Source organism: Protopterus annectens, chromosome 7.part0 (genome assembly GCF_019279795.1).
Source record: "Protopterus annectens isolate FY-2018-M chromosome 7.part0, PAN1.0, whole genome shotgun sequence".
Taxonomy (NCBI): domain Eukaryota; kingdom Metazoa; phylum Chordata; order Ceratodontiformes; family Protopteridae; genus Protopterus; species Protopterus annectens.
This window is the reverse complement of record NC_056739.1, coordinates 1,480,691,378-1,480,763,466: the sequence shown is the minus strand read 5'-3', so window position 1 is coordinate 1,480,763,466 and position 72,089 is coordinate 1,480,691,378.

Below are 72,089 nucleotides of genomic sequence, written 5' to 3'. Positions count from 1 at the left end.
TATAATTTAGATGACTATCAGATTTACAACAGGCAAAATGGGAAGATGTTGCTAAGTTTAACATTTTATGAGTTATCTTAATTATTGAGTAGCTTTATTAAACTTTAAGGGCTGTGATATAATTGTCCTTCACTCTGTGAACAAGTTATGACAATTTTCAATAAACATGACTATAAGAAAATGTGAAGATCAGATATTTTTCTAAATAAATGCTATATGGCTTTGGGATAATAGTAAATGCAGTAAGATTTCTACTAGACAGTATGTACTATAGGCAGTTACAAATTAATTATGATCATATATGTGTGTGTGTGTGTATATATATATATATATATATATATATATATATATATATATATATAGTTACATTTATATATTTTGTTTGTTAAAAATGTGACATAAACACTAAAGAAATAAAGCAAAAGGTGAATTGTACTAGTTCCTGCCATTAAAGAGAAGACTGCTGCATTTAAAGTAAACAGCTCCAGTTCTCCTTATAAATACATTCTTTAACTGAAAGCAGAACAATACGAATTTAATGGACGATGATTTTATTTCAGTGTTACACATGTTGATATTATCTGATTTCAGTTATATCTTGTAAAGTATGTAAGACTTTAATAATCCTTCGTATAGGATATATTATAATAATAACATAACATTTTATAAATGTATAGACTGGCTTATCACAATAGTAATATGATACTAAGCTGGGTATGACAGAAATGGATTCAATTATAGAAGAACATTTTTTTGTTATTTTACATATGAATGGGTTTCTTTTTGTGCTGTGAAGTTCATATTTGGTATAACACCTATTTGAGTTGTTTACATTAATATACAAAAGGCAAAAAAGAAGAAAGAAGAAGGAAGGAAGGAAAAGGAATGAAGGAGGAAAAGAAGAAAACAGAGGAGATAATGAAAACATTGGATATGTTTATATTTATATGAAGTAGAAGAGAAGGACTAAATGTGGTAACGTTTGAGAGGATGCTTTTAAACATTGTTCAGAGAGAAAGATAAAGAGATTATATTTTATATATATATATATATATATATATATATATATGTTTAATATATATATATATATATATATATATATATATATATATATATATATATATATATATATATATGTACGGGTCCCCTTCAGAAGCTCGAGTTTTCAGAAACGTGAAATTCATGTTGTCGAGATGATATGCTTGAGTTCCCAAAAACTCAAAGCTTTTGAATGGAGATTGCGTTAACAGTAAAGATCGGGGAATTTACCTTTTTCCCCACTGCAGTGTGATCTCGGAGTTGGTATATATAATATCTGGGGGGGGGCACAGCCCACCACATGGGGGTGCAGGGGGTTTGCCCCCCAGCAAAAATGTAGAAAAAGGGTAGATTTTTGAAGTTCAAGTTTTTGGAAACTTGATCATATCATCTTGACAATATGAATTTTGAGTTTCTGAAAACTCGAGCTTCTGACATAGACCCGTATATACACATACAAGATCATAGGACCATAGGAGGTTGCTAGGATAATGGCCCTGGGGCCCTTACAAGCCTAGCCAAGAGTTTATCCCCAAAAAAGAAACCTTAATCAGCACCTGTCGGCCCTGTCAGTGAGGGACACAGGTGGAACCCCTGGGACAAATTTGTGGTTTCCCATCCACTCACTAAGGTTGTGCTTGAAGAGGGTCAGCGATGTACTTTGAAATGTATGGGGAGTCTGTTCCAGAGACGGGGCAGCCTCTGGGAGACAAACCTGTCTCTCCAGCAGGTTTTGTTAATGTCACATATTAAATTTAGGCCTTTTGATCGGGTAATGTGTGAGGAGTTAGACTTATGGATATGGAGTATCTCTAGTAGGGCAGGGTCCGAGATTGCCTTGTAGGCGATATGTAATATACTCATATGTGCAAGTATGTTAAAGGAACAGTAGAGTATTTATTTTATATTTGTTCTCTTCTCAGTCATATGTATTTTTTTTCTAATCTTGTTTGGTTTATTTAATCAGAAGAAGAATTTTTTTTTTGGTCTGTTTGTCCCCAGTATCTATCATTCGCTAGCCCCTTCCTGGACAATTGGCCCATTCCTTCCAAATCTTCAGGGTAATGCCTGCCTGGGAAGGGTCATCAATGAGACAGTCAACAGGGATGGTTTGTGTATTTTTTTCTCCAGTCCCTGTTAACATGCACCCAGTGAAGTACGAGAGTGTGTGTGTGTGTGTGTGTGTGTGTGTGTGTGTGTGTGTGTGTGTGTGTGTGTGTGTGTGTGTGTGTGTGTGTGTGTGTGTGTGTGTGTGTGTGTGTGTGTGTGCATGTGTGCACACGCACGAGTGCAATGGGCTAGCCAGAGAGGCTGTTCCCCTCACTTCTGCAAGGGGCATTCCCTCCAGGTAGCCCTGCCCCTGCCCTCAAAGCACATGTGGTGAGCTCCTCAGTCTCAACCATGGATTCAGCACTGCCAAATGTGCCCCTGAGTGCATGCAATTCCATTCCAACCCCAGGATATGCAAGTGGGCCACAGCCCTTCAATCCTCCCCCTCCTTGCCTGGCTCCTTTAGTGTCAGGGCCTCTAACTGAACCCACCACACCTGCGTCACAATCAGGACTTTATGAAAATGCACCACAAAGTCATTCTCTCAGAAGAAGAACATCTCATGTCAAGGGATGCTAATTACATCTACATATGTTTCACAAGGTAGGAAAAGACTTGTACTATCACTTTATTGGCATCATTACATTTTTTTCTAAATGAAAACAGTGAAATATGAGCTTTATTGTGATCTTTACTTACTTTATATAGTATAAAACATATAAAAATGAGGGACAAGGATTTAAAAAATAAACGTTATTAAATTTGAAGTATTTAACTAATAAGAAGTTAAAGAATAAATGAATAAATCAAAAGCAACGGAAAATTGATTATCTCTCTCTCTGTCTATATATATATATATATATATATATATATATATATATATATATATATATATATATATATATATATATTCTATATTTATATGGGTCTACTTCATTACATCAACACACCACAATGTTGATAGCAAGAAAGTTGACTGCAAAAGGTCAACATCAGAAACATAGACACTAAACTATGCATGTGTGAGTAAAATCCTCACCACGTGTAACCAACAAAAAACAAAATAACATTTTTTTTTTGCAAGGGGGGGGGGCAAGTCCACTGCACCCCCAGCTAATTATATATACTAACTCCAAGACTACACAATCCCTGGGAAAGGAAATAATCCCTCACCCAGGGATTGTCAATCTAGTACAACTGTTGACATTTTGTGGTCAACTTTCTTGCTGTTGACATTGTGGTGTGTTGATCTTGTGAGGTTTTACCATACACACACACACACACACACATACATATATATATATATATATATATATATATATATATATATATATATATATATAAAATATAGACAGATATATACAGTTTCGCGCACACACACACACACACACACACACACACACACACACACACACACACACACACACACACACGTGTTAATATGAGAATTGCTGTGCTACACTCACCTTGTTTCTTCTTTTCTCTTTTCTCCTTTTATTAAACATTGATTCTCATATTTACATATTTATATTAATGAATATTAAACTGATAAGTCTCTTTACTTCAGGGCTAATATCTTGTTGTTAAATACATTATTTCTTGGAGATATAGGGGTTTGTACAGGGATCAGTTCAATTATTCACTAATGTGAACTAGGAATTGTAAGATTCCATAAGGAAGTTAAGTGGATTAATACTGATAGTATTTTTAAAAGCTGTTTTATGCAAGGGTAGAATATTATGTACATGTTTTTTTGTTAGTAAACATCCGAATGTCTGAAAGTAAGACACATTTTCTTTATTCTAAAAATAGACTGGCTTGGTCCATGATGGAGTACACATTTATTATATATTACAGAGCATTCAGTTTAATGGAAATGACTATAGTAAAACACATTGACAACACATACAATACTTGATGGTTATAAATCTCCTAATAATAATGCAGTAAATTGTGGTTATAACATAAAAGATTTAGTAAAGTATCTTAAGAAGAATAAAGCTGATGTTGCAAGAAACTCACTGGAAAGAGATGCAGCTTAAGAATTATACACTGCTACTCAGTTCTTTTAAAGAGAAAACAGATTGATAAAGGTTTCTATGAAAGAGTAATTCTATTATACCTAAAATTATTTCTCCCTTTAGTCACAGCAGGAGAATCTTTGATATTATAATACATATCAAAATAGACCTTTTACACAAATGGATATAGTCTGGGTTACAAGACTTGGAGCTAAATATATAAACAATATTTAGAAATATCACTAAGTAAAATGACAATATGGAGATTTTAAATGTGTTTGACAAAATCAACATTAGTGTGATTAAGGAGCCCACAGTTTCAGTATGAGCAAAACAATTACAAAAGTATAAATGTGATGAATTTAAAAGATTTTAATATGATTTTAAAGATCCAGCCTCTTTATTTTTTATACATTATTATTCATACATTTTTGGGACCAAAACATGGATTAACAGGATTTTTCTGTCTTATGACATAGATTCTATGATTAACTCTTTATGTCCTCTGTCAGATCATAAGGCTCATTCCCATTCACAGATAATTATAAAAAATAACCACAGTTAATAGAACTCCTTCTTATTTAAGTAAGATAAAATAATTTAAAGAGTTGTTAAACAAAGAATTAGAAAAATTATAATTTAATGAAAATAGCAAATATAAATATATAAAAATAATGTGCAATGTTTCAGAAACTGGAGTTGTTTATGGACTTTGGTGCCCTCTGTACTTTGTATTACATTCAACAAATCACCAGTGAGGATCAGGATCCTAGAACATTACAAATTCATTTGCATTTGCTGCACCATTAGTCCAGTGACTCAGCATTTTATGCTGTCATGCTGTTCTGACCCATCACATTTAAGATTCTTCGTTATGTATTGCATAACAGATGGTGAACTATATTTAGATAGTAAATTCTGTTACAAATGGAAACAAAATTAATTTTCTCATATGAAACACTGCAGCTTAAGGAAATGAATAATGAGCTCAGCATGAAATACGTGTTATAAAATACTATATATATATATATATATATATATATATGTATATAAACTTGGCAGGTAAAAATCTACTGCCAATCATTAGCGGACCGGAGTTCCGCTGTGGCGACCTCTACCTGGGAAAAGCCGAAAGACTCCAAATCTGTCAGTTTGGGTGGGCATCTCTTCTGCACAGCCCTCTTCAGGTCACCCCACAGATTTTCTATTGGATTTAGGTCTGGGCTCTGGCTGGACCATTCCAAAACTTTAATTTTCTTCTGGTGAAGCCATTCTTTTGGTGATCGGGATGTGTGCTTGGGGTCATTGTCGTGTTGAAAGGTGAAATTCCTCTTCATCTTCAACTTTCTAGCAGATGCCTGAAGGTTTTGGGCCAAAAGTGACTGGTATTTGGAACTGTTCATAATTCCCTCCACCTAGACTAAAGATCAATTCCAGCTGAAGAAAAGCAACCTGAAAGCATGATACTGCCACCACCATGCTTCACCATTGGGGTGGTGTTCTTTTGGTAATGCGAAGTGTTGTTTTTGCGCCAAACGTACCTTTTGGAATTGTGGCCAAAAAGTTCAACCTTGACCTCATCAGACCATAACACATTTTCCCACATGCTTTTGGGAGACTTGATGTATTGTTTTGCAAATTTTAGCCAGGCCTGGAGCTTTTTCTGTGTAAGAAAAGGCTTCTGTCTTGCAACCCTACCCCATAGCCCAGACATATGGAGAATATGGGAGATTGTTGTCACATGTAGTACACAACCAATACTTGCCAGAAATTCCTGAAGCTCCTTCAGTGTTGCTGTAGGTCTCTTGGCAACCTCCCTGACCAGTTTTCATCTTGTCTTTTCATCAATTTTGGAGGGATGTCCAGTTCTTTGCAACGTCACTGTTGTCCCATAGTTTCTCCACTTTTTGATGACTGTCTTCACTGTGTTCCATGGTATATCCAGTGCTGTGGAAATTTGTTTGTACCCTTCTCCAGACTGATACCTTTCAACAATGAGATTCCTTTGATGCTTTCTAAGCTCTCTGTGAACCATGGCTTTTGTGTAGCAAGCAACTGAGTAAATGTCAGGAAAATCCTACTAAGCTGAACTTTATTTGGGGTTAATCAGAGTCTCTTTAATTGATGGCAGGTGTGTACCGAAGAAGACTGGATGCTGCAATTAAATCAAAAGGTGCTTCAACAAAGTATTATTTTAAGGGTGTGCACACTTATGCAACCAGCTTATAGTATGTTTTTTTATTTTTTATATTTTTACCCTAACATATTTGTTTGTTTTTCAATTGAATTGTACAGGTTATAGGTCACATTAAAGGTGGGAAAAGTTTTGAAATGATTTATCGTTGTCTCATTTTTTTATATTAAAAAAACTGGCATTTTAACAGGAGTGTGTAAACTTTTTATATCCACTGTAGTTCTCAAAGTCCCGTACATGTTAAGAAATATCAGATGCCTCTTTTTTCGTGTTCCCCCTACTGGGGACAAAAAATATTATAAACTGAAAAAAAAGTCTGTTCTCCCTCCTTTCTCTGAATTCTTGAATATAACCACTATTATATATGAAAGAAAAGTTTACTACTGTTCAAATATAAATGAAAGAATAGTTTATAAATTATAACTTTTTGTCAAAAAATTGAATTGCTATTAGAATACTGTATGATTTTATCAGATCATCACTGAACATGAGCTCTGTCATCATTTGGAAAACGTGCTACATTAAAACCCAGCTAGATAAAATAACATCAAGTGAATAATGTAAATAGCTGTTATAGATACTGATACTGTTAGTTTGTTCATGCTTATCTTTTTAAAGTTACGTAGGACACAGCTGTGATATATTTTAATTATTAAAAATCAATATCTGAAATGAATATAATATGATAGCTCAATGATTGCTATTATCTCACCTATTACAATTGATTTAGTGTTAATCAAAAAGGTTGTTACGCCTAGTGAGTTTACCTACTTGAATGAAAATAAAAAATATCAATATATCAATATTTTATTTATTTATTTATTTTGCATTTGTTAACCGGGGGTGTCTGACTGAGCTGAAAAGGCCCTTTTTCAGCAGAGGCACAGGGAGAAAAGCTCCACAAAGAAAAATTACAGACACATTTAGTCATTTAGACATGATCAGTATACACACAAATTACAAGAGACGTGTTTTTACAGTGGTATGCGGTACATAAACAGTTACAGCAGAGAGAACAAGCAAAAAAATATTAATTTTAAAAATAAAGATAATTAATAGATTTGTGGTGTACAGCTGAAATTTGGAACATAGCTAGAATACATACATACTGCACAGGTACAGTACATACATTGTAGATTAGCCAGTGTTTGTGAGTAAGATTAAAAACTATTATCGAGTGCTCTAGATTTAGTATGTATATGTTATCCGCTTTCATTAGCCTGGGGAGCAATCATGGCACTGCCAACTTTGCTTGAGATGTTGCCTGATGAGGTCTTTAAAGGAGGCTTTGGATGATGTGTTTTGAATGCTAGTAGGGACAGAGTTCCATTTTTTAGCCACTGAACTACTATATAGTGCATATCCAAAGCTATTGTAGCTGTTGGTGACTTCTAGTAGTAGTTTACTTGATGATCTAAGAGTTCTTTTGGCTGAGTGATGTTGTACTAGGTTTTTGAGGGCAGGACACTTACTGGGGAGGTAACAGATAGAATGACAGAGGCAGAGCTGATTGTAGGTTAGGAGGTTGGGCGGTTCAAGCCAGTGGAGCTGTCTCAAAGCAGTACAGTGATGAGTTCTATATGAGCAATTTGCAGCAAAGTGGGCAATTCTGTTATAGCAGGCTTCCATTTTGCTTAGTTCAGTTTTGTTGAGATTACTCAGAATGGGAGATGCATAAAGTAGGGTGGATAGAAGTTGGGAGCGAGCAATGGCTGATCTTGTGTTGTTGGTAAGAAATGGTTTGATACGGTAGAGTGACCCCAGTTTGGAATGTACTTTTTTAATAGTTAAGTTGAGATGACTATCAAATTTTAGGTGGGAGTCTATGGTTATTCCCAATAGCTTAGCCTGTGCCACTGGAGCAATTGGAGTAGCATTTGTGGAGTAGATAGTGAATTGACTGTTAGTGTTTTTGTTAGAACTGGTTATAATCATAAGCTGAGTTTTCTTTGGATTGAGGATAAGTTGGGGTTTGGTTAGGTAGTTTTCAACGTCAGAGAATGCTAGTTGAGTTGTTTGCAGGAGGGTGGGAATGTTTTGTGCAGCACAGATTAAGGTAGTGTCATCTGCATACTGAATTATAGATGCATGCTGTGTGCAGGTATGGAGGTCATTTGTGAAGACTGTGAATAGTAGTGGTCCTAAGATAGAACCCTGTGGGACTCCTATAGTTATGGTCAGCTGAGGAGAGAGAGAACTTTCCCATTTCACAGCTTGGTACCTGTCAGTTAAGTAACTTTGGAACCAGGTAAGAGTGGAATTTGATAGATGATATTGGTTTAGTTTGTTTAGCAGAATTTGTTGTGAGACTGTGTCAAATGCTTTGGACATATCCAAAAAAAGAGTTGACACTTGTAGGCCTTCATTTTTGAGATGGTTTACTGTGTCTGTGAAGCAGAGGAGGGCTGTAGTGGTACTATGGGCAGGTCTGAAACCATGCTGAGTAGGTGACAGGATGTTGCTGTCTAGGAGATAGTTTAGCATCTGGGTATGGATGCATTTTTCTAGGATTTTGGCCAGGGGGGGAGAGTAAAGCAATGCGTCTGTAGTTATTAAGTTCAGTGGAGGTCCTGCCTTTATGTATGGGTGTGACATAGGATATTTTCCAGAGTTTGGGCACATAGTTTTCAACAAGTGATCTGTTTATGAGAGTGGAGACTGGGATAGCAATAGCATCTGCTGTGAGTTTCAAGAAATAGCTGGGGAGTAGGTCGGCTGCTGTTGATGAGGTTTTTAGTTTGGAGAGCATGCTTTTGATTGAAGTGGTGGAAACTGTTTTGAGGGTAAAGCTTGTATTAGTGTTATTTGTGTTTGGGGGATAGTGAGGAAGGAACTGTCCTGTGATACTAAGGATAGAATTGAGTTCACAAAGTGGGAGTTGAATTGTGTTTCGATGGAAACTTTAGTGTCAGGGATGGTTGGTTTGGGGATAGCCTTTTGGGTGGATTTTAGTAGCTGGTTTACATTTTTCCAAAATTTTTGCGGGTTGTGTTGGTATTTAGTTTGTAATGTTGTGTAGTAGGATTTTTTGTCCAGCCTAATGCATTTTTTGCACAGTTGCGCAGTTCTTGGTACTTAGTTAGGCTTTGTGTTTCTTTGTTTTTTTGATAGTAAAGCCAGGCAGTGTCTCTGGACTTGAGGATTTGTTTGGTTTCTTTACTGAGCCAGGGGTTTGTAGAGGTTCTAACCTTGATTTTGTGCAATGGAGCGACAGTGTCTAGATGTTGTAGAAATGTTTTGTTGAAATATGCTACAGCCTGGTCAAGTGGGAGGGTTTTTAGGGGGGTCCAGTCACAGTTACAGAGTAAAGTGTTGAGGACCTCAGGAGAGAATTTTTTTTTGTGTTTCTAGTGGATATATAGTTAGTGGTTTTGCATATGCTTGTTCTACTACATATAAAGTATATCATGTTGTGGTCACTTAAGGTTTTTTGGGAGACTGCCTGTGTGAGGGTACAATGTGGGGTTGTTAGTTAGGACCCAGTCAAGGATGGATTCCCTTTTAGATTTTTTTATCAGATCTAGTTGGAATTTGGACTAGCTGCTGGTAGCCATGGAGATTTATTAGATTACTTTGTGGTTCTGATATACAGGTGAACCAATTTAGGTTGAAGTCCCCCAGAATAAGGGTTTCTTGTGAGTATGTGGAAGAACACCAGGATAAGAAGTCTTCAAGGCTAGTAGGTGAATTACCAGGTGGAATATAGATCACAATTGTGGTGATGACCTTTTTATGGTGAAGTTGAAGTTGTGAGATAAGTATGTCCCAATTATTGGGAGAGGGGTAGGAGTTTGGTAATTGATGGACAGTTAAGTTGGACTTGTGCAGTATGGTAGTTCCACCTCCTTTACGAAGTGGTCTGTCTTGTCTAATGATATTGTAGCCGGTAGGGAGAACTTCTGAGTTAGCTATTTTTTTATTTAGCCAGGTTTCTGTTAAAGCAACTATGTCTGGGGAGTAGTGTGCTATTGTGGCCTGGAGTTCAGGTATTTTATTTTTGATACTTCTAATATTAATATTTAGCATTAAAAGATGGTTGGTTTTGCTGCTGTTGTTGATTTGCCCAGGGATGTAGAAAGTGGGGGTGTTATGTTCTGACATTTGTGTTGGAGCAGTTTGTGTTGGACAGGATGGATTTGGGCATGGATTGGGGTGGATATCCCCACTTATGGTGAGCCTGGATTTAAAATGGTTATACAGATGTTGGAGTTTAGTGAGGAGTGTGTGAAAGTATTGTGTTTTTTGGAGTAGGAATGAGAGCATATGTGTTTAGTTCTGAATCGATCCGTTATGTAGTTCTTGAATAACTGTGGGCAGATATTATTATAATGCATGGTGTTTTTATACAAGAGTGCATAATGTAGTGTTGTGCTACTAAATTTAGGGATATTGCTAGAGTGATAACTTGTGGTGTTGTAAAGAATTATGAGAAGACAGACTAGACTTAGTTGTGTGATAGTCATGGTTATAAAGTTTAAGTTGTTTCACATAATATACAGCATACATGCTAAAACAGTACAGTCTGTCATGGATTCTGTAGTTACTTATTCTCTGTATGTAAATAAATAAAGTGTTTTCTTTTTAACTCTGTCAATGACATTTGTGCTGTTACTGACAATAAATATTCAGCTCTGTCAAATGCTTGCTTTTCTAACTCCAGTAGTGATGGTGGTGAAATTATTTAAATGAATGGCAGTGCATTTAAAAGAACCATAATTAATCATAATTAGATTTTCCTTTTCCCACACTGAGTTATTACAAAGCATTCAATAACAGTGGAATGAGAGTGTGTGGAAAGTCTGATTGCAGTTAAATGTGTTTTAACAAGTAACAGATATCTTGCCTTTTTTGTGCAGCAGGTCATCTGTGAAGGTTCTGTAGGAGCCTGGAGAGTTTGTTTGTCACCTGTGTTAGGACTTATCCATGATTTACTGTGATGGTTTACAATAAACTTTAATCTTGTGACCTAGACTACGCAGTTGCTGCATTTTGATATAAGGCCATAAGTGCTGAGTTGCATCATTCAAATGCAACCTTTATGGAACATGGAGCAGGAGAGCTGACCTTGGTGTGGCTGTTGGAGCTGCAGACCAAAGGTGCCTGAAAAGACAGATATGTGGATGGGCCTTGGGCAATCCTTTCCTTCAAATACAGGGGACTGTACAATGCAGTAGTGTAATCCACACTGCTAATTTGGTATATCTTCACATAGATGGTTGGTGCCAGCCTAGTTCTCACATCCAAGCCACCTCCCTGTATGAGGGACTCCTCTCCCTGGTCTGTTAGTAGCATCAAAAAATTATTAAGCCTTAGAGCTCTATTATGGTTGCCCATAGCATTCACATCCTGCAGCACTTCCTGTGAAGAGAGCTTACAATGGCACTTCTAAATCCTGGGCAATGAACTTTTCCAGTCATTGCCTCCTTCAGGTAGCTATGCTGGTAAATAAAAATATGGTCAAAACATGTCAATCAGTGCATGCGTATGGTATATTGTGTCTAGCAGTTAACACAGATGACTAATACTCTGAGCTGTTAATAAGTTGCTTCTTGTGTCCAGGGTACAGGGATTGATTGCTTCTACTATGTGACTTTGAGCAAGTCACTTATCCAGAGTGTATCCTGGGTCACCCTTGAAAAGGGACAGTATATCCAGTGGCTTATTTAGTCAAAAATAGGTAAAATAAGAAAATGTCATAGTCAGGGCCACCGCTCCCTGTGTACCTGTTTATGAGTTGTAATTAATGCTTTTTAAAGACTTCTCACCCCTATTTCTGTACTGTACTGCTCCTGTGACCACTGACTCCCACACCCCTGTATGCATACATTTATCATGCAGTTAGTGTACTACCAGGCTTCCTCCCCATTTCATAATATAGCTTTGCTTGCCTCAGCATATGACTGTGGAACACTAGTCCCCCTACAGCATGTCCTTCACATTGTTTACATTTTATGCAGTTGCACTCCCTGAAAAGTAGAAAATAAAAACACAGGCAGGCAGTTCAGTGACATGCCAGTGTTCTGGATTTCCACTTATGTGTACATCACAATGTGTATCTCAGTGTGACTGATCTCTACCACAGGGTTTCTTGTTCTTTCTAAAGTACTTAATGAGACAGGAGTCCTTTTGTAACTCCTTCTTTAAATCTCTAAGGATGCAAGTCTACAGGCTCACTGTTGAATTTCCTCTATTACACAGGTGTGTGGTATTGATTGGGATCTATAAGCATGTATCCCTGTGCACACTCGCTCAGGTCATCTTGAATGCCCACAGCTATTTCATGTACTACAGAATGCAGAGCTCCAGGATGCTCTGAGAGGGAGATGAAGATTTTCTTGATGTTCATCATATTGATCACTACTGCAGTGCCCTAAGCTTTGTGGGTTATATCCTGCCAAAGCTTCAGGGCTTGTTCCATGCTCCCAAACTATCATGCAGCTCAAGCTGCACTGACTAAAAGACGAATTTCGGCACTATACCCTTTATAGCCTTACTGCTGCCAAAGAAATGCTCTTCTAAACCTTTTGGGAATCAGTCAGCTTGGTGCTGTTCCTTTGCTGGGCACATAAGTTCTCTTTGGGGGAAAAAACTATTTTTTAAATATTGTCTTTGTTTTAATACTTTCCTCTTCAGGAAAGTTATTTTAAAGCTAGCAGTTTTGTGTTTTAATGGACTGTCATGAGACTGTATCGTACTTTTATAAGAGAGAGCTCTTTTTTTTCTGTCAATTTAAAAGTTGTGTCAAGTAAATGAAATCCACTTTTTCTGTGGAGAAATTGTATTTATTTTACTTTTGGTGGCTTGCAAAGTGTTTCAGAGAGATTTTTACTGTGTTTTTCTTTGAAAAAAATTACTTTTAAAGACTTGAAATTTTTACTGGCATTTGCTGCTTGTCTTCTCTGGGAAAGAGGCACCATTTTTGGCTTGACCATGGAACAAACTATTGGTCCCATGGTTAGTCCTTCTTCCAGCCAGAAGAACAAAAAGTTAAGCAAACAGTCTTTGTCACCAGAACAGGCTAGCAATTTGCCTCAGCTTCAGGTGGGTGACTTTCCTGTGGCTGAATCACTCTGGTATAGCACCTACAGCCAATATAGACTGGAGGCTAGCCACATCCTCTGTGGCTGTTTAGGCCCCCCTCACTGAGCAAGGGACAGACTCTCTTGTCAGTCCTAGAAGAGGGAACAGGGAAGGCTTCCTTGTTGTGTCAGAATGATGCGACCATCCCTGGGGAAGATGCTGTTACTCCCATTAGTAACATGGTTGTCCATATTTTTTCCTGTCAAAAAGAAACAGAAAAATAAGTACATGCCTACTTCTCCTCATATTTCCTTAGACAGGAATAGTTTACTGGGTCTGGCACAGGGTTTATTTCAGGTCACTGATCTTTCTTGCAAAGCGGTTTCTGGTAAAAATAGGGATACCTCTTTTCCTGAAGAGATTCAAAATTCTGAATTTGACCAGGAAGATGAAGGGAGAGACACAGGGTTCCTCAGATTTCTGATTCAGATTCAGAGGAGAGCTCAGTTTCTTCTTTTCCCTGTGGGGGTTTCTGTTTCTCTGAGACTATTGCTAGAATGTGCCAGTGTTTTCAGTGGGACAATACTAAGATTTATCAGGCCTTCAGGAAATACTGAGTTGCTACAGAAGAAATTTCCACAACCTACACCCACTTCTGTTCTGTTTGCTTCGGAGGATGTGTGTGTTACTGCTTGCAATGTTCCTGATAGTCAACCAGCTGCCCCTAAAAAGGCAGATAGGATACACAAAGTTCTTCAGTCTTTTAAGTTTCTATACACTATTCCCAAACCTGACCCAGCAGCTATAGCTTTAGTTGATCCCATTGCTGTTAAACACTTAGTTAACTCCATAGGTTCATAGGTTGGTACTAGGCTATCAGCCCTAGGGCCTATACAAGCCTAGCCATAACAATTCCCTGGCTATTTCTTCCCACACTATTTACTTCGCTGGACCCCTGTCTAGCAACTCCAGTTCTTTTCTAAGGGTGGGAAAATTATTGATAAGTATGGGGAAAAGTGTATATTTCTGCTACTTTGATTTTCAGAATTTTGAATAATCAGGTTGATATGTTAAACGTTTGTTCTTATTAATTGTAAACGTATGACAAATGTTTTATCTGCATTTTCTTCTTGTGAGGAAAATCTGATTTAAATAATTTAGTTTCTTCTATTGCACAGGCCACTACTTGTTGTTTACAGTGTGTGCACGACTCTGTCGATACATCTTCCAGGACTATGGCCACTGGTAATGTTTTGAGGAGGTTTGCATGGCTGCATTCTCAGAACCTCCCCCAGATGATGTTAAAAATGAATTTTTAAAGTCCCCTTTAGATGGAGATTTAGTTTTTGGCCCCTCTGCTGCAGAGGTGATTAAAATGTAATGAAACGGGTAAGATGATCCAAGAAAGTTCAAAGATTTTGCAGCCCTCCTTTCTCAAGTTTTCTAAGGGATTTTCTAACTCCTCATCTAGTTTTGGCAAAATGCAGAATACACTGTCTCAACCAAATACAGGTAAACAGAAGTTTAAGAAAAAATGGCAAGGGGATACCATCTTGAACCTCCATAAACCAAGGACAGTCCAAGAAGTCTAAGTGACTATTCAAGAGACCTTTTGATCCCCTCCTACCCTGGCCCTCTTTTTCTTCCAGAAAGCCTGAATCTTCAATCTTCTCTTTGGCAACAGATACATCTGATGCCTTTTGTGTCCATTACTCAACTGATGGGCCTCAGATCTGACTTTGGTCATTTCTAAAGACTTGGATCCATAGCTCAAGCTCCTCCCCTTACGCATAATCCTCCTCAACAACAAAATTACTTCAGATCTCATTTGTCACTTTAGCGAAGGGCTGTGGTCTCTGTGACTTGGGTTTAGCTGAAGAATAGATAAGTGATAGATACATATTTTCTTTTCTCTATAGCTTTAATAGCTTACATAGCCTATACAGCTTAAATATCTATACATGTTTTTTTCTTTTTCTTTCTTGCTCTCCCTTTTGGTGTTCAAAAAAGTAAAGTAGGCTTTCTCTTCTAAACTTCTTCCCAATTGCTACCTGTCTTAGGTACACTAAGACATACCATTGTTGATAATGTGTTTCTTCTTTACCATTGGTAATTTGCTTTCCTCTTGTCTTCATTTTTTTCTTCCTAATTTTTAAGATAATATTGGACAAGCCAACCTGCTTTAAAAAATGCACCTCTTTCTTCTTCTTTTTCTTTCGGCTGCTCATGTTAGCGGTCGTCACAGTGGATCATCTGTTTTAATTTCTTTCTGTCCTCTGCATCTTGGTCTGTCACACCAACCACCTAAATGTCCTCTCTCACCACATTTATAAACCTTATCTTAGGCTTTCCTCTTTTCCTCTTACCTGGCATCTCCATCCTTAGCATCCTTCCTGAATATTCCCAGCATCTCATCTCAGCACGTCCAAACCAACACAATCTCACCTCTCTGACTTTGTCTCCAAGCCATCCAACCCGAGCTGACCCTGTAATATACTCATTTCTAATCCTGTCCATCCTTGTCACACCTAATGCAAATCTTAACATCTTTAACTCTGCCACCTCCAGCTCTGACTCCTGTCTTTTTGTCAATGCCACTGTCTCCAGCCCATATAACATAGCTGGTCTCACTACCATCTTGTAGACCTTCCCTTTCACTCTTACTGGTACCGGTCTGTCACAAATCACTCCTGACACTCTTCTTCACCCACTCCACCCTGCCTGCACTCTCTTTTCCACCTCTCTTCCACACTCATTGTTACTCTGAACTGTTGATCCCAAATATTTAAATACATCCACCTTTATCAACTCTACTCCCTGCATCCTCTGTCCTCCCTGTCATTCACACACATATATTCTCTCTTAGTCCTGCGGACCTTCATTTGTCTCCTCTCTAGAACATATCTCCATCTCCTCAGGGTTTTCTCAACCTGTTCCCTACTTTCACTACAAATCACAATGTCATCTGCAAACATCATAGTCCACGGGGACTCCTGTCTGATCTCGTCTGTCAACCTGTCCATCACCATTGCAAATAAGAAAGGGCTCAGGGCTGATCCTTGATGTATTCCCACCTCCACCTTGAACGCATCCGTCATTCCTACTGCAGATCTCACCACTGTCACACTGCCCTCGCACATATCCTGTACCACTCATACATACTTCTCTGCCCCTCCCGACTTCCACATACAATACCATAACTCCTCTCTAGGTATCCTGTCATATGCTTTCTCTAATTCCACAAAGACAGAATGCAACTCCTTCTGACCTTCTCTGTACTTCTTCATCAACACCCTCAGAGCAAACATTGCATCTGTTGTGCTCTTTCCTGGCATAAAGCCGTACTTCTGCTCACTATTCATCACCTCCATTCTCAACCTAGCTTACACTACTCTTTCCCATAACTTCATGCTGTGACTGATCAGTTTTATTCCTCTGTAGCTACTGCAGCTCTGCACATCAACCTTATTCTTAAAAATATCAGTACCAATACACTTCTTCTCCACTCCTCAGGCATCTTCTCACTTTCCAAGATTTTGTTAAACAATTTGGTTAAAAGAAAAAACACTGCCATCTCTCCTAAACACCTCCATGCTTCCACTGGTATGTCATCTGGGCCAACAGCCTTTCCATTCTTCACCCTCTTCATAGCTGTCCTTACTTCCTCCTTTCTAATCTGTTGCAATTCCTGATTCACTAGCCCCACATCATCCAACTTCTCTCTCTCAATCTCTTCATTCATCAGCCCCTCAAAGTACTCCTTTCTTCTGCTCAACACCCTCCTCGCTTGTGACTATGTTTCCCTTGTTATCCTTTATTACTCTAACCTGCCGCACATCTTTCCCAGCTTGGTCCCTCTGTCTAGCTAATCAGTACAGGTCCTTTTCTCCCCCTTAGTGTCCAACCTTTCATACAACTCACTATACACCTTATCCTTAGCCTTTGCCACCTCTCTCCTCACCATACGCCTCATCTCCTTGTACTCCTATCCACTGTCTTCATCTCTCTGGCAATCCCACTTCTTCTTTGCCAACCTCTTCCTCTGTATATTCTCCTGTACTTCCTCATTCCATGACCAGGTCTCCTTGTACTCCTTCCTATGCCCAGATGTCAAACCAAGCACCTTTCTAGCTGTCTCCCCTACCACCTCTGCTGTGGCTGCCCAGATATATGGTAACGCTTCAGTGCCACCCAGTGCCTGTCTTAACTCTTCCCTGAACACCACCTTACAGTTATCCTTTTTCAACTTCCACCATTTGATCCATGGCACTGCCCTCACTCTCCTCCTCTTCTTCTTGATCGCCAATGTCATCCTGCAGATCACCATTTTATGCTGCCTAACTACACTTTCCCCTGTCACCACTTTGCAGTCTTCAATCTCCTTCAGACTGGCCCACCTGCATAGGATATAATCCACTTGTGTGCATCTTCCTCCACTGTTGTACATCACCCTATGCTCCTCCCCATTCTTAAAATATGTAACCACCACAGCCATGTCCATCCTTTTCACAAAATCCATTACCATCTGGCCTTCTGCATTCCTCTCCTTAACAACATACCTACCAATCACTGCCTCATCCCCTCTGTTCCCTTCATCAACAGGCCCACTGAAATCCGCTCCAATCACCACTTTCTTACCCTTGGGTACACTCTCCACCACTTCATCCAACTCGCTCCAAAATGTTTCTTTTCTCATCCATCACACACCCAACTTGCGGAGCATATGCACTAACAACATTCATCATCACACCATCAATTTCCAGCTTTATAAACATCACTCTATCCGACACCCTTTTCACCTCCAAAACACTCCTGACATACTGCTCCTTAAGGATAACCCTCTACCCCATTTCTCCTCCCATCCACATCATGGTAGAACAATTTGAACCCACCTCTGATACACCTAGCCTTACTCCCCTTCCAATTAGTCTCTTGGACTGTACAATATGTCAGCCTTCCTTCTCTCCATCATATCAGCTAGCTCTTTACCTTTACCAGTCATACTGTCAACATTCAAAGTTCTTACCCACACTCCTAACTTTCCTCCTCTCTTCCTGCCTCCGGGCATGCCTTCCTCCTCTTCTTCACCTCCTGTGGGAATAATATACCAAACTCTGATGCCCACCAAAAGCATTTATATTGTTTTGTCTCTCAACATTTGAATGCAGACTTTGACATTTGTATAGGCTTCAATGACCATGCCCTGGCTGAATGCCACAATAAGTTGGTTTTGAAGGGTCTTTTGCATTCTACTTCTTCAGGCTCTTTTACCTCTACTTCTGTACCTGCTGGAACTCCCCTTTCCAAGAAACCTCCTGAGAAGGCCAAAGGGAATTCTGTAAGCAAGGGTAAGGAAGGAAGAAAACAATCCCCTGATCATTCCTCTTCTGCTCGTCCAGACTCTTCTCCACTTAAAAAAATTCAGAACCATTGGAACTGTCAGGTCCATTGGATCCAAGAACATCTAAGACTAAATCACCATTCTTCCTCCTCCACCCTGGAGAGGATATCTTTTTAGATCCACTCACCTTTCATCCAAGAGACTCCGAGAAGTTGTCCAGGCCACCCTCCACCTCACTACCTCTCAAGTTATGTAGTAGCTTAACCAAAGTGGATGTTGACAGGAAGATAATAAGTTTCTTTGGGCCCAGATTCAGTTGGGAGTTACACTGTCTCCATCTCCCCTTGGACCCATGAGCCTGCCATCGTCCCCTTCCCAGTTGCTGACTCCTACTTGGATCCAACCTTCAATTTTGGAGCCATCAGACCTGAGAATCCTAAGTCTGTCTAAGTCAGATCCAAAGGCTTGAACTTCCTTGACTCCCACTATGTCTGTGATCCAGTCAGCTCTGAACTTGTTGCTGCTGAAGGGATCTTGGAGCAGAAGCATCGGCATCAGATTCGGAGAGTTAGGGTCAACTCTGATGCCCTTGGAGCTACCTCTTCCTCTCAGAGCCTTGGTGCTAAACAGCTCAGTTCTGATTTCTACCTCAAGGCAGAGCCATGGTGATGCTCTGATACATCCTGGGCAGCTGTCTCTGGCTCTTATTATGGTGGCTCTGGCCTTTCCTACATCTTTGGCCTTTGAGGTATTAGAGAGGGTTTTCTCCATCTCTGTGGATAATACGTGCTTGCCCCCCTCAGGTCCACCCCCCTCTACTTCTGTCTTCTGTGGTCTTGGAACCTATTCTTCTTGTCTCATTGGGGCAGCCAGCCCATACAAGTCTTGAGACAGTCCTCATTCAGGAATCACCTAACACTTCCGAGTCATCTCTGGAACATCCCAATTGAGAGACCCCTCAGAAGCATACATGCAGGAGGAGGCACTTCTATTCCCCAAAGGAACCCCTCCTAGAAGATACTGACTTCAATGATGGGGAAGGGTCCCCCAGGTCACCCCTTGAGGATGTCCCACTCATTCAGCGAAGTACTTGAGCTTCTGAGAAAGAAAGGTACACCTCAGAACATGCTTCAAGTGCTGTGTGTTCAGGAATAGCCATGAAATGGCAAGTCTTGATGTGCCTCTGTGACTTTGTGGAGCCTTTCAAGTCATCCTTCATGAATGCTACCTTTGATGGATCTACAGTAGATATAAAAAGTTTACACACCCCTGTTGAAATGCCAGGTTTTTCTGATATAAAAAATGAGACCACTATAAAAGATGTCAAAATTTTTTACACCTTTAATGTGACCTATAACCTGTACAATTCAATTGAAAAAGCAAACAAATCTGTTAGGGGAAAAAATATAAAAAATAAAAAACGTACAATATGTTGGTTGCGTATGTGTGCACACCCTTAAACTAATACTTTGTTGAAGCACATTTTGATTTATTTACAGCATTCAGTCTTCTTGAGTACACACTTGCCATCAATTAAAGAGACTCTGATTAACCCCAAATAAAGTTCGGCTGTCCTAGTAGGATTTTCCTGACATGTACTCAGCTGCCTGCTACAGCAAAAGCCATGGTTCGCAGAGAGCTTACAAAGCATCAAAGAGATCTCATTGTTAAAAGGTATCAGTCAGTAGAACGGTACAAAAAATTTCCGCAACATTGGATATACTATGGAACACAGTGAAGACCGTCATCAAAAAGTGGAGAAAATATGGGACAACATTGATATTGCAAAGAACTGGACATCCCTCCAAAATTAATGAAAAGACAAGATGAAAACTACATGTGACAACAACTTCCCTTATTCTCCATATGTCTGCACTATGGGGTAGGGTTGCAAGACGGAAGCCTTTACTTACACAGAAAAACATCCAGGCACAGCTAAAATTTGCAAAACAATGCATCAGGTCTCTCAAAACATGTGGGAAAATGTGTTATGGTCTAATGAGACCAAGGTTAAACTTTTTGGCCACAATTCCAAAAGGTGCGTTTGGCGCAAAAACAACATTTTGCATCACCAAAAGAATACCATCCCCACTGTGAAGCATGGTGGTGGGAGTATCATGCTTTGGGATTGCTTTTCTTCAGCTGGAACTGGGACTTTAGTCAAAGTGGAGGGAATTATGAACAGTTCCAAATACCAGTCACTTTTGGCCCAAAACTTTCAGGCGTCTGCTAGAAAGCTGAAGAGGAAGTTCACCTTTCAACATGACAATGACCCCAAGCATACATCCAAATCAAAAAAAGAATGGCTTCACCAGATGAAAATTAAAGTTTTGGAATGGCCCAGCCAGAGCTCAAACCTAAATCAAATAGAAAATCTGTGGAGTGACCTGAAGAGGGCTGTGCAAGAGATGCCTTCACAATCTGACAGATTTGGAGCACTTTTGCAAGGAATAGTGGGCAAATATTGCCAAGTGAAGATGTGCCATGCTGATAGACTCCTACCCAAGAAGACTGAATGCTGTGATTAGATCAAAAGGTTCTCCAGATATTCCACCTAGTCAGTGAGAAGCAGCAGTCATAGAAATTCATAAACTGCTTGAAAAAAAGAGTCATCCAAATGTCCCCCCTCCCATCAACAAGGATTCATCACTTGTTCAATGTTCTTTTTATTGCCAAAGAAAATTGGGGAAATGAGACCCATCTTGGATCTCAGCAATTCAAACCAATATGTCAAACTTTCCAAGTTTTGAATGGTCACAGTTCAGTCCATTCTGCCACTTATGCACAAGGACTACTGGATGTGCTAGATAGATCTCCAGGATGTGTACAATCATGTGAAAATAGACAGGAAGCCCAGAAGATTCCTTCACTTCTGTCTGGGAGCCAGTCATTAACAATTCAGAGCTCTGCCTATTGGTCTTTCCACAGCCCCCAGGGTGTTCAGCAAGTGCATGGCAGTGGTTGCAGCTCACTTGAGACTGCTAGGATTCTGGGTGTTTCCATATCTCAACAACTGGCTCTCCTCTACTCCCACCAAGCATCTTCTGATTCAAGCCAGGGACTACTTGCTCCAACTATGTCTCCATCTGGGCATTACAGTGAATTACACCAAATCTCAACACCCCCCCCCCACTAAAATCCTGGTGCTCACTAGTGCTTGTCTGAACATGTTCACACAAATTACAAGTCTCTCTCAATCAAACCAAGGCAGTTTGCAATTACCTGATTTGAAGGGGTATTTCAGAGCTACACACTTAAGGCTGCTATATATAGCACAAGCAGAAACTTATAATTCAGAGTGGAAAGGGATGATGATGAAACATGAAGGAAGCTCAAGAAGCAAGGAGAGACTGGAATTTTGGATGCAGATTCTTAAGGAGACTAACAATAACCATACAGAACATTATATTCATAAAGTAGAAGAAAATATTCTAAGAATTAAGCCGACACAGGAATGGAGTAAGGAAATTCTGCCAATAGGGATGACTGCAATTAGGGATACAGATAATAGGCAAGATGGTATTAGGAGCAAATAACTAGAAAGGGAAAGGTAATAGAATAAGAACAGGCAAAGTATTTATTTGGACTGCCTTCCCTATCAATCACTGGTATCAGAGTATAGGCAAAGAGAGAAATAGGGGGATTCTAAGCAAAAGACCAGCACTGGTAGAGATTTTAGTAGAATCTAGAACAGAAGCTGCTGTAAAAAAATAATTAGTAGAGCATACAAAATATTGCATGATAACTATAAGAATCAATCAGAGGAGGTTAGAAAGGATTGGGAAGAGAGACTGGATAAGCAACTCATAAAGAAAAATTGGTAGGATATATGTATGTCTCCCAAATATGCAATAAAGATTTGAAGATTTGGGATCTTTTGCTTGGAAGTGTTTACATAGGTATTTTTATACCCCACGTAGACTCCATAAAATTTTTCCTCATATAGACAGCAAATGTTGGATGTATGATGGGGAAGAAAAAGGTAATTGGGAACATATTTTCTGGGAGTGAAATGATTTGTCAAACTTTAAAGATTCCCTGGAGACTACTCTATCAGAGATAATGGGTGAGCAAATTGGTGTAACTAAGGAAATAATTTTTTGAGCTATGATATAGAATCGGAATTGTCTAGACATAGTAAGGCTTTGTTAAGTCTAATTATGGTGGCTGCCAAAAAAAGCAATTTCTAGAAAATGGAAATCAAAGTCTAAACCAACTGCACTAGAAGTATTGAATGTATTAACAGAGATAAAAAATGGAATTTGGATCTTTACAGAAAAAGGAAGGAGCAAATTACATAGAAAATGGGAATCATGGGAACAATACATGCATAGGAGGAACGAGGTTTAAAAGAAGGCAAGATATGAATGAGCTATGTAATATCTAACAGACAGTGACTGGAGAGATTATAAGTGATGTATAATGTTTGCAACTAAAATTATGTCATATGGTTTGTTTTCATTTATATAAATGTATGACTGCCTATGTAAAAAAAAAATCTCCCTCAGTCAAGGATATACACATTACGGGACCAAGCCTTCCAGCTACTATTTCATCCTTCCTCACCAGCAAGATTGATTTTGCAACTTCTAGAATCCATGGCAGCCTCCATAACTCTAAAACTAATAGCAAGATATTACATGAGAGTACTTCAGTGGACATTGGCAGTGCAGTGGTCTACAAGACATCATCCTCTCTCTGCTCCAATAAGTAGTCCAAGAATTTACAAAGAACATGATTCTTGGTGGATCACTGCAAAAGAAGTTTCTCAGGGGCCCTCTTTTATACTTTCATCTCCCATAGTGACCATGGATGCCTCCCAGCTAGGGTAGGGTGTGGGGGGGGGGGGCATTTCTTGTGTATGACAGTCCAAGACATATGGTTCAATTAGGAGGCCAGCCTTCACATCAATATCTTGGAAATGACAACAGTCCTATTAGCATTGCAGGCCATTCATGATGTTCTCCTTCTGGGGATCATTGTTATCCAGACAGACAATGTGTCAGTTGTCTAGTACATCAACAAACAGAGGGAACCAAGCCCCACCCTCTATGTTGAGAAGCTATGAGAGTTTGGCAGTGAGCGATCTCTTTTGGCCACTTTCTTCTGGCACTTCACTTTATGAAGAAGTCCAATGTTCTAGCAGAAAAATTGAACAGGTCCATATTACTAGTTACAAGTAGTCTTTTAATCCTGTGGTGGTGAAAATGATTTTCCATCAATGGGGTCTACCATGTTGCAATCTCTTGCCTCCCTACTCAACTCCAAGTGCAGCTGGTACTTCACCCTGATCTCCATAGAAGGAGAGTCACTGAGAGTCTCTCTCATCCATGATTGCCCCTGGGCTTCATATATACTTTTCTTACTGTTTAATTGATCCCAAAATTCCTTCAGATAGTATCATACCGGAATTGCAAAGTAGTCTTCATTGCTCCTTCCTGGCCTTGATAGGCATGGTTACCCTTTTTGTGGCCTTATCTTGTACACCCCCCTTGAGTGTTAGATCTTACTCAGGATGTTATTTCTCACCCATCAGGAATGAATCATCCAGACATTCAGACCTTCAAAATGACCACATGGTTTCTCTACTTCCATTGATGGCTAAGCAGTCCATCATCCCCAGTAAGATGCATCCTCATATCTTCTCAGAAAGATTCTACTAGAAAGGTGTATAAGATTAAATGGAAAAGATTCTCTCTTTGGGTGGCACAGAGAAAAACAGATCTTTTTTCAGCACAAACTGTAAAATCCAAGAACAACTTCAACCAGAACTCAAATTGTGAAACACACTTGCATACCATACAGTGACATCATCAAAAACCTCAATTGAATAATTGAATAATAATCAAATGTCTCATAAAATGAACCAATTAAAAAAGTCATGTTTTATGATGCTGGTTAAATATCATATTTTGTATCAATTTCATTATTTTATTATATTCATATTTGTAAAGCATATTTTTTATGTATTTATTGTATGAATGTTTGTAGGGGTATTCCTTTTTAATTGGTTCATTTTATGAGACATTTGATTATTACTCAATTATTCAATTGAAGTTTTTGATGATGTCACTGCATGGTATATAAGTGTGTTTCACAATTTGATTGTTGTTCTGAAGAAGTATCTGTGTTCAGAGACGAAAGCGCTAAACAATAACATTTCTACGGCTTGATTTCTGGTTGGATTTGTTCTTAAATTTTACAGTTTGTCTTATTTGTTCATTTTGGAAATCTTTTCTCAGCACCCATTTCAGCCATTTTGGATTTCCTTGCTTCCATTTTTAACAATTGTGTCAGTTATTCAACTGTAAAGATTCAAACTGCAACTATCTTGAATTTTAACATAGGACATAACCAGTCTTTTTTGGCCTCATCTAGATTTTGTAAAGCCTCTCTTAAAATTACCATTTTACTTCTACTCCCCTATTGAAGAGTCTACTCCAGCATGTGATCTGAACATTCTCCTACAAGCCTTAAGTCAATCTCCATTTGAACCAGCAGCCATAGAAAACCATTTTCCTGGTTGCAGTCACCTCATCCAGATGAGTATCAGAACTCCATGCCCTCTCATATAAATCACCATATCTAATTTTTCATAAGGATGGGGTCTGTTTCCACATGAATCCTTCCTTTCTGCCTAAGGTGGCTTCAGAAACAGCCATGAACCAATTGATCAATCTTCCAGTTTTCTTTCCAAAATTTTCAGTAAAGGAGAATACATGCTTCATCTTCTAGCCATGCATAGACAACTTCGATACTATATCCACACAGCACAGAATTTCAGAAAATCAGACCAACTATTTATTTCCTTTTCCAAAGCCAAGCTAGGAAAACCTGTTACAAAGGTAACTTTAGCAAAGTGGCTTACTGATTGTATTTCTTTTGTATACAATAAAACTGGATCAGCACTACCCAGACCTCCTAAGGCACATTCAACCAGATTGGTGATCACATCTTCTACCTTTTGGTATAGAGTTTCTAGAGATGACATTTGTGGAGCTGCTAGCTGGTCTAACTGATATATATATATATATATATATATATATATATATATATATACATATATTTGTTGCTCAATACAAAACAGACATCTTATCCAGGAACAGAGCAGTGTTTGGCTCTGATGTGCTCCATAACATCCTTCCTTGAGAATCACCCTGGGTTTTCTTTAGCTGGGAATTCTACCTCATCAGTTGAAGAATGGATGAAAAAGGCAACATCAGATATAAAAGTTATATACTCTTCATAACAATGCATCTGTGTTGTCTCTTTTCATCCTTCCTCAACTTCCCTCCATTCCCCTTACTATCTGATAATTGTTTCTAATCTCCCAGGCTCCTAGTTCAGCCTGAGGACTAAATATTTTGCTTGATTGACTAATGCACTACAGCTCTTTTCTCTTTGTTTTTCATACCTGTTTGTACACAAATTATAGAGTGGGTAAGGGGAGGTGCTTGAGCTATGGATCCAAGTCTTTAGAAGTATCTGAAGTCAGATCTGAGACCCATCATTTGAAGAAGGATGAAACAGACGACAGAGATGCATAGTTATTGTGAGAATAAGTTTTATTTACAGACAAATGGGTTCTGAATGTCATTCATCAAGGTTACAGATGGCAGTAAGAGTGAAATTCCTACTTTCTAGGGGGTTATTCATCTTCCTTTAGAGCAGACTCTTATTTTCTCTGGTTCTCCATCACATGCTGTTCCAAGGAGTGATAGAAAGGTGGGAAGGGTTTTTATTCAAGGATGTTCTTGGTTACAAAGAAATAAAGAAAATGCTTGGAAACCAGTTCTACATCTTTCTTTCCTAAACCTGTTTGTGACAGTGCCTATATTTAAAATGTCACTTCACGACCTATTACTTTTTCCTCCTCTTTCAAGTTTCCTGTTAACAACAGACTTAAAACTGCACATCCTAACATCTCTATTAATCCAGACTTCAGAATTTTCTTTTTTGTGTGTATGGATCACATTATCAGTTCTGTGCTTTACCATCTGGACTATCCACTGCACCAAGGGTGTTCAAAACGTGTCTAACTCGTATCTGAGGTAAAAATCAAAGTGGTAGGGTTCCCCTCTGATATGTTGTGTCTGAACAGAGGAACTAGGCAGAAGTGTTCTCTTTCTCTTTGTTTTTTGGTGATATATTTATAACTATTGGGAAAGAAAATAAGGGACTCAGAAATGCAAGGATATAATTGTTACGCTGTTCAAGAAAAGCTGGCTTTAATTGCAGATGATATTATTTTGTACATGACAGAACCAGAAAAGGAGATCTCAGTGTCAGGAATATTTTGAGACAGTTCTGGGTTTTTCAGGGTATAAAATTAATGAAGATAAAACAACGGCTATAGCTATAAACTATGTACCTATAAATGAACTGGTTCAGCAATATTCATATTTATGGGGACATGATAAAAATAAGCATTTAGGAGTATGGATTAAAAAGTATTCAGTTATGGCAGCTAAGGCTATGTGGGAAGACACAAAACAAAAAATAATACAAAAACTGGGAATCTGGAAGCTCTTGCTTATGGATATGGATAGCATGATAAAAGCAGTAGTACCTTTAGTTTTAAGCACAGGGCATACATATTTTTATCAACCATAGGAGAAGTTGGGGATAGTAATTAATTAATAAGCAGTTGAAGGAGTTTATTCTGGAGAGGAAGAGGGCAAGAAACAAGTAGGATAAGTTGATTCTCCCAAAAGAACAAGGAGGTTTAGGATTATCTGATTATCTGATTTGAAGGGATATTTTAGAGCTACACAGGTAAGGCTCATATACATAACACAACTAGAAAGCTACAATTCAAAGTGGAAATGGATGATAATGATGATGATGATGAAGATTCAAGAAATAAAGAAAGAAAGAATGAAATTTTGGAAACAGATCCTTAAGGAGAATAACAACAGTCATACAGAATAGTATATTTATAAAGTAGCAGAAAGTATACTAAAACTAAGCCAATGGGAATGGAGAAAGGAGATTCTGCCAATAGGGATGACTGCAATTAGGGGTACAGAGATTAGGCAAAGGAGGGCTGGAATTTACTGGAGGAAGCTGGCAAAGGAACCAAGGTACTGGGGACAATAATTAGAGAGGGAAAGGTAAGAGAAAGGGAAGAGCATAAGAAGACATTTGTATTGTAGGCTACTGATTGCCCTCCCTATCATGGATTGATATCAGTGTACAGACAAAGAGAAAGGGATTGAAGAATCCTAAATGAAATAACTGAACTGACTGTTAAAAAAAGATAATTAGTAGGGCATATAAAATATCGCATGATAACTATCAGAATCAATCAGAAGAGGTCAGAAAAGATTGAGAAGAGAGATTTAGATATGCAATTCACAATGAAACAATGGGAGGACATATGCATGGCTCCCAAATATGTAGCAAAATAAAGAAGATTTAGGATTTTTTCCTGGAAGTGATTGCACAAATACGTTAATACCCCAAGCAGACACTAAAGAATTTTTCCTCAGGTAGCTGGCAAATGTTGGAGGTGTGGCGGGGAAGAAGGAGGTAACTGGGAACATATGTTTGGGAGTATAATGAGTTGGCAGACTTTAAGAATTCCCTACAGAGCACTCTGTCAGGAATACTGGACGTGCAAATAAGTGTAATTACAGAAATGATGGGATACAGGATCTGACTTGCCTCAGTATAGTAAGACCTTTTTAAGTTTAATTCTGGTGGTTACCAAAAAGCAATTACTAGAAAATAGGAATCAAAATCTAAACCAACTATACCTGAAGTAGTGAATATTGTAACAGAGATAAAAGAACAGAAAGTGGGATCTTTAGAAGAGGGTAGATTAAATTACATAGAAAAATGAGTTATGGGAACAATATATGCAGAAAAATGTTTTGGAGGAGGAATGAGGCTTAAGAGAAGGCACAAAATGAACAATTTATGTTGTTGTGTCTTTCGGCTTTTCCCGGTTAGGGGTCGCCACAGCGGAACTCCGGTCCACTAATGATTGGCAGTAGATTTTTACGTGCCGAGTTGCCAACCCTGATGCACAACCTTCAACGAAGGTACGCCCATTCACGCATGTCTCCACACAGAAGACGCTTTAGCTGAGAATCGAACAGGACAACGTCTTACTGTGAGGTGACAATGCTCGCTACCGCAGAACCAAAACCACAGTACAAAATGAACAATTTATGTAATTCTGAATTGATTATACTTCATAGAGGAATATATGTAATGTGTAATTTTTGTAAATGTGAACTTGTTAATATGCTTTGATTACTTTTATATAAATGTAAGTTTGCCTATGTAATTCTGAATTGATTATACTTCATAGAGGAATATATGTAATGTGTAATTTTTGTAAATGTGAACTTGTTAATATGATTTGATTACTTTTATATAAATGTAAATTTGCCTATGTCACAAGTGATAATTAAATAAAAGTGTTTTAAAAAGTGTCTAACTTCTGTTGTAGCTCACTGCATGCTACAGGTTATCCACATTTTTCATATTTAAATGAATTGATTATCTTTGCAGAGTCTTTTTCAAAGTGTCAGGTATCTGTTTTGGGTAAGAGATCTCTTACACAAGCTGGGATTCCAAGAGAACATTCAAAAGCCTTTCCTGGCTCCTTCACACAGGATTGTGCTCTTGGGATGTCAACTACACAATTCAGTTCAAAGAGCTTTTCTTCCACTGGATAAAAAGATCTATATCTAAATCTGTTTCTAAGGTGTTCCACTCAAACTTCAGTCACTGCAAGGGAATATCTCGGGATTTTGGGTCTCATGGCTTCTATAATTCTCATGATATCCATAGCAAGACTTCAAATGAGAAAGATATAGTGGTATCTGAAGTCTCTTTGGTCCTGGCACCAACACCCTTTGAATTTTGAAATCCCAGTGGTGGGGTTTATCAGAAGAGAAATCATTTGATGGAGACAAAAGATATACTTAAATCCTGGACTCCCCTTCTCCCTCCCTGTTCCAAAGCAGTCAGTTACCACAGATGCCTCAGACTTTGCTTGGGGGAACAGTTTCAGAAGGGATAAAAATGCACAGTCTGTAGAACACCAAGGACAGATGCAAGCACATAAATATCAAAGAGATACTTGCCCTGATCAAAGCACTCAGTTCTCTGAATCAGTTTTGGTCCCCTGGAACTCTTCAACGTATTACAGACAATACCACATTCATGTAGTATATCAACAAATGGGGGAATCAGATCATACACCCTTTGGAGACTAGCCATGTTAGCTTGGGATATAGCTTCACAGCACAATCTCAATCTAGAAGCATCCTACATTCCATCAGAGCAAAACTGGGTGGCAGACAAGCTGAGCAGGAACAGGACAGACTCTCATGAATGGAAACTAGAGCAGGGGGTCTTGCAAGATTTGACCATCTGTTTGGGGAGTTCCTCAAGTTAGACCTCTCTGCTTTCTCTCTGAACAATCAACTGGCAAGATACTGTTCCAGGTCTCCATGCAAGAAGCCCTGGAAGACAGATGCCTTTTCTTTTCTTTTCTTTAGACAGGAATTTTCTGTATGCTTTTTCATCCTTTTCACTATATTTAAGGTACTTCTGATGATTCAGAATGACTCCCCCAAGATCACTGTGGTGACTCCCTTCTTGTCCAGGCAACAGTGGTTCTCCCTTCTTTTGGAAATGGTCAGGGGAAATTACCCCATGCTACCAAATAAACTGGATCTACTCAAACAAGAACAGGGCTTTTGATACACCCTGACATCAAACAACTTAAACTGACTGCCTGGATGATAGGGTCTTAATTACTTTTAGGCACATTAGGACATGCAGCAGGTACTAATGGAGGTAAGAGAGCCTGCTACTAGAAAATCACATATTAGCAAATGGAAATGGTGTTCTAGTTGTGCCAACAACATAACCAGCACCAATTCAGGGTGAGTTGTTCTCTGCTTTGCCAATATTTGTGTGAGCTACTATCATACTGCTTTTCTTATTCCTCTATCAAGGTTCATTTATCAGCCATTTCAGCATGTGTGTCCACTGATTCCCCTTTTTCAATGCAGTCACAGGTCAAAATTTTTTGAAAGGGGTTTTGCACAAGAGGCCTCCAAGTAAACCAGTAGTCCCTCCTTGGGATCTTAATTTTGTGGAAAAGAACTAAAAACACTTGTTCCATTTGAACCAGCTAACCTAGCTGACCTGAGGTTCTTAAAATGGAAAAACAATCTTACTGGTTTCTCTGACCGCTGCAGGAAGAGTATCTGAATTGCAACTTCTTATGGTGAGTAAACCTTATCTGATTTTCCACAGGGACAGGGTTTCTTTGAGAACTGATCCTTCTTTTATGCATAAACTGGTATTTGAGTTTACTTTAAGCCAAACTATCCATCTCCCTGTTTTCTATCCTGAACCTGAAAATGAGGAAGAAAGGATTCTCCATACTTTGGATGTCCACAGACAATATGGGTACCATCTTGACAGAACTAAATCTTTAAGAACTTCAGATCAATTATTAATTTCTTGTGAAGGTAAAAAGAAGGGTCAACCTGTGTCAAAACATACTATTTCCAAAGGTTGTGTAATGCTATTTCCTTTTGTTATACTCACGATAACAAAACTATTCCAGGTAGGGTTAAGGCCCATTATGCCAGGGCCTTGGTTTATGTATGGCTTTTTGGAAAGGGTTGAATTCTAAAAGTATTCTAGAAGCTGCTACTTGGTCCTCTGTACCAACTTTTACAAAGCACCACAAGCTTAATTCATTTTCTAGGTTCAGGTCGGACTTTCCTAGGACCATTCTCCAGGGACCCCTGGACTCTTCTCCTTCCATCTCTCTAATGTAGTAAGCTAGGGTAATCTACCCATACAGCTAAGGCTACTGCAGCAGTGATCAATAAGATGAACATAGTACAGTTTTGTAAGTAAACTTACTGTAACAGTAGACCTTAGAATAATCACCACTGTGTTAGCTGCTCCCTCTCTCCATCCCCTTTGTTTTTTGGTGTGTTTTTTATGCCACGGTGTGGACATCTATTTATTTATTTTTTTTGCTCCTAGTATTGTCTTTTCAGGGCTCAGCCTCGCTTTCTCGTATGGCAGAAAGCTCTGAAGGACTTGGCTTCTAGACTTGTCTTTTAGTCAGCTCAGCTCAAGCTGCCTAACAATTTGGGTGGATGGAAGGTGCCCTGAAGCTTTGGAAGCTCGCCAGATGTTACATCCTTGGCAGGATATAACCTATATAGCTAAGGCTATTGTAGCAGTGATCAGTCTAACATCTACTGTTGTGTTAAGTTTACTTACACAACTGTATTTTCTTCCTGTATAATGACTTCCAAGAGCACCTACTAGGGCATTATGATGGGGGCTTCTGGAGGGGGAATAACTGGCATGAGTTTGTCAGGATGGTTAGTGATGGCACTGGAATCATCTGTTCTCAGTGCTGCCATTGCTCCAGTCACCTAAGGCAGCACTGTCCTCACCTGCTTTGACTGTAATAGGCACTCATTAGGAAGAAACAGACATAGATGTACTGTAAACATTTTCCCCTGTACTATTGTGCTCTGGTAGCTTACATGGTTTACATGTATATAAGGTGTGCATACTTTGGTTTGCAGTTGCGGAGGAGTGTGAAATGAACATGGATATCATAGAAGTGAAAGAGACTCCTCCAAAAGTGGGGTGTGTATGATGTTTGCATCAGACCACTGTACAATTGAGAATAGGCTGCTAATGTGTGTGCAATAAATTTTCCCACTCATGTTGTACTTCTGCAGGGCCAGATGTGGAAGAAGAGGAGGAACTGGTGCAGCCACACTCATCTCAGACTGTGTTAGGCAAAGTCTCTGATTCTGGGTTGTGATTACATGCCAGGGCTGCCTCTCAGGAGGGATGATGATGATGATGATGATGATGACTATCATGGTGGTGAGCTGGCAGGATTCCTGTTACTTTCTGTGGCCACTCCTTGGGGGGGAGAGCTGAAGGCTGCTCTTCTGAGAGTGGTTACGAGGGCTCTAGCCTGATTCCATGGCATGTCTTGTGAATTCTGGTGGTGGCTGAGGTGCAATGGCAACTGGATGCCTGCCACAGCAATGTGGAACTCCTTCTGGTGTAGCTAATGGTGTCACATGATCATCAGGCTCCACTCATTGATCACCGGAGGAGCAACTGTCCCATAACATTAGCCACTAAGGCAAGAGTTGCCTGGGTTTATCCTTTTCTGGGCCAGCCTCCACCCCACCATACCAGAACCCTACCCTATCCCCATCTTTTTTTTATTTTTGATACTTTTTTTGAATTATCACTTAAGACATATGCAGATATACATTCATATAAAAAAATAAACCATATTAACATATTCCCAGTTGCAAACATTATACATCACATATATTTTTGTATATTCATAACCAATTCAACATTACATAAATTGATCAAGTCCTACTTTCCCCTAATCTTCACTCCTCCTCCAAAACATTTTCTTGCATTTATTGTTTCCACAATTTCCAATTTTTTCTATGTAATTTCCTCCTATCCTTTTCTAAAGATCCCACATCCAGTTTTTTTTACCTCTGTTATAATATTCAGTATTTCAAATACAGTTGGTTTAGACTTTGATTTCCATTTTCTAGTAACTGCTTTTTTGGCAGCCACCAGAATTAAACTAAACAAGGCCTTGTTGTGTCTAGGCAATACAGATCCTATATCCCAGCTCATTTGAACCAGCTAACCTAGCTGACCAGCTCAAACAATCATTTCTTTAGTTACACCCATTTACTCATCTAATATTTTTGACAGAGAACTCTGTAGGGAATTTTTAAAGTCTATTAACTCATTCCACTCACAAAACATATGTTCCAAGTTATCTTTCTTTCCCATCACACTTCCAACATTTGCCATATACTGGAGGAAAAATTATTTGCGGTTTTCTCGGGATATAAAAATACATGTGCATATACTTGTAAGCAAAAATCCTAAATCTTCTAGACTTTGTTGCATATTTGGGAGCCATACATATATCCTCTCATTGTTTTCTTGTGAAATGTTTATCCAGTCTCTCTTCCCAATATTTTCTAACCTCACCTGATTGATTCTTATAGTTATTTTATATGTCCTACTAATTATCCATTTTTAGCACAGAGCCAGGTAATTACAGACTCGTAAGTCTGACCATCCTCATATGCAAAGCCATGGAAAGACTTATCATGGAATTAATCAATCAGGACATAAGGAACCTCCAAACACTGGACCCATTTCAGTTTGGATTCATCAAGGGCAGGTTATACTTACTGTGCTTGATGGATTTTTTTATGAAAAGGTCACCAAAGCAATGGTTAAAGGTACAATGGTACACGCCACATACTTTCATCTGGCCAAAGCTTTTGACACAATTCCTCAGTCAGGCATAGTAGAAAAGCTAAATAAACTGTGAATAAACCCCTCTGTTACCTGCTGGATTATCAACTGGCTCACAAATAGGATTGCAGATAATCAAATAATCAAAACAGGGGAAATTACATCCTCAAAGAAACCAGTCACCAGTGGTGTCCCACGGGGTTCTGTGCTAGGATGTCTCCTGTTTGGCATCTACTTTTCTGAAGTAAAAGCCAATACCAAAGTACTATGGCTGATAAGTTTGCAGATGATTATAAGCTAGAAGCAGTCACTGAATCACAAAATGACTTAGCCATCCAACAGGGAAGTTTGCAGCAAATAAATAACCGGTACCAAAATCATGGACTGAAACTAAATGCCAAAAAATGCATTATTGTATCCTTTGGGAAGTCATCTACTCCAGGAAGCTACCACACTGACAATACAACCCTAAGAGTTGACCCAGTTGTTTGGGACTTGAGAACGTGTGTGGACAGTGACCTACTTTTTGAATAAAATATGTCTATTGTTGTAGGAAAGTCCCACTGTATTGCACAGTGTATATACAAAGGGATTGTGTTTAGACCTAAGGATGTCATTGTTCCCCTTTACTCAACCATCATTACCCCAGTCATTGAATATAATGCCCCCTTTGGCATGCATCTATCCAGCTACATGCAACAATCAGAATGCCCACAGAGATACCTTACTAAAAGGATACAATGCCTAAACAACGTGTCCTATATGGACTGACTCAAAACCTTGTCACTATAATCATTATCCTACAGACTGCTAAGAGGTGACCTGTATCGGGCATACAAGGCATCCACTGACCTATTACTAATGGATTTACAGTACATCAGCAAGTCAAATGGCATTAGAAATACTTGTCTAGGTATCTAAAGCTCTTCTGCAATACTAACAGAAAAGTATGGAGGTACAGGTATATATCACAGAGGATAATGTTGCTGTGGAACAAATTCCCCATCTACATAAAACAAGGTTCATCCCTGTCCATGTTTAAGTGCAACTTAGATCTGTGGATGGGAAACAAAAAATGTATCCCAGGACTGCCCCCCTGTACTACTAACGGACCGGACAGAGGTAGTTTCTAAATGTTTTATCCAATGCATGGGTTCCTTCAAATTATTTATGGTATGATCCCAGTTATTCTCATTAGGTGTAATATATAATTACTGAGCATGGGATGGGTAAGGCCGATCTGTAACCAAACAGGATAGATTATTTTGAGCACAAAAAATGGAAACTGGCTAGACTTAAAATGGCCCACAAGGGCAGCTAGCCTAGTACTTACTTATGATCTTATGAACCTAACATATGTTTGCATCCTTTTAGTAAACGCTGATTCATTCAGCTGAATTTAGCCAAAGCAGCATTTGATCAAGATGGTTTCAGAATGCCACCCAAGATGTGTTAAGAACTGCTGAACAGTCAATGCATGTTCTGCTGGACAAAAGGCACAGAATTCTGACAAGATGACAGCAAACTGTGACACAAACAGTTATAAAATAAGGCAGATGAAAAACAATGTCAAACAGAAATATCTTTTTATGGCTTGCTATATAAAAACAAGAAAGTGTTATGGCAGCAGTAACACAGGATAAAAACATTGCCAGATGATTAAACAATGAAACTTTCTTGCAACTTCTGCATTTGAAGAAAATGAGGAACATAAATGCCAATACAAGTTTCAAGTCACTGTAACAGGACTTTATGGCAAATAGTAAAAACAAGCAAAGTGAATACATGGCTGAGAATACAGCAGAATAAATGCTAATTTTGCCATTCTTTTGCAGTGACGAGTCTATCTGCAACATCAGATACAATACAGAAAAACTGATAGCTACAATACAGTAGAAATGGTAGATACAATACAGAAGAAATGTAAAAGGTACAATACAGAAAAGCAAAACCACGGATAAAAAACAGTGAAACATAATATAATCAGTTCATTATTTCTTTAGCAATCACATTCCTTCCATTTCAAGGTTTGTTTCATGCAACTGAAGTCATGGTACTTCTATATGTTTGCAGTATAATTTTATGGCACTGTCTACAATGCTAAACATCACTGTAACTTTATATGATATAATGTTTAACAACTTTGTTTGTCTAGAATAAAAAAGAGAGAGCACTCAAGAAAAGAGAGAGCACACAAGGCAACGACAATTCAGTAATTTATTCCAGATCAGTAAGCGCTTTCACGTCTCTATGGACGCTTCATCAGACTTTAATGAACAAATTACACAAAAATACTTCCTTTTATAGGTACACCAATTAAACAAAGTTCACTTAACCACTCTTCACATATTTAAAGGTACATAGAAATTTACAAGTTAGAAAACTACTAAAAGGAACCATTTATAAACATATAGCATCATTTTATTAAAATCAACAAACTGATAAAAATATATAAAAATATATCAGAATATCTATTTGTTTGTCTGCCGACAAGCTGATACTAACTGCATTTCTTAACATGCTCTTTCCTGCAAACTCCTAGGTAACTCAAGGTTACAGATCTTAACTCTGCAGAAAGTAGAATACACAATACTTTAAGTGGAGATTAGAAAAGTTGCCACTCCCTTCCTCAGAAAAATTAATATGTACATATTAACATTCTAAATGATGGTGTTAAAATAAGCCATGCACATCAATTAATTAATGTCACTACCTCATTCAAAGGCAGTTCTCTACCTATGTCCTCCTTCATTACTTTCTGATGCTTTGCACAGAGACAGTTCAGTTTTTTTTCTGACCAGCTCTAGAAATGGAAGACAACATATTCCATGACACCAGTACAGTAGCTAAGCTAATTACATTTTTTGTCACTAGTCCTTTAATTCATGACTACTTGTAGATACATAATGGATGATCTTTGTAATCACAAAACTTGTTTTGGTTTAGTTGACACACTGCAAACATGAAACATTCCTACATGCAGCAGTCACTGTCCCTTGACTGCACCACATAATAAATGGTAATTCTGCACTAGGTAAAATGGAGAGTTAGTGATATCTGTAGAAAGAATTTCCCTCAGATCCATCAGATTCTGTTTAGTGAAAAGTTTAATATCCACATTGTGTGTTCCATCTTTGTGGCATCACTCTAGAATTTAAGGTGGAATAGATGTGCACACCCCAAATTCTCCACACTAGAACTCACTGTGAAGAACACCTTTCTTCCCTACAGACTTTAGATCCACTTTTTGTTAAGGTATACCGTTCCTTGTTATCACTGTCCCTCTCTGAACAGAAATGAAGAAGCCTGCTGAAAATGCTAACAGCAACCTTCTATTATCTATTGTATACTGGTTATTGAAATTGACAAGGTCTGTAATGCAGGGGCACCTTTCACTGATAATACAGACAGTATATACTGGCCTGGGAATGTATACAGTCTCATATATCAGCAGTAAAATACCGGGGCTTGTTTGTACAACAGCAGGGATCCAGTTGCAAGCAGCAGGTAATGTAACTTGTAAGGTGTACATATTTAAAATGTATTAGTAGTCATGAATTCTCAGCATTGATAATGAGTGAAACATGACTCATGCACTGCCTTTCATTCTGATTTCCTGGGCTACCTAGATTCACACTTAGCTTTTAGTTTGTGCCACTCCTTGTGCTGCCAAACAGGATAACTCTCTGTACAAACAGTAGAGAATAAAAATCTGCAGTCATAAATGCACGGCAAATAAAAGCCCATGCAGAGTAAAGGACTGAATGGGTACAGCAGTTTTTCCAGGCATGCCAAAGTATTAGAAAGACTCTAACTGGCGAGGAGGAGTCAGAGTGGTAAATAAGAGCAGAGCAGACTTTGTTCATTGTTGATGAATTACAGATCACGGTTGTAGGTATGTGTATGCAGGAACAGACCAGTACGGTCCAGGGGGAGGATCTTCAAATTCCAGATGGATTAATGCAACAGCATCTGGAACCTGAACTAAAAAATTTAAACTGTGATGCAGGGATTATTTCGGGAGGTCCTATTTTTGTCTTGTGTTCATGATGAATTGTATAGTGATATAAGGCAAAAAAGGAGATCTATAGAAAAAAAGTGAGGACTTGCAAATGACCTGACTAGGATTGTTTGTAGAAACAGGACCTATTTAAACAGAGCAGCATGTAGTTCCAAATGCATCAACCTACTTGTTAATGCGAATCTAAACACATGTGTGCATGCATGTGTGTATATGTGTGAGCACACATGGATATGTTTGTGAGTATTTTAAGTTTCAGCAATGACTGATTATTTTAGATTGTAGTACATGGAGTGCTGTTATTGCACAGAAACTAGTGAAATAATTTATTTTATTTTACTTATTCATTTTACACTTGATTACTGGGAAAGTCCGACTGGACAAAAATCATTTTTCAGCGGAGGCCTGAGGAGAAAAGCTCCACATTTAACATGCAACAATGATTATAGCTACAAATACATGGTTTACAAATACATGACTTGACATTTGTGTTAAATATATAACATTGTATAAAAATACATTCATGTAAATATTATTATTAATGGCACTGTTGCATAGTCTAGTACTGGAAAAGAGAGAATTATTCTTTAAAAAAGTGAAGAAATCTATCAGGAAAATGAGTGACTTATAGAATGTAAACCCGGTATTAATAACAATCAGGGGTGTGCAAACCCGGTATTAATAACAATCAGGGGTGTGCAATTTTCATAGATATACTACACTGACTGATAACCTGTAGTAGGAGGAGATACGGTAGAGGATGGATATTGAAACATAATTGCAACTTAAGGAGAATAGTTTTACTATATTCCTTGAATACACGTTTTAGATTGTAATAAGAATGGTTAGAAGTATGTTGAAAGGTGAGATGTGATCTGTTTTATGTGAGGAACTACTATTACCTACAGAAAGACTGTTTATAGAGTAAATCGGACATTGCACTGGAATTCTTTTCTTATCCAGGACTTGTACAGGAGTATAGCCATGTATTGGTTAAGTGAGACTTAAAAGAGTTATTTTTGAAGTGAGATAAATAGCTAATAGATGTTATTTCTGATGGTAAGCTATTCCAGATTTTAGCTGTGTAGCTCGAGAAAAGGGAGTTGCCTGATTTATTGTTAGCTTTGGTAACATTTAACAGGGATTTGCTACTCAAGTGAAGTACATGTTTGTTAGAGTATGGAGTTAATAAGTTTTGAAGTGCTGGTTATTTTTTCAGGTTGGTGCAGGATCTCATGTGCCAAGCACAGTTGGTAATAAGTTATAAGTTGAGGGAGTTCTAGCCAATTCAGTTGTTTGACGGCAGTGCAATGATGTGTCCTAGAGATAGCGTCAGTTGCAAATTTTGTTATAGCAGGATTCTAATTTGTCTAAATCTGATTTCCTAAGGTTTGTGAGAACTGGTGATGCATTGAGAAGAGGTGAGATAAGATGTGTTCTAGCTATAGTGGGTTTTGTGTTATTAGTGAAATATTTTTTATTTCTATAAAGTGTACCTAGTTTTTTGTGGACTTTCTTAATGGTTTGGCCAATACGAATCTTGAATTTCAAACTACTGTTGATTTCTACACCTAGATGTTTTGTGCATTAAACAGGAGAGATGATAGTGTTATTTAGTGATGAAATGCTGAAGGAGGGGGGAAGGGTAGTGTTTCTAGTGAAGTAGAAAGCCATAAGCTTGGTTTTGTTGGGGTACAAAATAAGTTGAGAATTAGTTAGCCAAACTTCTACTGCAGTGAAAGATTGTTGAGTTATTGATTGTAGATGGTGCAGAGAAGAAGCTGTATATATCAGTGTAGAATCATTGGCGTACTGTGCAAGAAATGCATGAAGGGTTGAGGTGTGGAGATTGTTAGTAAAGAGAGTAAATAGGAGGAGGGCAAGGATAGAACCTTGGGGAACTCCTAAGGTGATAGGTAGTAGAGAAGAAAGGGTTTGTGGCCACTGAACTGCTTGCTGACAGCCTACTAGACAGACCTTGAACCAGGCAGAGTAGACTGGCTTAAGCTGAGTTTGATAAGTACATTTAAGAGCTTGCTGTGAGAAACCACATTAAAAGCCTTAGAGAGGTCAAGAAAAACAGTAGAGACACATTTGCCATTATTAATGTAGTGGTTGACTATGTCAGTGAAGGTCATAAGGGCAGAGGTGGTGCTGTGGCAGGGTCAGAACCCATGTTGGGTCCTGGATAGTAATTTGTTAGTACATAAGTCCATAATCTGTGTGTGTATGCATCTTTCCAGTATCTTGGATATGGGTGACACTATAGCAATTGGTCGATAACTGTGTAATTCTGTTGATTTGCCGCCTATGAGTAAAGGAATAATATATGAAAGCTTCCAAATTGATTGAACTATTTGTTCAATAATGGAATGGTTAATGAGGACAGATATAGGGATGGAGATAGCATCAGCTGCAATTCTAAGATATTCTGCAGGTAGTTTATCTGCAGCTAGGGTAGTGGATTTCAGTTTCTAGTGGTTTCTTTATTGTGTTGGTAGATGTGGGTTGTAAGGAGGAGGAATTCCTATTTTTGTCAGAAGTAGGATTAATAGGAGTGGTAGTGGAGGCGTACTTGTTGGAGAGAATTAGAACTGTTTCGGTGAAGCATTTGTTGAATTGAGTGGCTATACTGTCTAGGTTGTTAGTGAAAGATGGGATGGGTGTTCTAGCATTGCCTGGTAGGAGGATGTTATTAACTGCTCTCCACAATTTTTGTGGATTGTTATGGTGTTTGTTTTGGATAGTAAAGTAATAATTTGTTTTGTCCTGTCTGATTAGACTTTTTGCCTTGTTTCTGAGTTCCTGATATGCTTGGTTGTCTGTTTGAGATTTATTCATGTGCCATTTACTCCAACCTTTAGCTCTACTTTTTAGGAGTACTATAGTTTCTTTTTTTAGCCATGGAGCAAATTTGGATTTTATTCTAATAGTCATTGGGGGGCTAGTTTATTTAGTATATTCAATAAGGTGGAATTAAAGTCTTTCACAGCATCTTCTAGGGGGAGTTGTTTAAGTGGAACCCAAAAGCAAAGTTTTAGAGTTTCTATAAATTCTTGGTGGTTAAAGTTAGTTTTGTTTTGGACAGGACGATAAATAGTAAATTTAGAAGGGTTTATTCTGTGTATATTGAAAAAGGTGGGAAGATAATCACTAAGGGGAATCTGGGAGACAGCCAGAATGAAATGAAAGGTCAGGTCTGTTTGTTAATATCCAGTCTAAGGTGGACTGTCTATTAGATGATTTATCTATCCTGGTAGGGACTTGAATAGTTTGGGTGAAGCCATGGAAGTTAATGTGGTTGGTTGGATTATCAGAATGTTGATCCAGTCAATGCTGAAGTCAAAATAAAACCACTGTTAAAATGTTGAAGTCACCTAAGATTACTGTCTCTTGGGGCAGTGCTTTGGAGAACCAATCAAAATATTTTCTGGTATGGAGATGTTCTGACCTGGAGGGATATAGGATCCTAAAATATTTATATGCTTTTTAGCAGTAAGTTTCAGTTGTGAAAAAAATGATTTCTGCGTTATCAAAATTTAGGGCATTAAGTTCTATGTCTTCAAGAATGAGGTTATTTTTAAATAGAATAGTTATTCCTCCAACCTTTTTGGCCATTCAGTCTTGTGTTAGTATATTATATACTGGGAGTAGAATTTTGCTGTTGGATATATCAGGCTTTAGCCAAGTTTCTGTGATTAGAGCAACATCTGGGGAATATATGGAAATAATACAGCTTGGTTCTTGCTTAACAACCACAACCTCCATATAACATTAAGAACCTCACACTTAATTTTCAGCCACAATTCTGCAACCAGAGAAACAACCACAAAACTAAAAGAAAACAGTTTATGTTGCATCAAATAGCAGTGTCAGAGCAATAGTCTTATTATTAATATTTCATTGTGAGTGCTGACAGATTTTATGACTGCATTGTTTAAAGATATTGAATAAAATTACTATATGTACTGGTAATCTGTCACTGCAAAATCAATATGTTATGCTACATATTTTATAGTTTCTGGAGATATAGGCAGCAAACTTGTGCTAGTTTTGTGGTGCAGACCAATGACAAGTTAATCAGTCATTTCTTTCATAGTATATTTATTCCTGCTGCATTGCATCATAGAGAAGTGATAATGTACCATTTTTCACGATCGCAATGCCAGTGGCACAAAGCTCTGCCTGCTTCATTGCTGTTTCCAGCCAGGAATAGTGCAGCTTTGAACAAATTTAACAAACTATTATAGCATTCTGTAGTAGGCAAGGGGAACTGACAGACAAAGAACATAAGCAGGAAAATATAAGTACTATGTTTGTATAGCTAGCACATACTACCTGTGTAGTTGAAAGTGTACAATTCTCTTAAATTTGTCAAGTGTGGGCATGCATGTACATTAACCGCAGCTTTACTGCCATTGTTGTCAGGTGGAAGGGGACCAGGGATTGTGTACTCAAAGATTTATGACCAGGTCACTGATCATAAAGAATAGTTGTGTAAAATGTCACCATAACCTTATTCTCTTCTGTGTTACAGTATTCTTAATATATGGGAGATCCTCTGTCCCAAGCGACCTGATGTCCAACCAGCAAACAACAGCTTTTAGCTACTGCAATTACGTGGGACACTGCATGTATGGCTTGTTGAGTGTCAGCCATAAAAAGGTCATCTGTATGTACAATCCTCATAACTGAAATACCCCAGGAGGAACACCAGTGTAAGGAAAAAGGAAAGTAATCTGCCACCCAAGGAAAAGAACAAGGTAGAAGGAGAAGGAGGGAGGGATAGAATACTGCAACACAGAGAAGGACATCTAAGGATATGGTGACATTTTACACAACTATTCTATGTCCTTCTATTCTAATGTGGTGGTATTCTTAACATAGGGGAGAGTACCAAAGCTTAGGAGGAAACCTGGGAGGAGGAAGGAGTAGAGGAACTTTCTACAAGGCCATGAAGAATGGCTTTAGCAAAACCAGCCCTGGATTTAGAACTACTATCTGGCTTGTAATGCTTGGTGAAAGCATGAACAGAAGACTAAGTGGCAGCCTCGAAAATGGTATTAGTATCCAAACCCTTAAAGAAGGAAAGACAGGAAGCCATAGACCTAGTGGAGTGTGCCTTAACAGGAACAGGGAGACTCTTACCATGAAACACAAAATAAAATGAAATAGCCTTGGAAATCCAAGAGGAAATAGTCTGTTTGGAAACAGGCAAACCCAGAGCCCTGGGATGAAAAGAACCAAAAAGCGGGTCAGATTTCCTGATAGCCTTAGTTTTATCCAAATAAAATACGAGTTGTCTATGCACATCCAAGGTGTGTAAGATCCTCTAACTGGAGGATTGTGGAAAAGGGAAAAAAGTGGGCAATTGAATAGATTAAGAGACAACTCATTCACCACCCTAGGCATAAACAAAGGATTAGTACATAATGAAACCCTATGCTTATGAAAATCAAGAAAAGGTAGAGAAGCCATTAAAGCTTGACGCTCAGAGACCCTCCTAGCACAGGTTAAAGCTAGTAAACGAACATTTTTCCAGGTACAAATTATTAAGTAAGCTGAAGCTGGAGGTTCAAAAGGGGCCACAGTTGGCTTCTCTAAAACATAATTCAAATCCCAAGAAAGGGGAACTGGTTTTCTGGGAGGATTAATGTGAAGGATGCCTTTGGGAATAAGTTTCACTTCTAATCTAGACGCTAAAGGGGAAATAAATGGCAGACAAGCAGAAATGGCTGACAAGTGAACTTTCACAGAGGAATAAGCCAAATCACTCAAGTAACTCACACAAGTAGTAAACAACAACTGGGATATCCACCAACAGTGAATCCAGATTATGTGAAAGACACCAAATAGAAAATCTCTTCCATTTAGATAAGTAAGATCTTGTAGTATTGGATTTTTTGGCCTCCTGCAGTACTCTAAGCATGTCCTCAGAAAAAAAAGATGTCTGAAAGGAATCAAAAGTTTTTTCACCCACAGTCAGATGTAAAGTTGACAGAAGTGGATGAAGCAGAGATTCCTTGTGTTGTGTGAGAAGGTCCATCCTGTGAGGTAACTTGTGATGATTGCCCTTGGCTAAATGCAGAAGAAGAGGGGACTAATGCTGTTTTTGCCAAAAGGGAGTCACAAGCAAGATTTTTGGTTTGTCCTGCTGAATCTTGAGCAGACTTTTTGAATAAGAGGAAAGGGGGGGGGGTGCATAAAGAAACATCACCTTCCATGACAAAGATAAGGTGCCCACCTTCCAAACCAGAGGACCTGGGACTCAGGCACAAAAAAGAGGAAGTTGTCTGTTTAGAGGGGATGCAAAAAGATCCACTAGAGGAGTACCCCACTGTTGGACCAGGTCCAAAAAGGGTCTATATCATTTATGTGAAGAAGCAGAATGTCGACTCATGTTTAGTCGACCCGTATTTGTTGAAGTTGCACATCATCGAACGGCCAAATCACTGATTTCTTTCTAAGGGAAAGAAATTGGTTGGCCATTCTTTTAAATCTGCCCTTTTCCTGACTGTAGTGCGATCTTGGAGTTAGTATATTTAGTTAGGGGGTAGGGGTGGGGCAAAGCTCCCCACTTTCATAATGTTTGTTTTAATGTGGTGTGCGTGGTTGGGTTATCAATTTCTTTCCCTTAGACAGAAATAGGTGATTTGGCCATTTGATGTTGTGCAGCTTCAAGAAATATGGGTCGATTAAAGGTAAGTTGACATTTTGCTTGTTCGACTATATAATATAGACCATCCAAAACCACATTCCTGTGAAGCATCCATTAATGGGATTGAGTCATGGACCTGCTGAGGGTGTCTCCCACAAAAATTTGAGTGGATGAAATGTAAACTGTTTGAAGTGTCACCTTGTACTGAACTGCCAAGTTCCATGTCAACAGAGCAAATCTGCAACGAAGATAAGACTTTGTCCCCCTCCCCACTTGTTTACACAGCACAGGAATCTGGTGTTGTTTGTAAACACTTTCAGAGGTTCTGGATGAAACAGAGGATGGGAAGCTTGTAGAGCTATTATAAAGGTCCTCATTTCCTTGATATTAATATGCTCCTTCCTTCCTTTGGGAAGGAGATCAGAGACCCTGCACCTTTTTTGATGCAAAGGTTGCCCCCCAATCTGTGTTTGAGGCATCTGTGAACAATTCTTGAGTTGGTTGAGAGTGATGAACAGGAAGACTTGGATTCAGAGAAAAATGCTGACTCCACCAAAGAAGCTCTGATTTCAGGCATGGGAGAAGAGGAAGTACAAACTCCAGAAGATGAGCATGCTGCATCCAAACAGATTTTAGATACCACTGAAACATGCTCATGTGAAGTTTTGCCAAGGGCACCATAGGTATTGTGGATGCCATAAACCCCAGTAGTCTTAGAATCTCCCTGGCAGTTAGAGATGGAAGGGACAGAAGACTCTGGAAAAAGGAAGTGAGAGACAGAATCTTTTCTGGTGGAAGACAAGCCATCATGAGATCTGTCCTTAGCCTGCATCCTAGGAAAATGTGACCCTGTGAAGGGGAAATAAATTATTTTCTGAAATTTATTGTGAACCCCAACCTTTGCAGGAGAGAGATGGTAAACTGTAGATTTTGAAGTAACTGTTCTGGAAGAGGAGCCAGAAAAAGGAGATCATCCAAGTATGGATATACTTGAATACCGCTGATCCTGCAGCAAGCAATCACAGGGGCCAAACACTTTGTGAATACTCTTGGGGCAGTGGATAAATCAAAGGGCAAGGTAGAGAACTGAAAATTCAAGGAAGCCACAGAGAAATGTAAAAATTTCCTGTAATGAGGATGGATAGGGATGTGAAGATAAGCATCCCTGAGGTTCAGAGAATCCATTTATGCCTGAGGAGGAGTTAGAGGAAACAAAGTCTGTAAAGATAGCATGCGGATAGTAGGAACCGTTAGAAAAGTGTTTAAATGGGAAAGATCCTGATTGGGTCTCCAAGGACTGACTTATTTAGTTCACAGAGCTAATTTTTAACCCTCATCTGTATAGGTGGGTGTAAAGCTGCAGTGGTGGTGCTGCGGTAGCATTGTCGCCTCACAGCAAGATGTTGTCCCGTTCGATTCTCAGCTAGAGCGTCTTCTGTGTGGAGGCATGCATGAATGGGCATACCTTCATTGAAGGTTGTGCGTCAGGGCTGGCAAACTCGGCACGTAAAAAATCTACTGCCAATCATTAGCAGACCAGAGTTCTGCTGTGGCGACCCCTAACTGGAAAAAGCCAAAAGACACAATCTGTATATGTGGGTGTCTCCAAGACATAATGTTTGTGTAATAATGCTTTCTCTACATCAGTGGTTTGGGGAAATGTTTCATATTCTTCCAGCCCTTGGTGATATTTGTCCTTGCTAGGGTTAAAATGACCAGAGTAGGGATACTTGAGATAATGGAATCTCATAAGGTGGTGACACACCCAAGACTCTGACCACAGTAGTCAAAGTTATACTGGGCCCTCATATTATACTGCAAGTCTCTTGGATCTCACACAAAAATCCATTAATTTTGGGCATTCTGCAAATATACATTTCCAAGAACCATACTGACTCAAGGCACCTCCGACATTTAAGAGTAGTGTAGGACATTTTACGTCAACGTTCTGAGGTCAGAAAATGGAACTGTAGAGTTCTCCAGGCAAATACTCATAATGTTTCCAAAACAATGAGAATACATACTTGTCCTGGTCAAGCAGTGCTATATATAAGGTGGAACAAGTAATCTTCCTGTCCAACCCTGGCCTATTTCCATATATTTATTATAGGGTTTGGGTGTTTCATGTTAGAGGCTATGGGAGTATTTCTTTTAAATGGCAGGCAAGTCTTTTAGATGCAGTCCAGTCCTTAGTAAGAATGTCATCATTTCTTTATAGTTCCCTAATGACAGCAAGCTTCTACCATTATATATATGTTGTAATGTTCACATTCCCTTTCTTTCTCTGTTTCTCTACTTGGGTGTAACAACTGTTTTGATGACATTGTCATTGCCTAATATATTTTGCTGTAACATCACCATATGTGTTTTTGGCAGGGAGCATGAAAGGCAAATTTACATTGCAAGGATGTTGTCTCTGATTTATTCATGCTAATTGAAAGTGCTTCTGATAATTAGTGCAGTTTATGCAGTAACAGAATCATTTAGTCTTTCACATGGGGCCTGGCATAACTTTCTGTCAAGGTGCCTGTTAACTAGATGAGCTCTGATGCTTTCCACTGGGCCTTGAAGCTTTGATGGCACCACATCATTCCAGTATTACTACTGGGTGCAACCACATATCTTGGTAGATTTGAGAATTAAAGCTCACTCCTCCATTTGCTTAGACTAATTACATCTATAACAACCTGTGATTCTTGTTGGCTTTGAGAAACATCAGGATAGTATTTTCTTCTGGCAGCTCTTGATGGTGTGTTTATAAGGAAAATCACTAAGGTTTTTAGGGGGTATAGTATCTTAAGTATGAAGACTGATTTTGTGAGCCATGATTTAACACTTATGGCTTTAAAAATGTCAGCTAACAAAGTCCACATTCTCATCATAAAACCCTTACAAGTTGATACAATTAGATGGCTTTTAAACATTTTATGAATTTTTGGTACTACATGAAAATATAGATCTTTTGGATGTTGCACAACTACTTGTCTTACATATTGTATAGAAAGGAACGTCAGCTCACTGTCCGTCTGTCTGTTTGAAGAAGTTATTTTTATTTATTTATTTATTGACATTTGTTAACCGGGTTAGTCCAGCTGGGCCAGGAGCCCATTTTCAGTGGGGACCCAAGGAGAAAAGCCCCAATTACAGATAGATAAAGTATACATGACAGTTTAGTGTATAATTTAAAAACAATCATTAAATGGCAAACACTGCAAGCACACATAAATTCTGTATTGCAAAGGAAAACAATTTATTTTTTCTTCTGTGTGGTGTGAGTATCGGTTGTATAACTGGTGTGGTAAGGTGTATAGCAGGATTCATGAAAGGGGCGGAAGGGATATCAAGAGGTGTAATGAGATGTCAGTGAAATAAATGTGGAAGATAATATATTGAGAGAATTGTATGATATTGTAGTACAACAGTAATAGCATTGGAGTGATAAAAAAGTTCCTCATTATATTCCAGCCTAGGTGATTTGACACAACATTCATTTATTTATTATGTCTGTTAACCGGAGCAGAACATTGATCCAAGTGGACCATTTCAGGCTCATCTCAGGAAGTAGATGAGATACACTCATTAAAGTATATACAATTAAGGGACAATTTTAGTAATACCAGAAGGATGAAGTACAGTAAGCACACATAAACATATTTGCATAGTCAGTACGAGTATGTACACAGATAGTAGACATGTAGATTAGAAGCTATTAAATTGAAAGACTGAGCATGTAGGTATAAGGGAAAGGGAGGTAGGTTTACAGAAGGACGCTTGTCTATGTACAGAGTTGTGGCAGTAGAGAGGAGAAAGTAGATGAGGTGTGGAGGTGCAGAGTGTTCTTTGACTGATGGATGAAGTGAAAAAAAGCAGCAATAACAGGATAGGGAATAGAGGTGTGTTGTGGCTTTGTGGAAGGGGGAAGAGTGGACAGGCCGTGGGCTTGAATGGGATGCTTATATAATTGCTCCCTATAGATAGCAATGGTATCATACTTGTGAACCCATTAAATCATCACACACACACATATATATGTGTACATATCTATATATATATATTTCTCAATATCAACTGGCTCTGCCTCAGTAATACTCCTGGCTAGCTGTATCTCTCCTATTACTTTCCCAACTACCATTCTCACATACCTCTTTTCAGGACATTTAAGCAGCTACTGCTTACAAACCCATGTTTTCTTTTTCAAACAGACATAGCTCATTCTCTGCTAGATCTTGTATACTTCTGTATTATTTTATTAATGTGTTTATCATGACTATTTGTCTCTTTATGTAACTTTGTTAAATACATGTTTTTTATTTATTGCTAATACTTGTTCTTCATGACTACTTGTTCTTTCTTATGTAACTTTGTTAATTGCATTTTTTTTGCAAATCCTTGTGTTATTAATTAATTGTACTGCTCTGGAGCTTTTATCCCTGGGTCTCCACTGAAAATGGGCTACTTGCCCAGTCAGACACTACCCAGTTAACAAATGTAAATAAATAAATAAAATAAATAATAAATTACTACAGGAACAAAAAGTGAATGTCTGTTCCTAGTTACTGATTCCCTCAATGACTTATGAGAAGTATAATGCAAGTTGATGTAATCAGAATTCTTTATATGATAAAGAGGAAGCTGAGACAGAGATATTTGATATTTGTTTTCAAAGGGCAAAATAAATAAATATAATACACCTTTGCTGGAGTTTGTTAGTGATGACAACTGACAGGTTTAATGTTAGCAGTGAATCTGTCGTGGGAATTGATTGGATGGTAATTCATGAGGCTACTGCTAACTTTTTTTTTGGTTTCTTATTTAAATTAAATCTTATTTTGTTATGTATATTGTTTGTATAAATTATGTCAAACACTAATTTGCATGTAATTCTGAACTGTCACCATAGGTCTGCTCTGAACCAATCTTGGGTTTGGAGAAATGCTAGATCCAGTGAGGACACAACACCACACTACTGAGAAGGGCTTCTTTCTTTTTAAGTACCATATGGTGTCAAAGCAATGTGCTGACATGCTAAATACATAAATCAACACAAAAACACACACTCACTCAGAACTTGTTCTCCACAGATAACTAGGATAGCAGAATTGCTAAAGGTGACAGCAATTTGGAGATAGGGATTTGGCATCATTTTATTTAAGTAGGGAATATTGGTGAGAAATGAAGGAGGGAATGACAACTCAAATTAATGTACAAGTGTATTAATTCAGCAATGAAAACTAGAAGACTTGTAGGCATATTATATAAAGGAGTATAACAGTAGCAAATTGTTGCTACTAAAAGCAAAGTATGCACAAGCATTAATGACTTGAATGGGCTTGCAGAAGTACATGGCTCAAAACAAAAATATGTAAATCAGGCTGGGCTGATGACACTGATGTAGAATGTGTTTATGGAATTGATTAGCTGTGTTCAGTTCATGACCCAAATGCTTAATTATCGTACTGAATGGGAATCAAATTGCAAAAAAAAAACAGCTATGCTCATCATGGGGGCTCTGGGGCTATCATGTAGCCTTACAGTCTTTTTTTTTTTTGAAAATGTGTGTGTGTGGGGGGGTGTTATAGCAGGTAGATAGTGACTGGGCTGCTGTTTAATATACATCTTCATCATCCTTGAATGTTCTGCATTGGGTTGGAGGGGAATGCACAAAGAGCAGAAGAAAACAAAACACTGTCTTGTTGTACTGTAATATGAAACACATTTAACATTCCCTCTCAGCTTTCACATTTTTAGAAATCAGTGGGCAAGAAGAGTAATAGCAGGTTTCAAGATTCAGACTGCATCAAAATGGATGAGAGAGTAACAAAATCTGAGCCTAGATGTAGTGCTGTGTGACTTGTTCTTTGCCTGATTATTGCTGATCTCTGCGTGTGATTTTGGATTGGAGTTATTCATTTAAGGTTTGGTTAATTCCATTGTTATCTGCACTCTTATATTACATTTTGTTTTAAGTGTTTTGTTCTTTCTGGAGTTTTAAGAAGTCTTGGCTAGGCTCAGTTAGAAAATAATTATTTTGCAGACAGGGAAAAGCATCCTGCTAATTTAGTGGGGGGAGCTGAGACATAGCATTATTCATGTAACTACAGATATTTAGTGGCATCTTTATTTAGCTGTAGTGTTGTGTGACTTGTTTTTGTTTGCCTTACTAATGCTGATCTCTGTATTTGATTTTGGTTTGGAGTATCTTTACTCTTATATTGCATTTTGTTTTGTTTTAAGTGTTTTGTTCTTCTGGATTTTTAAGAAGTCTTGGCTAGGGTCAGTTAGAAAATAATTCTGTTGCAGGCAGTGAATAACATTCAGCTAATTAGTGGAAGGAGCTGAGAAATAGCATTCCTCATTTAAACACAAATATTTACTGGCATCTTTAGCTGGAGTGCCGTGTGACTTGCTGTTCTCTTGCTTGAGTATTGATTATCTCTGTCTGTATTTTTCACACCCACCGCCCCACCCTACTTGTGTTCTATTTTTAAACTTGGTGGCATTTTAGTTGCCTGTCCCTACTGTAAATCTAATTTTGGACACTCATCTCATCAGCTCTATCAGATCAACTGGGAAGGCCCCCCCCCCCTTAGTCTCTTACAATTGAATTAGCTTTTGTTTCCTACCTTCCCACTTGCTAAAAAAGTGCACTTTATTCAGCTGCTTTTACTATATTTGCACTTCTTCCTACCTTAGTTTTTGCTGCGCATTCTTAATGTGTTAAATTGCATTTATTACTGCTTGTTAGTAGCCTGATTAATTGTAACTGTTATTCTAAGCCTCTTAGTTCTGATTTAAGCACTTGGGCTTCAAACTATAAATCTTACACTAGGAAAGTTTGTGGTCTACACTTCTGTGGCAGGACAGGTAGCTTACACCTTTCTGAGTTGTGAATTGCTGGTTGAAGGCTTATTGTGTCTGTTACGCTAAAAGTCCTTAGCTCTTGTTTAAGTACTTGGACTCTAAACCAGTTATTTTACCTTATGCATGTTTGTGGTTACACTTTTGTGGGAGGAGAGGGTAGCCTCCACCCTTCTGAGCTGGGAATTGCTGGTGAAGACTGATTGTGCCTGTTACTCTAAGTGTCTTTGTTCTGGTTTAAGCACTTGGGCTCAAAACCATTTTACATTAGGAAGGTTTCTGGTCTACACTCTTGTGGCAGGAGAGGATAGCCTACACCCTTCTGAGCTGGAAATTGTTGTTGTAAGTCTTATTGCACCTTTATTTGATTGGCTAGAGGTCTAGCTTATTTAAAACTTTGAATCCCTGGGCCTGGGATGTTTGGTGACCTTGCTACTTGAGAAGTGGAATGTTGCTGGTTTCTGCTAAACTTTAAAAAAAGCTAAGACTTACATTACCATATCCACTGTTTTGGCACTTGTTTTTCACTGTATTAATTGTTTCTGTGTAGAATATCTGCACTTTTCCACCTTTTTTAAAATCTTTAGTTAGAGCTGCCTTGGTTCCACTTTAAAGAGTATAGAGGGGACTTTAGTAATTTTCTGGTCCAGGATTGTATAAAGGAAAGACAAAATATGCTGTTTTTGATTGGCCACAGGGTCTTGATTATGTTTTTTATTAAATCTCTTCTGCTATTTAAGCGATGCAGTGGTACAACACTTGGCTGATAACCCACAAACAACCTAAGACTTTCATTACCATAGCCACTGTTTTGGCACTTGTTTTTATAATTGTTTTTGCCACAAATGTATTAGTTAAGTGTTTCTCTGTTGGATATCTGCGCTTTTTGACCTTTTTTTACAGTATTCAGTGAGAACTTCTGCTCTCCATGCACCATCGCCTAGCAGTGATGTGTATAGTGGCTGATATCTCGCTGTGTAATCCCCCCTTGTAATCTGTGTAGAAACCAATCTCTTACATTTCCAGTTTCCCTTAAAATACCCTTACTGTATTAACAGATTTTTAAACTACTAGAGCATCTAGTTTGCACATAGCTTAGTGTTGCTCATCAAGTTCCTTGTCTTATTGACCTATTCATTATTTAAATTTCACTCAATCGTCCCTAGTAGATTAGTAGCCATGGATATGTACTTCCTGACTCTCTCTGTGGCCAGTTTGGTTGAGATAGGCATTTTGAGGTATTGTAGAAATTGCCTCAAGTACACTGACAGCACTTATTCTTAATAAAACAAATAAAGTATGCGAGAAGTTTAAGTACACTTTAACACTGGATGCAAAAACTCTCTCATACAACCAAAACTAATCCTATAGAGCTTCTCAGTGACACTTGCACCACATCTACTGCACAGGGTAAAGACCCTGCACATAAAACTACTTATGATGAGACACTTGCAGGTAAACTTGATAAAACACTAAGACTGCCTACACAGCGCAATCAAAAAAAGGGTCCTCAGCCATCACATAAACACTCCTTTAAAACACTGTCCTCAGCTACACATAGTAATACCTTATCCAATGCCTCTACTGCTAAGCCCTTAAGGCAAACTAGTGCACAGCCAAATTTCCTGGTCAGTGATGACTCTACAGTGAGGAACACTGATGCCCCCCCTCACCAGTCTGAGTAAGGACAGAGTCATGGTTAGCTGCCATTCTGGGGCTAGAATCTGTCAAGTCACACAGGCACTCAGGTCGTTGAACCACAGGTAGCAGTATGACTCTGACAAAGTCCGTGTGAGTGTTAATGACCTGAGATGTACCTCCTATGATTATATGAAGCGGGACATGATCAAGCTCACTCATTATGTGTCTCAGGCAGGTATGAGCCTACCACTGAGCAGAGTACTACCTAACCCAAGGATAATGCTACATACCTACCACTGAGCAGAGTACTACCTAACCCAAGGATAATGCTACATACCTACCACTGAGCAGAGTACTACCTAACCCAAGGATAATGCTACATACCTACCACTGAGCAGAGTACTACCTAACCCAAGGATAATGCTACATACCTACCACTGAGCAGAGTACTACCTAACCCAAGGATAATGCTACATACCTACCACTGAGCAGAGTACTACCTAACCCAAGGATAATGCTACGTACCTACCACTGAGCAGAGTACTACCTAACCCAAGGATAATGCTACGTACCTACCACTGAGCAGAGTATTACCTAACCCAAGGATGATGCTACATACCTACCACTGAGCAGAGTACTACCTAACCCAAGGATAATGCTACGTACCTACCACTGAGCAGAGTACTACCTAACCCAAGGATAATTATACGTACCTACCACTGAGCAGAGTACTACCTAACCCAAGGATAATGCTACGTACTTACCACTCAGCAGAGTACTACCTAACCCAAAGATGATGCCACATTACCAACAGAAAATGATTGATGTTAAAAATTGGCTTCGCTTCTGGTGTTAATCCAAGGGAGTAAAATATTGACAACCCAGAAGGACATGGTTGACAGAACCTTTGCCAACCCATAGTACCTTTTTAGGCAATGCCAAACTGATAAACTTCCAATGTTAATTCAAACTAAGAAAGAATACCTTAAAGCGGTACTGCTCAATGCTACAAGTCTTAACAGGAAACTCCACTCCCTGCAAGTCTTCCTCTCCCTGGAGAGTGTAGATATCTGTGTAGTACTGCAAATATAGTTTAAAGTTGTAGAGAGTACTCTGGCAATGCAAGGTTGTAATGCCTTTCACACCTTTTAATTCAGCTATTGCACAGGAGGGACATAAAAGTAGAGGAGTCTCAGCCTATATTAAAAACAAATTCACATCCAAACTACTTATAAAGTGTATGACCCACTGGAACTCATACATGTGAAAACTCACCATAAACAGGGTCTTGTACATATCCTTGCAAACTATAGGTCCCGCGTTGTGTCCCATAAAACTCATACTACTTATCTTAATGTACTAGTGTCTCTCACAATTCAGCCCAATAGAATATTCGTGGGGGATCTCAACTTCCCCTCTATAGATTGTAAATCTACACCACTTCTAATGCACAATCTCAACAATTCCTAAAGTTTGTTAACACCAACATCCTAGAACAGTTGGTCCATTCTCCTACCAGGGGTACAAACATCCTTGGCCTTGTACTCATGAACATGGGGAAGCATTGTTCCTCACCCAACATAATGTTTTTGCTCATCAGATTTGACCATAAGGCAGTATTGCTTGAAATAAAAATTAAGTTTGGAGACCAAGCTAAACCAAAAACCTTTAGGAACTATTCCACGGCTAACCTCTCTCTACTAAGCAACACCTGGCTAAATTCCAAGCACCCCCAAACATAGTGAACACCATAGCATATGCTGAGCTATTTACAAAATCTCTGTAAACAGCCATACTAATAGCTGTATAGAGCAAACTGTGCCCACCTGCATTAAGAATGACAAACTCAAAAGACAAGCCACCTTGGTGGAATCAAAATATCAATCAGTTATACAGCAAAAGAAAAAAATCTTGGCCAAGTGTAGACGGAACAAAGCCCTGCATACTAAAAGCCCCCAACCTATCTAAACAGGCAGCTACAGGGGTTAATTAATACTTCATAGGCCAAATCTGAAGAAAAAATAGCTTCTCAGGCAATTTTCTAGAGTTTCTGTGATTTAAAAAGCTTGTTCCAGCTACATATTGTACTTATTTTGCTGCCTGCACTTAAACAGGTAATTTAAATTCAAAAACAAATTTGTTAAACTGTTGTAGGCTACACACTCAAGCGTGATAGCCATTTATGTGCATTTAAGGTGTTTTTTTGATTGTATCTGCTTTATTTTCTGAAAAAAACAAACAAAAAAATATACTTGTTTTCCCGCCTTCTTAAGCTAGTATAGTCCAGTTTTCAGGTTAGCGCTGAATTCAGGGCTGTGTTACAAGTTTCTGAGTTTGCCCATACCTTACTTGGATAGAAGGAAGTTTCTCTGTTCACTGTGAGAGAGGGAGCTTTGATCAGCCTATCGATCCCTGGAGGAGTGGTTTCAGCCCAGAAATTAGTAGTTTATTGGCCATTTTGGGCTAATTTCTATCTCTTTCATTTCACTGCTATAAAACCCGCATTTGCGAGGTTTTTGTGCTAGTATACAGCTCTGGAGTGATTAAGTATAATTTTTCTGCATTTTTTGCTGCATTTAGCTAATTCCGCCTAAAACACCAATTTTCTAGAGTTTCTGTGATTTAAAAAGCTTGTTTCAGCTACATATTGGACTTATTTTACTGCCTGCACTTTAATAAAATCATTTTTTCTGTTTATATTACTTGTTTAACTGTTGTAGGCTACATACTCAAGTATGATAGCCATTTCTGTGCATTTAAAGTGTTTTTTTGATTGCATCTGCTTTATTTTCTGAAAAAAAATATATATATTTATATATCTATCTATCTATATATATATATATATATATATATATATATATATATATATTTGTTTTTCCACCTTTCTAAGCTAATATAGTCCAGTTTTCAGGTTAGTGCTGAATTCAGGGTTGTGTTACAGGTTTCTGTGTTTGCCCACACCTTACTTGGATAGAAGGAAGTTTCTCTGTTCACCGTGAGAGAGGGAGCTTTGAGCAGCCTATCTGTTCCTGAAGAAGTGGTTTCAGCCCAGAAATTAGTAGTTTGTTGGCCATTTTGGGCTAATTTCTATCTCTTTCATTTCCCTGCTATAAAACCCACATTTGCAAGGTTTTTGCGCTAGTACACAGCTCAGCAAGCTGCCTGCCTGATGCCCTGCAGAGTTCTACAGCAGCAGAGAGACAAAAGAGAGACTTTGGAGTGATTAAGTATAATTTTTCTGCATTTTCTTGCTGCCTTTAGCTAATTCCACCAAAAATGCTGATTGTCTAGAGTTTCTGTGATTTAAAAAGCTTGTTTCAGCTACATATTGTACTTATTTTATTGCCTGCACTTTAACAAAGTCATTTTTGTGTTTAAATTACCTGTTTAACTGTTGTAGGCTACACATTCAAGTGTGATAGTCATTTCTGTGCATTTAAAGTGTTTTTTTATTGTATCTGCTTTATTTTCTGGGGAAAAAAAAAAATATATATATATATATATATATATATATATATATATATATATATATATATATACATACTTGTTTTCCGCCTTTCTAAGCTAGTATAGTCCAGTTTTCAGGTTAGTGCTGAATTCAGGGCTGTGTTACAAGTTTCTGTGTTTGCCCATACCTTACTTGGATAGAAGGAAGTTTCTCTGTTCACTGTGAGAGAGGGAGCTTTGAGCAGCCTATCTGTCCCTGGAGGAGTGGTTTCAGCCCAGAAATTAGTAGTTTATTGGCCATTTTGGGCTAATTTCTCTTTCATTTCCCTGCTATAAAACCCACATTTGCGAGTTTTTTGCACTAGTATTGTTATATCCTGGGAAATAAGGAGACCACACGGTTTCTGGAGTTGTAAGGCCTTTCTTTATTAAGAGCCTCCAGGTGCGCACCCATGCTACATGCTCACAACTTCTGCAAGTCATACATACACCGGAACCAACAAGTTACCAGAGAATACAGAACCAACATTACATGTTGCAATCCCCACAGCGCCCCTACAGTACAACAACAACATTACCAGCCCGAATACTACATTCCTCCCCTCTTAAGCTATGACATAATCCCTTACATAAGCAAAACTAGGAAGCAAGTCCAAAGCAATCCATTTAGTCACTTACTTCTAAATAACGGGCTAGTTATTAACTGGTTACCATTCAATCTAGCTATGTTGTTCTTGTAATCAATACATGCACTTTTTTTAACATTGATAGTCCTTCAAGTAACTAGGTTTAACCAGCACACGCTTAGAATGGCGCAGTGGTACCACCCTAGGTGACTCCGGTGTCACAGTTACCACTTCAGGTATCAGTGTGTCCATCCCTGGAACGGTTGGATCCTCGGGAACCTCTCCTTCCGTGTCCCGGCGGTCTCCCTTGGGCCCCACGATTGGCGATCCTCCTGCTGCTGCGAGCCCTTGTTCCGAAATTAACGGTATTTCCGGGGCTGGCAGTTCCATGGAGTCCTTCTTCTGTTCGCTCCGCAGAATCTAGTCTACATGTCTCCTCACCAAGAAATCTCCATTCAACCTCACCTGGTACGATAATGGACCTGTACTTTTGACAATGAACCCTGGAATCCATTTAGGTCCATAACTGAAATTTCGCGTCATCACTGCATCTCCCTCCAGAAAACTTCTCTCTCTCCGTCGTCGATCATGACATTCTTTTTGCCTCCACTGGGTCCTCTCTACCTTAGCTCGGACGTTTGGATGCACCAGATCCAGCGTGGATCTTAATCTCCGTCCTTGCAACATCTCGGCAGGTGACAAACCCGTGGTAGACCTGGGTGTAATACGGTAGTTGAATAACACCCTTGACACTTTTGCTGCCATACTTCCTTCTCCGGACTTTTTCATCATTGCTTTAAAAGTCTGAACAGCCCTTTCAGCACAACCATTTGAAGCTGCATGGTATGGTGCTGATGTGATGTGTACGATGCCATTTTTTTTCAGAAACCCCTTGAACTCTTCACTCGTGAAACATGAAGCATTATCTGATACAATAGTCTCTGGTAGTCCTTGGCTACTGAAACTCTTCCTCAAGCATTCAATGGTAATGAGGGAAGTGGGTGTTTTGACTGGATAGGCATCCATCCATTTAGAATGAGCATCCATGATTATCAAAAACATGGCCCCCATAAAAGGCCCGGCATAATCTATATGAAGTCTCTGCCAAGGTCTACTCGGCCACTCCCATGGGTGTAGTGGCGCCGCCACAGGCAAGTTGCGATGTTGTTGACATGTTTTACACTCATTCACAGCGACTTCAATATCGTGGTCCAACTTGGGCCACCAGAAATAACTTCGGGCTAAGGCCTTCATTCGGATAATGCCCACATGACCTTGGTGCAACTGCTGTAAAAGTGCCCATCTTCCTGGGGACGGAATTATCACTCATGCCCCCCACAATACGCATCCAGCTTGCACACTCAGCTCTGTTTTCCTCACCTCATAAGGCCGAAAAACTGGATCCGTTTGTTGGACTGGCCAGCCTTGCTGGACCCACTGAAACACTCTAGCTAGCACCGGGTCTTTGCGTGTCCATTCACTCAGTTCCCTGGCAGACACCAACGTGATGTCCTCCATCATCAAAACTCGGTCCTCCGCTTCCTCTTCCTGGAAATGCCCCGGTATCGGCAGACGGCTTAGCGCGTCTGCATTACTATGGTGTTTCCCGGGCTTATAAACAATCTCGTATTCATAAGCTCTCAATGTTACAGCCCATCTCTGAATGCGGGGAGAAACCATCTGCGGCACTGCTTTCATCTCGTTGAACAGTGACAACAAAGGCTTGTGATCGGTGCAAATAGTAAACCTCCTTCCATAGAGGTATTTGTGAAACCGTTTAATTCCAAACATTACAGCCAAACACTCTTTATCTAGCTGGGAATAGTTTGACTCCGCTGGTGTTAAAGTTCGTGACATGAACCCAATGGGTCTTTCTTGTCCATCTGGCATCCGGTGTGCCAGCACAGCCCCTAACCCATAAGGTGAGGCATCACATGACAAAATTAAGTCCTTGTGACTATCGTAGTGCACCAAAACCTCTGAAGACTGCATTAGTTCCTTTGACTGTTCAAACGCTCTGTCCTGTTCCTCTTGCCACGACCACTGAGCCTCCTTCCTTAATAGCTTATGTAAAGGAGCTAACAGTGTTTACAGATTTGGCAGGAACCTGTTATAATAGTTGAGTAAGCCTAAATAGGCTTTCAGCTCTGTAACATTTGTGGGTGCTGGCGCCTGTTGAATGGCTTTCACCTTGTTTGGCAGGGGGTGTAGGCCTGATGCATCCACCTTGTAACCCAGGAACTCTGCTTCCTTTGCCATGAAAGCACATTTACTCCGCTTCACTCTCAGACCTGCCTCTCGCAGTCGTCTCAGCACCTCGTTCAGCGTCTCCAGATGCTCTCGAATGTTCCTACCCGTCAACAGGATGTCGTCTAAATACACAGCCACCTTCGGAATTCCTGCCACCAGTCCCTCCATTATTCTCTGGAAAATAGCTGGACTCGAGGAAACACCAAAGGGTAAACGATTGACTTGGAACAAACCTTTGTGTGTGGTAAGGGTGACATACGCCTTTGACCCTTCTTCCAGCACTACTTGTTGATATGCCTGACTGAGGTCCAGTTTACTAAACCTTTCACCTCCCGACAGCTTTTCAAACACATCCTCCACCTTGGGCAAGGGATACTGCTCCAGCTTCGAGACTTGGTTCACTGTTAACTTGTAGTCACCACATATGCGTACAGTACCATCTGACTTTAATACGGGAACAATGGGTGCGGCCCATTCTGCAAACTTTACTGGTTCAATTATACCTTGCTTAGTGAGTCGCTCCAACTCAAACTCAACTTTCTTCTTCATTGCGTATGGTACGGGTCGGGGTTTGTAAAATCTTGGCGTTACGTTTTCTTTAACGTGTATTTTTGCTGGTGGACCCCTCCAGGTCCCCAGTTCCTCTTTGAAAACTTCTTCATTGTTCTCCAGCACCTCTTGCAAGGTCAGCCCCTGCTGTTCTACTTTATGGAGCTGTAGGCAGCCCATGTCCAGCTCCTTTAACCACGCCCGGCCTAACAGGTTTGGTCCCTTACCTGCTACCACCATGACTGGCAACTGTTTGACTTTGTCTTTATATTTCACAGTCACTTTCACCATCCCCAATGTGGGAACTATCTCACCGGTATATGTTCTCAAAGTCACTGAACAGTCCTGCAGCTCCGGAGCTTCTCTGGGCCATAACTTCCCATACTCAGCCTTTGATAGAACTGTCACACTACACCCCGTATCCACTTCAAACTGCACCATTTTACCATTTAAGTCCAACTGGGTTTTAATGGGATCAACTTTTTCCCACTTGGCCTCTTTCATGTTAAACATAGTGAACACTTCCTCGGCTTCCCGGGTTTGTTGATCTGTACCTTCACGCATGTGGTGTGCATACTGCCGTTTTATTTTTCGGTTTCCCTTCCTTTCCATTATACTGCTCTTTTCCTCCCCCTTTCTCGGCTGGTCCCGAGAGGGCGTTGAGCGGCACATTTTTTTCACATGGCCCTTTTTTCCGCAAGCATGACATTTTTCGCTTAAAAAACGACAGTTCCGTGACAGATGTTCACCTCCACACCTGTAACAAGCATACTGACCAGACTTCTCTTGTGCTTTATGCTCCATGACCACTTTATGCACTGGCAGAGGGGTAGCACTCCTGCTCCCCACCCCTTCAATGGTTCTTGGTTGTAAATCACGAATGTCTTTATTCGCTGTCTCTATAGCCTGTGCCAACTTCAAGGCCTTTTCAAACGACAACTCAGGCTCTGCTAACAATCTGCGTTGTATGCGGTCATCTGCAATGCCACATACGAGCCTATCTCGTAGCATTTCTGTCAGTCTGTCCCCATAATCACAATGTTGCGCCAGTTCCCTCAACACTGCGACATACTCCATTACCGTTTCATTGGCCCTTCTAGTCCTTGAATTTAACTTGAACCTCTGGACTATTGCACTCGGCTTCGGGTTATAATGTGACTGAAGCAAGCTCGTCAACTCTGTGAACGATTTGTCCCCCGATTTGTCAGGACTCAATAAGTTCCTCATCAGACTGTACGTCTTGCTGCCCACCGAGCTCAGCAATATGGCTCGCCCGCCCGCTTCCATTATCTGGTTTGCCTCAAAAAAATGTTCCAACACTTCACAATACTCCTCCCAGGCCTGTGTCTGACAGTCGTATGCAACCAGTGACCCCAACATGGAACCAGACATCACTCCGGCAGGCCCAGTCTCTTCGTCGTCCGACATTAGCTGCACCCCACCGTTTTCACTCGCAGCGGACTCGGAGGCATCCCATCCTCGTCGCCAATATGTTATATCCTGGGAAATAAGGAGACCACACGGTTTCTGGAGTTGTAAGGCCTTTCTTTATTAAGAGCCTCCAGGTGCGCACCCATGCTACATGCTCACAACTTCTGCAAGTCATACATACACCGGAACCAACAAGTTACCAGAGAATACAGAACCAACATTACATGTTGCAATCCCCACAGCGCCCCTACAGTACAACAACAACATTACCAGCCCGAATACTACAAGTATACAGCTCAGCAAGCTCCTGCCTGGTGCCCTGCAGAGTTCTACAGCAGCAGAGAGACAAAAGAGAGACTTTGGAGTGATTAAGTATAAGTTTTCTGCATTTTCTTGCTGCCTTTAGCTAATTCCGCCAAAAATGCTGATTGTCTAGAGTTTCTGTGATTTAAAAAGCTTGTTTCAGCTACATATTGTACTTATTTTATTGCCTGCACTTTAACAAAGTCATTTTTGTGTTTAAATTACCTGTTTAACTGTTGTAGGCTACACATTCAAGTGTGATAGTCATTTCTGTGCATTTAAAGTGTTTTTTTTTTTATTGTATCTGCTTTATTTTCTGAAAAAAAAAAAAAAAAATATATATATATATATATATATATATATATATATATATATATATATATATATATACTTGTTTTCCCGCCTTTCTAAGCTAGTATAGTCCAGTTTTCAGGTTAGTGCTGAATTCAGGGCTGTGTTACAAGTTTCTATGTTTGCCCATACCTTACTTGGATAGAAGGAAGTTTCTCTGTTCACTGTGAGAGAGGGAGCTTTGAGCAGCATATCTGTCCCTGGAGGAGTGGTTTCAGCCCAGAAATTAGTAGTTTATTGGCCATTTTGGGCTAATTTCTCTTTCATTTCCCTGCTATAAAACCCACATTTGTGAGTTTTTTGCACTAGTATACAGCTCAGCAAGCTCCTGCCTGGTGCCCTGTAGAGTTCTACAGCAGCAGAGAGACAAAAGAGAGACTTTAGAGTGATTAAGTATAATTTTTCTGCATTTTCTTGATGCCTTTAGCTAATTCCGCCAAAAATGCTGATTGTCTAGAGTTTCTGTGATTTAAAAAGCTTGTTTCAGCTACATATTGTACTTATTTTACTGCCTGCACTTTAACAAAGTCGTTTTTGTGTTTAAATTACCTGTTTAACTGTTGTAGGCTACAGACTCAAGTGTGATAGCCATTTCTGTGCATTTAGTGTTTTTTTTATTGTACCTGCTTTATTTTCTGAAAAAAAAATACTTGTTTTCCCGCCTTTCTAAGCTAGTATAGTCCAGTTTTCAGGTTAGTGCTGAATTCAGGGCTGTGTTACAAGTTTCTGTGTTTGCCCATACCTTACTTGAATAGAAGGAAGTTTCTCTGTTCACTGTGAGAGAGGGAGCGTTGAGCAGCCTATCTGTCCCAGGAGGAGTGGTTTCAGCCCAGAAATTAGTAGTTTATTGACCATTTTAGGCTAATTTCTATCTCTTTCATTTCCCTGCTAGAAAACCCACATTTGTGGAGTTTTGAGCACCGGGCAGCGCTGGTTAGCTAGGGTATAACTATTCCTGGCTCCACAAAGTCTACTCTTCAATTTTTCCCTTGGAACTAGACAAACTTTCAATTTAAGCACTCAAACCATTCACTTCTCATCCCGGCACTTGCTCAAAACTCATAGCAAGCACTAATAAACCTTAGCACTAGACCTCCCTATACTGTAGAGAAGGACAAGGCTCTCTATTTGACCTTACCAGCCAATCAGTAAAACAGTTCACTGTACCTATCCAGACATGTCCAAAGGGCAGTTTCAGGTGTACTTTCTGGTCCTACTGGTGAATCTGGGCATTTTAAGGCAATGTTACAATTGCCTCATGTACACAGACAACCCTCTCCTCCTTCCATCAAACACTAATAAATGTGAGAGATGCAATTATACTGCCAAACTGGAGGCTAAGCTCTCTCAACCCCAAACTGGACCAGGCAGTCAAGAGGAGACAGGAATTACTTGCATCACACCACCAGCCTCACATATACCTTTGAAACCAGCACCAGCAAAAAACACACATAAATACATGAAAACATACTCGGAGGCTCTAAATAAAAATCTGCAAAAGCAACAGAGACCTCCAAAGCAGACATCCAAGCAACCTCTACCTCCCAACACAAATCATGAAACACATACTTCACAAAACCAGTGTGCCACGCAATCACAGCCCTTAAGGCAAAATAACATACCCAACACACTAGTAATAGGTGACTCTATAGTTAGGCACACTGACGTCCCACTCACTAGGCTGAACAAGGAGAAGGTTACTGTTAGTTGCCTGTCAGGTGCCAGGATCTGCCACATAACACAAGCACTCAGGTCACTCCAGAAGTACAAATATGACTCTGTCATTGTCCATGTTAGTGTGAATGACCTGAGTCATACCTCCCTGGAGTACATGAAAAGAGACATGGAGGAGCTCTCTGACCAAGTAGCCCAAGCCGGTATGACCCTGACCCTGAGTAGCATCCTGCCCTCACCAAGAATGATACCACAGTATTGGGAAAAAATTATCAATTTCAAGAATTGGCTAAGCTTCTGGTGTCATTCAAAAGGGATCCAGTGTCTGTCAGCCTGGGATGACATGTTCGACAAGCCACGCTGCTTCACTACAGACGGCTTGCACCTGTCACCCTTAGGCTTTCGAATACTGGCCAAGGCTCTTGCCACCCCTATAGTGCCTTTTTTAGGCAAGGCTCAAAAGACAATCCCACCACCATAAATAGCACAAGTAACAAAGATCTGAGGGTAATGCTACTCAATGCCAGAAGTCTAAACCTCAAAATGCATGCAGTTGAAGCACTCCTCAGTATGGAGAAAATCGATATATGTGCAGTAACAGAAACCTGGTTTAAGGCTCCAGAGAGCACTCCAGCACTACCAGGCTACAACTCATACCATACATTTCAGCCACAAAACCCGGACTGAAATACAAAATGCAGGGGAGTATCCATATTCATCAAGGATACCCACACCTCCAGGTTAGTGGCACAGCACGATGCTTCAGAGATCATCCACATGCAACTAACAATGGGCAAAACTGTTATTCAAATTATAGCTTGCTACAGATCACCCACCATGTCCCAGGACCCTCACTCCGCATTCCTGGAAACACCGGGAAACATAAAGGTTCTACCAAACACCCTGATATTGGGTGATTTCAATTACCCAAACATTAACTGGAAGAACTACTCAAGTACAAACTCCCTTGACCAACATTTCCTAGAATTTATAAACTCAAACACCCTGGATCAACTGGTCAACACCCTCACCACAGGTTACAACCTATTGTACCTGGTCATCACCAACATGGGCGACTGGTGTTCCACACCCAGACGTCAATCCCTCGTTGGTTAGATCTGACCATAAACCAATCACTCTGGATATCTCCATTCCGCCACCAGCCCTGGTCAAAGAAACCACCGTGAAAACCTTTTCATAAACAAACTTTACGTTACTTAAGACCGAGGTGGGAAGTTTCAAAGCCCCCATGCTAAAGGATAATGCTGTCCAAGCTGCAAAATCCTTTACTAATGCACTCTATGGGCACCTACAAGAATGCATGGATCATGCTATCCTAAACAAAACCAAGACTCACTCCTCCAAGAAAAGGAAACCAGTCTGGTGGACCCCTGCCGTAAACAAGCTATACAACAGAAGGAGGAAACAAGTACAGAAAAGAGTAAAATCCCAAGAGGGGAAGACATCCCTGATCAGTATCAGCAAGAAACTACATTCCCTCATAAAATCATCCAAGGCTAGCTTCGAAAGAAAAGTTGCCATGGACTCCAAAGATAACCACAAGGCATTCTTTAGCTATGTCAAGAATCTAAGTGGCAATTCCCAGATCTGCTTGGAGTTAGTGCAGAATGGCACAAAATACACTGAACCGACCGATATAGCCAACATCCTGGCAGACAGGTTCAGTGCAAACTCCCCCCCCCCTCTCACCCCCAAAAAGGCCCATAACTATACCAGAAGAATGTAGTGCCCCTGAAATCACAGACACTCAGGTTAAAACAGCCCTCTCCAAAGCCAAAAACACAGCATCAATGGGACCGGACGGTGTCCCAGGCTGCATCCTACACAAGCTCAAAGATGAACTAACCCCTCACCTAAACACACTGTTTAAACTCAGCCTCTCCACAAGCTATGTGCCCACAGAGTGGCGCACAGCAATGGTTATTCCACTCCACAAAGGTGGAGCCAGAACGGACTCCGGGAACTATCGCCCTATAAGCCTGACTAGCTTGGTCTGCAAAGCTATGGAGCGCATCATCATGGATCTCATTAACAGAGGCATTGGGAACCTCCAAACACTGGACCCTACCCAGTTCAGCTTTGTTAAGGGCAGATCATGCCTCCTAAACCTGGTGGACTTCTTTGAGACAGTTACCAAGGCTATAGACAAAAGAAAGGTTGTCCACACAGCCTACCTAGACCTTGCAAAGTCCTTTGACACCATTCCCTACTCAGATATTATAGACAAGCTCACCAGCCTGAACATAAACCCCTACATCACGAGATGGGTTGCCAACTGGCTCATGGACAGAACCCACATGGTAAGAGTTGCGGGAGCTAGGTCTGACTCTAAACCGGTTACAAGTGGCGTTCCCCAGGGCTCAGTCCTAGGATCCCTCCTGTTCAGCATATACTTCTCAGAGGTACAGGCAAGCACAGGAGGACTATGGCTGACCAAGTTCACAGACGACTGCAAACTAGGGGCTATAATTGACTCTCCGGCTGACACAGACATCCTCCAAAAGGGTCTCACTGAGACAGATATCTGGTGTCAAAACCATGGCCTCAAGCTAAATGCCAAAAAGTGCATAGTCATCCCCTTTGGAAAAAACAAAGTACCCACAAACTATCACATAGGTGGCAGCCCCCTAAATATGGAAGACGTAATGAGGGATCTGGGGACCCAAGTAGATAGTAACCTGTCCTTTGATAATCACATTGCCAAAGTGGTTAGAAAATCCTTCTATGTGGCCCACCTAATCACAAAAGGGTTTGCATCCAGATTGAAAGAGGTCATTGGGCCCCTCTACGTATCACTCATCAGACCCATCATAGAGTACAATGCACCATTTGGGATGTACCTTACAAGACACCTGCAACAACTGGAAAGACCACAGAAGTACCTTACCAAGAGGATCGCTGGCCTCAAGCAGATGCCCTATGCAGCCTGACTGAAGAAACACCAGCTGTACTCGGTTGCATACCACCTACTCAGAGGTGATCTCTGCCTGACATACAAGGCCATGTCCAACCCAGAATTGATGGACATGCTCCACCTAAAGAAAACCATATCCCCTCGAGCCACATGCTCCAGGGATCTAAACCTCACCACAACAATAAATAGAACATGCTGGAGGGATAGATTCTTGTCCCAGAGACTTCCCATGCTCTGGAACAAGATTCCAATCTACATTAGTCAGAGATCCTCGCTAACCCTCTTCAAGAGAAACTTCGACGAGTGGATGGGAAACAGAAAGTTTACCCCAGGGATCACTTCAATGGCTCTGCTGGACAGAGGTACAGGGAACTAATCTAAGGGGACGGCAAAAGCCAACACATTCCAGCTAGGCTTATAAATGCCTTTGGGCAGATAGCCTAGTACCTACCTATGATCCTAAAGACAACCACAAAGCCATATAGCCATGTCATTAACCCAGGGGAAATATGCAACGATGTGCAGAACGTATTGTAAATGGCAACACTCACTGAACTTGATGCCATTGCCAAGCGTTTAGCTGACTGGTTCAGCTCAAATTCCCCCCTCACTCCCCTGATAGTCCAAAGGAAACACCCAATAACACAATCCCCCAATAATTACTAGAAATAGGTCATCAATGCACTTTGCAAGGCAAAAAACACTGTATCAATGGGCCCTCAAAACATCCTGGGATGCTAAACAAATAGCATGAAACATGACCTTTCTGGTCTACATAAATCACTTTTCAGCTGGAGCCTACAGTTAGGTATTGTGCCTAAGGAACTGAAGATGTGTACAGTAGTTCCTCTGCACAAAGGAGATCCAACCACTGATGGGTAACAACAGGCCCATAAGTCTGACCAGCTTCATATGTAAGGCCATGGAAAGAATCATCATGAACATGATAAATGAGGACATAAGTGACCTGCAAATGCTGGACCTATCACAGTTTGGCTTTGTTAAAGAAAGGTCATACCTATTAAATCTGGGACTTCTTTGAGAGGGTCACTAAAGCAATGGATGAAGGCAAGATTGTGCACACAGCTTACCTCGACTTGGCCAAGAGTTTTAATACAATACTCCAGCTAGGCATTATAGACAAGCTCACTAATTTAGGTATAAACTCTTTTATCATCTGCTGGATAGCCAACTGGCTCACTGACAGGACCCAAGAAATCAAACTAGATGAGCCCACCTCCACCAAAAGGCCAGTCACTAGCAAAGTCCCCCAGGGCTTGGTACTAAGTCTGCTCCATTTTGGCATTTAGGTTCATAGGTTCATACTAGGCTATCTGCCCTAGGGCATTTATAAGCCTAGGCAGAGTGTGTTTGGCTTTCGCCACCCATTTTAAATTAATTTTGCTATGCCCTTTTTCGAGGTTAGTATACTTTGCCTCTGTCTAACAGTGACACAGAAGTGATACCCGGGGTAAACCTACGATCTCCCATCCGCTCATCAAGATTCCTCTTGAAGAGAGTCAATGAGGGACTCTGCCTAACCTGGACTGGGATTTTATTCCAGAGTGAAGGGAGCCTCTGGGTTATGAATCTGTCCCTCCAGCATGTCCTATTTATTTCAGTGCTGAGGTTCAAGTCTCTCGAGCGCGTAGTTTGATGGGATTTGGATTTTCTGAGTTGCAGCATGTCCATTAATTCTGGGTTGGACATGGCTTTATACATCAGGCACAGATTGCCTCTGAGCAGGTGGTATGCCACTGAGTAGATCTGGAGTTTCTTTAACAAGGCAGCATATGGCATCTGTTTGGGCCCTTTGATCCTCTTGGTGAGGTACTTTTGGGGTCTTTCCAGTTGCTGCAGGTGTCTGGTAAGGTACATCCCAAAAGGGGCATTGTACTCAATTATGGGCCTGATGAAGAATGAGTAAAGAGGCACAATGACCTCCCCTGATCTAGATGTGAATCCCTTCATGATTAGGTGGGCTATATAAAATGTTTTTCTAACCACTTTGGCCACGTGGTTGTCAAATGAGAGATTACTATCAACTTGGGTCCCCAGGTCCCTAATTACTGCTTCTGTACTTAATGGATTACCACCTATGTGGTAATTTGTGGGCACTTTGTTTTTGCCAAAGGGGATGACTATACACTTTTTGGCGTTTAGCTTGAGGCCATGGCTCTGGCACCACTTGTCTGTTTCTATGAGGCCCTTTTGGAGGATGCTTGTGTCAGCTGGAGAGTCGATTATGGTGCCCAGTTTGCAGTCATCTGCGAATTTGGTCAGCCACAGTCCTTCCATGTTGGCCTGTACCTCCGAGAAATATATACCGAACAAGAGAGGTCCCAGGACTGAGCCTTGTGGGACGCCACTTGTAACTGGTTTGGAGTCTGACATGGCTCCAGCAATTCTAACCATGTGTGTTCTGTCCTTGAGCCAGTTTGCAGCCCATCTAGTGACATAGGGGTTTATATTTAAGCTGGTGAGTTTATCTATAATGTCCAAGTGGGGTATTGTATCGAAGGCTTTTGCGAGGTCCAGGTAGGCTGCGTGGATTTCTCTGAAATGGAAGAAAATGCTGAAGGTTTATGGTTGACTAAGTTGAAGATGACTGCAAGCTGGGGGTTATCATTGACTCCCCTGTGGATACTAGCATTCTTCAAGAAGAACTATTTCTGACTAACAAATGGTGCCAAAGCCATTGCCTCAAACTCAGTACTACGAAATGCATAATTGTACACTTTGAGATGTCAACCATCTTGACTAATTAGCATGTTGATAATAGTTTGTAAGAGATGACACAGTGGACAGGAATCTGAGTATGCACGCAGGCGGTAGCCTTACATTTGACCACCATGTGGCCACAGAGGTGAGGAAATAATTTTATGTTGCACAACTTATAAGTAAAGGCATGACATCTATTTCCAAAGAGGTTATTATTCCATTGTATTCTACCCTTTTCAGACCAATCATAGATTAGAATGCTGCCTTCAGTATGTATCTGACCAGGCATATGCAGCAACTAGAACAACCTCAGAGGTTCTTTACAAATACAAGGCATTACAAATCTGTCTTGTGCAGAGCACTGGGTGATCTATGCCTGGCTTACAAGGCATCCACAAACCCCACACTTATGAACCTCCTGCATAACAATACCAGAAAAACAAGGTTTAGAGACCTGATTTTTGTTTGTGACTTAAGTAGAGCATACTGGAGACTCTGAGAGACAGATATGTGTCTCAGAGACTGACCCTCCTATGGAACAGGCATCCCATCCATGTGAAGCTGAGTTTGTCTATTACCCGATTTAAGTGCAAACTACACCAGTGGATGGGAAATATGAAATTTACACTGGACCAGGCACCATGTCCATTATGGACAGAGGCAGCTTATAAATGTCTGGCTCTCAATGTCCTATCTGGTTACAGGATGTTATTATTCTCTCAGGAAAACTTGGCTAGGCTTAGAAAGGCCCTCCCAAGTCATTAGCCTAGTAACAATCTATGAATCTCAGCCTCAAAAATGGGTTAAGAAATGACTATGTCTTGTAAGGATGACCAACACTGTTGGTAATTCTCAAATGCTGTTCAAAATGAGACATACTTTGGGTACCTGCAGTGAGGCAAAAGCTTTGAATAATTTTCACTTTATTCTGACTGTAAACATACCTCATTTCAAAGATCACTTGTCATTTGTCACAAATTGTGACCATCCTCATAATGTTTTCAACCTCTGTCTTGCACTATTTTTGATATTACTGACTTTGAAAGAGAAAATAAACCCACCCATACAACTTGATGTGTGAATTTTCCATAAATACACTGCTGTATAGTGGCACACACTGTTGGTGGCTGCAAGCCAGTGAAATACAAATTTCACATCTTGTACAACTACTGTGTGGAAATATTTCACCACGTTGTATGAAGCAGTCTTGTGTCAAACTTCCAATCTGCAGCATTCTTTTAACCTACAAATTTATATTATTATATATTTGCATAGTCATAATACAAACAAACCACTGTGTCAGGGAACTCGCACACAAAGCATGAAACAGATTTGTATCTGAACTCTACCACTGACCCATATCCATTAAATTAGGAATGTGGTAAGGAAGCACAAGCAACAGGCTGCAGAATATAGGGGATTATGATAGGGCTTCTGAGCATAATATTTTATTACCTGTTTGAGACGTGGATGCCAAAAATATTCAACTCAAGAGCAAAGCCTGAGAGATGGATTTCTTGGCATCCATGTTGAGAATGCATAATAAAGGTTATGATCAGGCAGAAACCAAATAATTGTAGCAAACTGGTGAAAATAAAAACTAAAAACCACAAATTCACCAGTAGGACTAGTAGACACAAGTTTATTTTTCAGGTTAAGTGCTTTCATCAAAGTAAAATTGACTTCCTCTGAGGAACTCAATTTTACTTTGATGACAGCGCTTAACCTGAAAAATAAAATTGTGTCTACTAGTCCTACTGGTGAATTTCTGTTTTTTATGATCAGGCAGACCCAATCATACTTTTTAGTAGTGAATGGAACTTTTATCTACTTTATGTACTTTCAGTTACAGAAAAGATGTGAAGGCACATGAAGTGTTTTACTGGCTTTCAAAGCCTTTGAAAGCCAGGAAAACATAGCACTACAAAACAGACAGCAGGCAGAAATGAACCGTGTCTCTAAAGAACCAATAGATGTAAAGCCTGTTAGAAACTTCATTCAGTCACACTTTTTATTTATGCATGTCACCGAGTGAAGCATCTATTAACCTTTAGATCTGACTGTTTTCCTTCTGTTGCAGTTCTTTGCCAGCCGGCACTGTCACCTGTTAATCCCTAGAGTGAGACCTGATATTAATGCTTAGGGGTGCTTAACAAAAGCTTATTAAGCACCTTTCTGGTGTCAAAATTGTGGTGCTCCATGCACTATAATAGTTTTATATAGCCAAACCCATCATGTTACCTGCAGCCCAAGAGCTTTGCACAATGAATTAAGTCTATATAATAATGTAACTAACTTACTTTTCTAAAATAGGCGACTACATTTAGTTAATATGATTAGCTGTTAAAGGTTAAAAAAATCACTTGCCAAAGCAAAACATTGGTAATAAACTTCTGCAGTGTGGTAGTAGGAAAGGAGAGAGAAAATTATTTGGTAATGTGCACTATGCAATCTGTGATGTAAAAATTAGTCATGGGGTAATAGGCTGCCTATGTCAATGGCTTTATGAGTTGTATTCATATTTCTTATTTACTGATGTGGATTTCTGCCTCTTGGAGTATGTATTGTGCAAACAATGCATAAATTCATTCATCAGATACAGACAGCTATGGTAATCAGCAAAGAAAGTATAATAT